Below are 72,089 nucleotides of genomic sequence, written 5' to 3'. Positions count from 1 at the left end.
GCAAGTGATAATTACTGTAACAGCCTGACACATTTTCCTTATACTTTAGAGAGGCAGAAAAGAGCACATGTCCTAACAGCTACTTGAGACCATGAGCATGTGGAACCTGGGTGAGTGATTAGACTAGAGCAATGGAAATGAGCCTTGGTGATGTTGAATGTGTTAGCGTTACACACTGCTATCTGAAATACCACACAGTGCTGAATATTAAGCATGGGAGTGCAGGAGAAACAGCTTCCTGTGTGCTGAGAGTGTGTTTCTGGAGACTGTGTATTGTCAGGTGCAAGAGAGATCTGCATGGACGCTTGCGCAACTGCATGAAGACTGCAGAGATGTATGTAAGATCACCTGTGGTAAGGGTTAATTGGGCTTATGAACATGTAGGAACTACCTCACCCATTGCAGGAGTGGAAGGAAAATCTACCCTGTTGTTTTCAAATGTGTTAGCATTTGCCTCTCATCTGTGAGATGGTGATGTGTGCTGTATGCTAACCATCACAGATCAAGAAAACAAGCTGCCCCTTTCCTACGAGTGCAAGTCTTACAGAACAAGAGCAACGCAAATTAAATCTCTGACAACAATTCCTGTGTGCACACAGACTCATGGTGTGATTCTAGGCAGAAAACGGGATTTGATTGGCAATTTCAAAGCACATTTACTACTGTGGTAGAGCAAGTGATAATTACTGTAACAGCCTGACACATTTTCCTTATAGTTTAGAGAGGCAGAAAAGAGCACATGTCCTAACAGCTACTTGAGACCATGAGCATGTGGAACCTGGGTGAGTGATTAGACTAGAGCAAAGGAAAGGAGCCTTGGTGAAGTTGAATGTGTTAGCGTTACACACTGCTATCTGAAATACCACACAGTGCTGAATATTAAGCATGGGAGTGCAGGAGAAGCAGCTGCCTGTGTGCTAAGAGTGTGTTTCTGGAGACTGTGTATTGTCAGGTGCAAGAGAGATCTGCATGGACGCTTGCGCAACTGCATGAAGATTGCAGAGATGTATGTAAGATCACCTGTGGTAAGGGTTAATTGGAGTTTTGAACATGTAGGAACTACCTCACCCATTGCAGGAGTGGAAGGAAAATCTACCCTGTTGTTTTCAAATGTGTTAGCATTTGCCTCTCATCTGTGAGATGGTGATTTGTACTGAATGCTAACCATCACAGTTCAAGAAAACAAGCTGCCCCTTTCCTACGAGTGCAAGTCTTACAGAACAAGAGCAACGCAAATTAAATCTCTGACAACAAATCCTGTGTGCACACAGACTCATGGTGTGATTCTAGGCAGAAAACGGTATTTGATTGGCAATTTCAAAGCACATTTACTACTGTGGTAGAGCAAGTGATAATTACTGTAACAGCCTGACACATTTTCCTTATAGTTTAGAGAGGCAGAAAAGAGCACATGTCCTAACAGCTACTTGAGACCATGAGCATGTGGAACCTGGGTGAGTGATTAGACTAGAGCAAAGGAAATGAGCCTTGGTGAAGTTGAATGTGTTAGCGTTACACACTGCTATCTGAAATACCACACAGTGCTGAATATTAAGCATGGGAGTGCAGGAGAAGCAGCTGCCTGTGTGCTAAGAGTGTGTTTCTGGAGACTGTGTATTGTCAGGTGCAAGAGAGATCTGCATGGACGCTTGCGCAACTGCATGAAGATTGCAGAGATGTATGTAAGATCACCTGTGGTAAGGGTTAATTGGAGTTTTGAACATGTAGGAACTACCTCACCCATTGCAGGAGTGGAAGGAAAATCTACCCTGTTGTTTTCAAATGTGTTAGCATTTGCCTCTCATCTGTGAGATAGTGATTTGTACTGAATGCTAACGATCACAGTTCAAGAAAACAAGCTGCCCCTTTCCTACGAATGCAAGTCTTACAGAACAAGAGCAACGCGAATTAAATCTCTGACAACAATTCCTGTGTGCACACAGACTCATGGTGTGATTCTAGGCAGAAAACGATATTTGATTGGCAATTTCAAAGCACATTTACTACTGTAGTAGAGCAAGTGATAATTACTGTAACAGCCTGACACATTTTCCTTATAGTTTAGAGAGGCAGAAAAGAGCACATGTCCTAACAGCTACTTGAGACCATGAGCATGTGGAACCTGGGTGAGTGATTAGACTAGAGCAAAGGAAATGAGCCTTGGTGATGTTGAATGTGTTAGCGTTACACACTGCTATCTGAAATACCACACAGTGCTGAATAGTAAGCATGGGAGTGCAGGAGAAGCAGCTGCCTGTGTGCTAAGAGTATGTTTCTGGAGACTGTGTATTGTCAGGTGCAAGAGAGATCTGCATGGACGCTTGCACAACTGCATGAAGACTGCAGAGATGTATGTAAGAGCACATGTGGTAAGGGTTAATTGGGCTTATGAACATGTAGGAACTACCTTACTCATTACAGTACTGCAAGGAAAATCTACCCTGTTGTTTTCAAATGTGTTAGCATTTGCCTCCCATCTGTGAGATGGTGATGTGTGCTGTATGCTAACCATCACAGTTCAAGAAAACAAGCTGCCCCTTTCCTACGAGTGCAAGTCTTACAGAACAAGAGCAACACTAATTAAATCTCTGACAACAATTCCTGTGTGCACACAGACTCATGGTGTGATTCTAGGCAGAAAACGATATTTGATTGGCAATTTCAAAGCACATTTACTACTGTGGTAGAGCAAGTGATAATTACTGTAACAGCCTGACACATTTTCCTTATAGTTTAGAGAGGCAGAAAAGAGCACATGTCCTAACAGCTACTTGAGACCATGAGCATGTGGAACCTGGGTGAGTGATTAGACTAGAGCAAAGGAAATGAGCCTTGGTGATGTTGAATGTGTTAGCGTTACACACTGCTATCTGAAATACCACACAGGGCTGAATAGTAAGCATGGGAATGCAGGAGAAGCAGCTGCCTGTGTGCTAAGAGTGTGTTTCTGGAGACTGTGTATTGTCAGGTGCAAGAGAGATCTGCATGGACGCTTACACAACTGCATGAAGACTGCAGAGATGTACGTAAGATCACCTGTGGTAAGGGTTAATTGGGCTTATGAACATGTAGGAACTACCTCACCCATTGCAGGAGTGGAAGGAAAATCTACCCTGTTGTTTTCAAATGTGTTAGCATTTGCCTCTCATCTGTGAGATGGTGATGTGTGCTGTATGCTAACCATCACAGTTCAAGAAAACAAGCTGCCCCTTTCCTACGAATGCAAGTCTTACAGAACAAGAGCAACACAAATTAAATCTCTGACAACAATTCCTGTGTGCACACAGACTCATGGTGTGATTCTAGGCAGAAAACGGTATTTGATTGGCAATTTCAAAGCACATTTACTACTGTGGTAGAGCAAGTGATAATTACTGTAACAGCCTGACACATTTTCCTTATACTTTAGAGAGGCAGAAAAGAGCACATGTCCTAACAGCTACTTGAGACCATGAGCATGTGGAACCTGGGTGAGTGATTAGACTAGAGCAAAGGAAATGAGCCTTGGTGATGTTGAATGTGTTAGCGTTACACACTGCTATCTGAAATACCACACAGTGCTGAATATTAAGCACGGGAGTGCAGGAGAAGCAGCTGCCTGTGTGCTAAGAGTGTGTTTCCGGAGACTGTGTATTGTCAGGTGCAAGAGAGATCTGCATGGACGCTTGCGCAACTGCATGAAGATTGCAGAGATGTATGTAAGATCACCTGTGGTAAGGGTTAATTGGAGTTTTGAACATGTAGGAACTACCTCACCCATTGCAGGAGTGGAAGGAAAATCTACCCTGTTGTTTTCAAATGTGTTAGCATTTGCCTCTCATCTGTGAGATAGTGATTTGTACTGAATGCTAACCATCACAGTTCAAGAAAACAAGCTGCCCCTTTCCTACGAGTGCAAGTCTTACGGAACAAGAGCAACGCAAATTAAATCTCTGACAACAATTCCTGTGTGCACACAGACTCATGGTGTGATTCTAGGCAGAAAACGATATTTGATTGGCAATTTCAAAGCACATTTACTAATGTTGTAGAGCAAGTGATAATTACTGTAACAGCCTGACACATTTTCCTTATAGTTTAGAGAGGCATAAAAGAGCACATGTCCTAACAGCTACTTGAGACCATGAGCATGTGGAACCTGGGTGAGTGATTAGACTAGAGCAAAGGAAATGAGCCTTGGTGATGTTGAATGTGTTAGCGTTACACACTGCTATCTGAAATACCACACAGTGCTGAATAGTAAGCATGGGAATGCAGGAGAAGCAGCTGCCTGTGTGCTAAGAGTGTGTTTCTGGAGACTGTGTATTGTCAGGTGCAAGAGAGATCTGCATGGACGCTTACACAACTGCATGAAGACTGCAGAGATGTATGTAAGATCACCTGTGGTAAGGGTTAATTGGAGTTTTGAACATGTAGGAACTACCTCACCCATTGCAGGAGTGGAAGGAAAATCTACCCTGTTGTTTTCAAATGTGTTACCATTTGCCTCTCATCGGTGAGATAGTGATTTGTGCTGAATGCTAACCATCACAGTACAAGAAAACAAGCTGCCCCTTTCCTACGAGTGCAAGTCTTACAGAACAAGAGCAACGCAAATTAAATCTCTGACAACAATTCCTGTGTGCACACAGACTCATGGTGTGATTCTAGGCAGAAAACGATATTTGATTGGCAATTTCAAAGCACATTTACTAATGTGGTAGAGCAAGTGATAATTACTGTAACAGCCTGACACATTTTTCTTATAGTTTAGAGAGGCAGAAAAGAGCACATGTCCTAACAGCTACTTGAGACCATGAGCATGTGGAACCTGGGTGAGTGATTAGACTAGAGCAAAGGAAATGAGCCTTGGTGATGTTGAATGTGTTAGCGTTACACACTGCTATCTGAAATACCACACAGTGCTGAATAGTAAGCATGGGAATGCAGGAGAAGCAGCTGCCTGTGTGCTAAGAGTGTGTTTCTGGAGACTGTGTATTGTGAGGTGCAAGAGAGATCTGCATGGACGCTTACACAACTGCATGAAGACTGCAGAGATGTATGTAAGATCACCTGTGGTAAGGGTTAATTGGAGTTTTGAACATGTAGGAACTACCTCTCCCATTGCAGGAGTGGAAGGAAAATCTACCCTGTTGTTTTCAAATGTGTTACCATTTGCCTCTCATCTGTGAGATAGTGATTTGTGCTGAATGCTAACCATCACAGTTCAAGAAAACAAGCTGCCCCTTTCCTACGAGTGCAAGTCTTACAGAACAAGAGCAACACAAACTAAATCTCTGACAACAATTCCTGTGTGCCCACAGACTCATGGTGTGATTCTAGGTAGAAAACGATATTTGATTGGCAATTTCAAAGCACATTTACTACTGTAGTAGAGCAAGTGATAATTACTGTAACAGCCTGACACATTTTCCTTATAGTTTAGAGAGACAGAAAAGAGCACATGTCCTAACAGCTACTTGAGACCATGAGCATGTGGAACCTGGGTGAGTGATTAGACTAGAGCAAAGGAAATGAGCCTTGGTGATGTTGAATGTGTTAGCGTTACACACTGCTATCTGAAATACCACACAGTGCTGAATAGTAAGCATGGGAGTGCAGGAGAAGCAGCTGCCTGTGTGCTAAGAGTATGTTTCTGGAGACTGTGTATTGTCAGGTGCAAGAGAGATCTGCATGGACACTTGCACAACTGCATGAAGACTGCAGAGATGTATGTAAGAGCACATGTGGTAAGGGTTAATTGGGCTTATGAACATGTAGGAACTACCTTACTCATTACAGTACTGCAAGGACAATCTACCCTGTTGTTTTCAAATGTGTTAGCATTTGCCTCCCATCTGTGAGATGGTGATGTGTGCTGTATGCTAACCAACACAGTTCAAGAAAACAAGCTGCCCCTTTCCTACGAATGCAAGTCTTACAGAACAAGAGCAACACAAATTAAATCTCTGACAACAATGCCTGTGTGCACACAGACTCATGGTGTGATTCTAGGCAGAAAACGATATTTGATTGGCAATTTCAAAGCACATTTACTACTGTGGTAGAGCAAGTGATAATTACTGTAACAGCCTGACACATTTTCCTTATACTTTAGAGAGGCAGAAAAGAGCACATGTCCTAACAGCTACTTGAGACCATGAGCATGTGGAACCTGGGTGAGTGATTAGACTAGATCAAAGGAAATGAGCCTTGGTGATGTTGAATGTGTTAGCGTTACACACTGCTATCTGAAATACCACACAGTGCTGAATATTAAGCATGGGAGTGCAGGAGAAGCAGCTGCCGTTGTGCTAAGAGTGTGTTTCTGGAGACAGTGTATTGTCAGGTGCAAGAGAGATCTGCATGGACGCTTGCGCAACTGCATGAAGATTGCAGAGATGTATGTAAGATCACCTGTGGTAAGGGTTAATTGGAGTTTTGAACATGTAGGAACTACCTCACCCATTGCAGGAGTGGAAGGAAAATCTACCCTGTTGTTTTCAAATGTGTTAGCATTTGCCTCTCATCTGTGAGATAGTGATTTGTACTGAATGCTAACCATCACAGTTCAAGAAAACAAGCTGCCCCTTTCCTACGAGTGCAAGTCTTACAGAACAAGAGCAACGCAAATTAAATCTCTGACAACAATTCCTGTGTGCACACAGACTCATGGTGTGATTCTAGGCAGAAAACGATATTTGATTGGCAATTTCAAAGCACATTTACTACTGTAGTAGAGCAAGTGATAATTACTGTAACAGCCTGACACATTTTCCTTATAGTTTAGAGAGGCAGAAAAGAGCACATGTCCTAACAGCTACTTGAGACCATGAGCATGTGGAACCTGGGTGAGTGATTAGACTAGAGCAAAGGAAATGAGCCTTGGTGATGTTGAATGTGTTAGCGTTACACACTGCTATCTGAAATACCACACAGTGCTGAATAGTAAGCATGGGAGTGCAGGAGAAGCAGCTGCCTGTGTGCTAAGAGTATGTTTCTGGAGACTGTGTATTGTCAGGTGCAAGAGAGATCTGCATGGACGCTTGCACAACTGCATGAAGACTGCAGAGATGTATGTAAGAGCACATGTGGTAAGGGTTAATTGGGCTTATGAACATGTAGGAACTACCTTACTCATTACAGTACTGCAAGGAAAATCTACCCTGTTGTTTTCAAATGTGTTAGCATTTGCCTCCCATCTGTGAGATGGTGATGTGTGCTGTATGCTAACCATCACAGTTCAAGAAAACAAGCTGCCCCTTTCCTACGAGTGCAAGTCTTACAGAACAAGAGCAACACTAATTAAATCTCTGACAACAATTCCTGTGTGCACACAGACTCATGGTGTGATTCTAGGCAGAAAACGATATTTGATTGGCAATTTCAAAGCACATTTACTACTGTGGTAGAGCAAGTGATAATTACTGTAACAGCCTGACACATTTTCCTTATAGTTTAGAGAGGCAGAAAAGAGCACATGTCCTAACAGCTACTTGAGACCATGAGCATGTCGAACCTGGGTGAGTGATTAGACTAGAGCAAAGGAAATGAGCCTTGGTGATGTTGAATGTGTTAGCGTTACACACTTCTATCTGAAATACCACACAGTGCTGAATAGTAAGCATGGGAATGCAGGAGAAGCAGCTGCCTGTGTGCTAAGAGTGTGTTTCTGGAGACTGTGTATTGTCAGGTGCAAGAGAGATCTGCATGGACGCTTACACAACTGCATGAAGACTGCAGAGATGTACGTAAGATCACCTGTGGTAAGGGTTAATTGGGCTTATGAACATGTAGGAACTACCTCACCCTTTGCAGGAGTGGAAGGAAAATCTACACTGTTGTTTTCAAATGTGTTAGCATTTGCCTCTCATCTGTGAGATGGTGATGTGTGCTGTATGCTAACCATCACAGTTCAAGAAAACAAGCTGCCCCTTTCCTACGAATGCAAGTCTTACAGAACAAGAGCAACACAAATTAAATCTCTGACAACAATTCCTGTGTGCACACAGACTCATGGTGTAATTCTAGGCAGAAAACGGTATTTGATTGGCAATTTCAAAGCACATTTACTACTGTGGTAGAGCAAGTGATAATTACTGTAACAGCCTGACACATATTCCGTATACTTTAGAGAGGCAGAAAAGAGCACATGTCCTAACAGCTACTTGAGACCATGAGCATGTGGAACCTGGGTGAGTGATTAGACTAGAGCAAAGGAAATGAGCCTTGGTGATGTTGAATGTGTTAGCGTTACACACTGCTATCTGAAATACCACACAGTGCTGAATATTAAGCATGGGAGTGCAGGAGAAACAGCTTCCTGTGTGCTGAGAGTGTGTTTCTGGAGACTGTGTATTGTCAGGTGCAAGAGAGATCTGCATGGACGCTTGCGCAACTGCATGAAGACTGCAGAGATGTATGTAAGATCACCTGTGGTAAGGGTTAATTGGGCTTATGAACATGTAGGAACTACCTCACCCATTGCAGGAGTGGAAGGAAAATCTACCCTGTTGTTTTCAAATGTGTTAGCATTTGCCTCTCATCTGTGAGATGGTGATGTGTGCTGTATGCTAACCATCACAGTTCAAGAAAACAAGCTGCCCCTTTCCTACGAGTGCAAGTCTTACAGAACAAGAGCAACGCAAATTAAATCTCTGACAACAATTCCTGTGTGCACACAGACTCATGGTGTGATTCTAGGCAGAAAACGGGATTTGATTGGCAATTTCAAAGCACATTTACTACTGTGGTAGAGCAAGTGATAATTACTGTAACAGCCTGACACATTTTCCTTATAGTTTAGAGAGGCAGAAAAGAGCACATGTCCTAACAGCTACTTGAGACCATGAGCATGTGGAACCTGGGTGAGTGATTAGACTAGAGCAAAGGAAATGAGCCTTGGTGAAGTTGAATGTGTTAGCGTTACACACTGCTATCTGAAATACCACACAGTGCTGAATATTAAGCATGGGAGTGCAGGAGAAGCAGCTGCCTGTGTGCTAAGAGTGTGTTTCTGGAGACTGTGTATTGTCAGGTGCAAGAGAGATCTGCATGGACGCTTGCGCAACTGCATGAAGATTGCAGAGATGTATGTAAGATCACCTGTGGTAAGGGTTAATTGGAGTTTTGAACATGTAGGAACTACCTCACCCATTGCAGGAGTGGAAGGAAAATCTACCCTGTTGTTTTCAAATGTGTTAGCATTTGCCTCTCATCTGTGAGATAGTGATTTGTACTGAATGCTAACCATCACAGTTCAAGAAAACAAGCTGCCCCTTTCCTACGAGTGCAAGTCTTACAGAACAAGAGCAACGCAAATTAAATCTCTGACAACAAATCCTGTGTGCACACAGACTCATGGTGTGATTCTAGGCAGAAAACGGTATTTGATTGGCAATTTCAAAGCACATTTACTACTGTGGTAGAGCAAGTGATAATTACTGTAACAGCCTGACACATTTTCCTTATAGTTTAGAGAGGCAGAAAAGAGCACATGTCCTAACAGCTACTTGAGACCATGAGCATGTGGAACCTGGGTGAGTGATTAGACTAGAGCAAAGGAAATGAGCCTTGGTGAAGTTGAATGTGTTAGCGTTACACACTGCTATCTGAAATACCACACAGTGCTGAATATTAAGCATGGGAGTGCAGGAGAAGCAGCTGCCTGTGTGCTAAGAGTGTGTTTCTGGAGACTGTGTATTGTCAGGTGCAAGAGAGATCTGCATGGACGCTTGCGCAACTGCATGAAGATTGCAGAGATGTATGTAAGATCACCTGTGGTAAGGGTTAATTGGAGTTTTGAACATGTAGGAACTACCTCACCCATTGCAGGAGTGGAAGGAAAATCTACCCTGTTGTTTTCAAATGTGTTAGCATTTGCCTCTCATCTGTGAGATAGTGATTTGTACTGAATGCTAACCATCACAGTTCAAGAAAACAAGCTGCCCCTTTCCTACGAGTGCAAGTCTTACAGAACAAGAGCAACGCGAATTAAATCTCTGACAACAATTCCTGTGTGCACACAGACTCATGGTGTGATTCTAGGCAGAAAACGATATTTGATTGGCAATTTCAAAGCACATTTACTACTGTAGTAGAGCAAGTGATAATTACTGTAACAGCCTGACACATTTTCCTTATAGTTTAGAGAGGCAGAAAAGAGCACATGTCCTAACAGCTACTTGAGACCATGAGCATGTGGAACCTGGGTGAGTGATTAGACTAGAGCAAAGGAAATGAGCCTTGGTGATGTTGAATGTGTTAGCGTTACACACTGCTATCTGAAATACCACACAGTGCTGAATAGTAAGCATGGGAGTGCAGGAGAAGCAGCTGCCTGTGTGCTAAGAGTATGTTTCTGGAGACTGTGTATTGTCAGGTGCAAGAGAGATCTGCATGGACGCTTGCACAACTGCATGAAGACTGCAGAGATGTATGTAAGAGCACATGTGGTAAGGGTTAATTGGGCTTATGAACATGTAGGAACTACCTTACTCATTACAGTACTGCAAGGAAAATCTACCCTGTTGTTTTCAAATGTGTTAGCATTTGCCTCCCATCTGTGAGATGGTGATGTGTGCTGTATGCTAACCATCACAGTTCAAGAAAACAAGCGGCCCCTTTCCTACGAGTGCAAGTCTTACAGAACAAGAGCAACACTAATTAAATCTCTGACAACAATTCCTGTGTGCACACAGACTCATGGTGTGATTCTAGGCAGAAAACGATATTTGATTGGCAATTTCAAAGCACATTTACTACTGTGGTAGAGCAAGTGATAATTACTGTAACAGCCTGACACATTTTCCTTATAGTTTAGAGAGGCAGAAAAGAGCACATGTCCTAACAGCTACTTGAGACCATGAGCATGTGGAACCTGGGTGAGTGATTAGACTAGAGCAAAGGAAATGAGCCTTGGTGATGTTGAATGTGTTAGCGTTACACACTGCTATCTGAAATACCACACAGTGCTGAATAGTAAGCATGGGAATGCAGGAGAAGCAGCTGCCTGTGTGCTAAGAGTGTGTTTCTGGAGACTGTGTATTGTCAGGTGCAAGAGAGATCTGCATGGACGCTTACACAACTGCATGAAGACTGCAGAGATGTACGTAAGATCACCTGTGGTAAGGGTTAATTGGGCTTATGAACATGTAGGAACTACCTCACCCATTGCAGGAGTGGAAGGAAAATCTACCCTGTTGTTTTCAAATGTGTTAGCATTTGCCTCTCATCTGTGAGATGGTGATGTGTGCTGTATGCTAACCATCACAGTTCAAGAAAACAAGCTGCCCCTTTCCTACGAATGCAAGTCTTACAGAACAAGAGCAACACAAATTAAATCTCCGACAACAATTCCTGTGTGCACACAGACTCATGGTGTGATTCTAGGCAGAAAACGGTATTTGATTGGCAATTTCAAAGCACATTTACTACTGTGGTAGAGCAAGTGATAATTACTGTAACAGCCTGACACATTTTCCTTATACTTTAGAGAGGCAGAAAAGAGCACATGTCCTAACAGCTACTTGAGACCATGAGCATGTGGAACCTGGGTGAGTGATTAGACTAGAGCAAAGGAAATGAGCCTTGGTGATGTTGAATGTGTTAGCGTTACACACTGCTATCTGAAATACCACACAGTGCTGAATATTAAGCACGGGAGTGCAGGAGAAGCAGCTGCCTGTGTGCTAAGAGTGTGTTTCCGGAGACTGTGTATTGTCAGGTGCAAGAGAGATCTGCATGGACGCTTGCGCAACTGCATGAAGATTGCAGAGATGTATGTAAGATCACCTGTGGTAAGGGTTAATTGGAGTTTTGAACATGTAGGAACTACCTCACCCATTGCAGGAGTGGAAGGAAAATCTACCCTGTTGTTTTCAAATGTGTTAGCATTTGCCTCTCATCTGTGAGATAGTGATTTGTACTGAATGCTAACCATCACAGTTCAAGAAAACAAGCTGCCCCTTTCCTACGAGTGCAAGTCTTACGGAACAAGAGCAACGCAAATTAAATCTCTGACAACAATTCCTGTGTGCACACAGACTCATGGTGTGATTCTAGGCAGAAAACGATATTTGATTGGCAATTTCAAAGCACATTTACTAATGTTGTAGAGCAAGTGATAATTACTGTAACAGCCTGACACATTTTCCTTATAGTTTAGAGAGGCATAAAAGAGCACATGTCCTAACAGCTACTTGAGACCATGAGCATGTGGAACCTGGGTGAGTGATTAGACTAGAGCAAAGGAAATGAGCCTTGGTGATGTTGAATGTGTTAGCGTTACACACTGCTATCTGAAATACCACACAGTGCTGAATAGTAAGCATGGGAATGCAGGAGAAGCAGCTGCCTGTGTGCTAAGAGTGTGTTTCTAGAGACTGTGTATTGTCAGGTGCAAGAGAGATCTGCATGGACGCTTACACAACTGCATGAAGACTGCAGAGATGTATGTAAGATCACCTGTGGTAAGGGTTAATTGGAGTTTTGAACATGTAGGAACTACCTCACCCATTGCAGGAGTGGAAGGAAAATCTACCCTGTTGTTTTCAAATGTGTTACCATTTGCCTCTCATCGGTGAGATAGTGATTTGTGCTGAATGCTAACCATCACAGTACAAGAAAACAAGCTGCCCCTTTCCTACGAGTGCAAGTCTTACAGAACAAGAGCAACGCAAATTAAATCTCTGACAACAATTCCTGTGTGCACACAGACTCATGGTGTGATTCTAGGCAGAAAACGATATTTGATTGGCAATTTCAAAGCACATTTACTAATGTGGTAGAGCAAGTGATAATTACTGTAACAGCCTGACACATTTTCCTTATAGTTTAGAGAGGCAGAAAAGAGCACATGTCCTAACAGCTACTTGAGACCATGAGCATGTGGAACCTGGGTGAGTGATTAGACTAGAGCAAAGGAAATGAGCCTTGGTGATGTTGAATGTGTTAGCGTTACACACTGCTATCTGAAATACCACACAGTGCTGAATAGTAAGCATGGGAATGCAGGAGAAGCAGCTGCCTGTGTGCTAAGAGTGTGTTTCTGGAGACTGTGTATTGTCAGGTGCAAGAGAGATCTGCATGGACGCTTACACAACTGCATGAAGACTGCAGAGATGTATGTAAGATCACCTGTGGTAAGGGTTAATTGGAGTTTTGAACATGTAGGAACTACCTCACCCATTGCAGGAGTGGAAGGAAAATCTACCCTGTTGTTTTCAAATGTGTTACCATTTGCCTCTCATCTGTGAGATAGTGATTTGTGCTGAATGCTAACCATCACAGTTCAAGAAAACAAGCTGCCCCTTTCCTACGAGTGCAAGTCTTACGGAACAAGAGCAACGCAAATTAAATCTCTGACAACAATTCCTGTGTGCACACAGACTCATGGTGTGATTCTAGGCAGAAAACGATATTTGATTGGCAATTTCAAAGCACATTTACTAATGTGGTAGAGCAAGTGATAATTACTGTAACAGCCTGACACATTTTCCTTATAGTTTAGAGAGGCAGAAAAGAGCACATGTCCTAACAGCTACTTGAGACCATGAGCATGTGGAACCTGGGTGAGTGATTAGACTAGAGCAAAGGAAATGAGCCTTGGTGATGTTGAATGTGTTAGCGTTACACACTGCTATCTGAAATACCACACAGTGCTGAATAGTAAGCATGGGAATGCAGGAGAAGCAGCTGCCTGTGTGCTAAGAGTGTGTTTCTGGAGACTGTGTATTGTCAGGTGCAAGAGAGATCTGCATGGACGCTTACACAACTGCATGAAGACTGCAGAGATGTATGTAAGATCACCTGTGGTAAGGGTTAATTGGAGTTTTGAACATGTAGGAACTACCTCACCCATTGCAGGAGTGGAAGGAAAATCTACCCTGTTGTTTTCAAATGTGTTACCATTTGCCTCTCATCTGTGAGATAGTGATTTGGGCTGAATGATAACCATCACAGTACAAGAAAACAAGCTGCCCCTTTCCTACGAGTGCAAGTCTTACAGAACAAGAGCAACGCAAATTAAATCTCTGACAACAATTCCTGTGTGCACACAGACTCATGGTGTGATTCTAGGCAGAAAACGATATTTGATTGGCAATTTCAAAGCACATTTACTAATGTGGTAGAGCAAGTGATAATTACTGTAACAGCCTGACACATTTTCCTTATAGTTTAGAGAGGCAGAAAAGAGCACATGTCCTAACAGCTACTTGAGACCATGAGCATGTGGAACCTGGGTGAGTGATTAGACTAGAGCAAAGGAAATGAGCCTTGGTGATGTTGAATGTGTTAGCGTTACACACTGCTATCTGAAATACCACACAGTGCTGAATAGTAAGCATGGGAATGCAGGAGAAGCAGCTGCCTGTGTGCTAAGAGTGTGTTTCTGGAGACTGTGTATTGTCAGGTGCAAGAGAGATCTGCATGGACGCTTACACAACTGCATGAAGACTGCAGAGATGTATGTAAGATCACCTGTGGTAAGGGTTAATTGGAGTTTTGAACATGTAGGAACTACCTCACCCATTGCAGGAGTGGAAGGAAAATCTACCCTGGTGTTTTCAAATGTGTTACCATTTGCCTCTCATCTGTGAGATAGTGATTTGTGCTGAATGCTAACCATCACAGTTCAAGAAAACAAGCTGCCCCTTTCCTACGAGTGCAAGTCTTACAGAACAAGAGCAACACAAACTAAATCTCTGACAACAATTCCTGTGTGCCCACAGACTCATGGTGTGATTCTAGGCAGAAAACGATATTTGATTGGCAATTTCAAAGCACATTTACTACTGTAGTAGAGCAAGTGATAATTACTGTAACAGCCTGACACATTTTCCTTATAGTTTAGAGAGGCAGAAAAGAGCACATGTCCTAACAGCTACTTGAGACCATGAGCATGTGGAACCTGGGTGAGTGATTAGACTAGAGCAAAGGAAATGAGCCTTGGTGATGTTGAATGTGTTAGCGTTACACACTGCTATCTGAAATACCACACAGTGCTGAATAGTAAGCATGGGAGTGCAGGAGAAACAGCTGCCTGTGTGCTAAGAGTATGTTTCTGGAGACTGTGTATTGTCAGGTGCAAGAGAGATCTGCATGGACGCTTGCACAACTGCATGAAGACTGCAGAGATGTATGTAAGAGCACATGTGGTAAGGGTTAATTGGGCTTATGAACATGTAGGAACTACCTTACTCATTACAGTACTGCAAGGAAAATCTACCCTGTTGTTTTCAAATGTGTTAGCATTTGCCTCCCATCTGTGAGATGGTGATGTGTGCTGTATGCTAACCATCACAGTTCAAGAAAACAAGCTGCCCCTTTCCTACGAATGCAAGTCTTACAGAACAAGAGCAACACAAATTAAATCTCTGACAACAATGCCTGTGTGCACACAGACTCATGGTGTGATTCTAGGCAGAAAACGGTATTTGATTGGCAATTTCAAAGCACATTTACTACTGTAGTAGAGCAAGTGATAATTACTGTAACAGCCTGACACATATTCCTTATACTTTAGAGAGGCAGAAAAGAGCACATGTCCTAACAGCTACTTGAGACCATGAGCATGTGGAACCTGGGTGAGTGATTAGACTAGAGCAAAGGAAATGAGCCTTGGTGATGTTGAATGTGTTAGCGTTACACACTGCTATCTGAAATACCACACAGTGCTGAATATTAAGCATGGGAGTGCAGGAGAAACAGCTTCCTGTGTGCTGAGAGTGTGTTTCTGGAGACTGTGTATTGTCAGGTGCAAGAGAGATCTGCATGGACGCTTACACAACTGCATGAAGACTGCAGAGATGTACGTAAGATCACCTGTGGTAAGGGTTAATTGGGCTTATGAACATGTAGGAACTACCTCACCCTTTGCAGGAGTGGAAGGAAAATCTACACTGTTGTTTTCAAATGTGTTAGCATTTGCCTCTCATCTGTGAGATGGTGATGTGTGCTGTATGCTAACCATCACAGTTCAAGAAAACAAGCTGCCCCTTTCCTACGAATGCAAGTCTTACAGAACAAGAGCAACACAAATTAAATCTCTGACAACAATTCCTGTGTGCACACAGACTCATGGTGTAATTCTAGGCAGAAAACGGTATTTGATTGGCAATTTCAAAGCACATTTACTACTGTGGTAGAGCAAGTGATAATTACTGTAACAGCCTGACACATATTCCTTATACTTTAGAGAGGCAGAAAAGAGCACATGTCCTAACAGCTACTTGAGACCATGAGCATGTGGAACCTGGGTGAGTGATTAGACTAGAGCAAAGGAAATGAGCCTTGGTGATGTTGAATGTGTTAGCGTTACACACTGCTATCTGAAATACCACACAGTGCTGAATATTAAGCATGGGAGTGCAGGAGAAACAGCTTCCTGTGTGCTGAGAGTGTGTTTCTGGAGACTGTGTATTGTCAGGTGCAAGAGAGATCTGCATGGACGCTTGCGCAACTGCATGAAGACTGCAGAGATGTATGTAAGATCACCTGTGGTAAGGGTTAATTGGGCTTTTGAACATGTAGGAACTACCTCACCCATTGCAGGAGTGGAAGGAAAATCTACCCTGTTGTTTTCAAATGTGTTAGCATTTGCCTCTCATCTGTGAGATGGTGATGTGTGCTGTATGCTAACCATCACAGTTCAAGAAAACAAGCTGCCCCTTTCCTACGAGTGCAAGTCTTACAGAACAAGAGCAACGCAAATTAAATCTCTGACAACAATTCCTGTGTGCACACAGACTCATGGTGTGATTCTAGGCAGAAAACGGGATTTGATTGGCAATTTCAAAGCACATTTACTACTGTGGTAGAGCAAGTGATAATTACTGTAACAGCCTGACACATTTTCCTTATAGTTTAGAGAGGCAGAAAAGAGCACATGTCCTAACAGCTACTTGAGACCATGAGCATGTGGAACCTGGGTGAGTGATTAGACTAGAGCAAAGGAAATGAGCCTTGGTGAAGTTGAATGTGTTAGCGTTACACACTGCTATCTGAAATGCCACACAGTGCTGAATATTAAGCATGGGAGTGCAGGAGAAGCAGCTGCCTGTGTGCTAAGAGTGTGTTTCTGGAGACTGTGTATTGTCAGGTGCAAGAGAGATCTGCATGGACGCTTGCGCAACTGCATGAAGATTGCAGAGATGTATGTAAGATCACCTGTGGTAAGGGTTAATTGGAGTTTTGAACATGTAGGAACTACCTCACCCATTGCAGGAGTGGAAGGAAAATCTACCCTGTTGTTTTCAAATGTGTTAGCATTTGCCTCTCATCTGTGAGATAGTGATTTGTACTGAATGCTAACCATCACAGTTCAAGAAAACAAGCTGCCCCTTTCCTACGAGTGCAAGTCTTACAGAACAAGAGCAACGCAAATTAAATCTCTGACAACAAATCCTGTGTGCACACAGACTCATGGTGTGATTCTAGGCAGAAAACGGTATTTGATTGGCCATTTCAAAGCACATTTACTACTGTGGTAGAGCAAGTGATAATTACTGTAACAGCCTGACACATTTTCCTTATAGTTTAGAGAGGCAGAAAAGAGCACATGTCCTAACAGCTACTTGAGACCATGAGCATGTGGAACCTGGGTGAGTGATTAGACTAGAGCAAAGGAAATGAGCCTTGGTGAAGTTGAATGTGTTAGCGTTACACACTGCTATCTGAAATACCACACAGTGCTGAATATTAAGCATGGGAGTGCAGGAGAAGCAGCTGCCTGTGTGCTAAGAGTGTGTTTCTGGAGACTGTGTATTGTCAGGTGCAAGAGAGATCTGCATGGACGCTTGCGCAACTGCATGAAGATTGCAGAGATGTATGTAAGATCACCTGTGGTAAGGGTTAATTGGAGTTTTGAACATGTAGGAACTACCTCACCCATTGCAGGAGTGGAAGGAAAATCTACCCTGTTGTTTTCAAATGTGTTAGCATTTGCCTCTCATCTGTGAGATAGTGATTTGTACTGAATGCTAACCATCACAGTTCAAGAAAACAAGCTGCCCCTTTCCTACGAGTGCAAGTCTTACAGAACAAGAGCAACGCGAATTAAATCTCTGACAACAATTCCTGTGTGCACACAGACTCATGGTGTGATTCTAGGCAGAAAACGATATTTGATTGGCAATTTCAAAGCACATTTACTACTGTAGTAGAGCAAGTGATAATTACTGTAACAGCCTGACACATTTTCCTTATAGTTTAGAGAGGCAGAAAAGAGCACATGTCCTAACAGCTACTTGAGACCATGAGCATGTGGAACCTGGGTGAGTGATTAGACTAGAGCAAAGGAAATGAGCCTTGGTGATGTTGAATGTGTTAGCGTTACACACTGCTATCTGAAATACCACACAGTGCTGAATAGTAAGCATGGGAGTGCAGGAGAAGCAGCTGCCTGTGTGCTAAGAGTATGTTTCTGGAGACTGTGTATTGTCAGGTGCAAGAGAGATCTGCATGGACGCTTGCACAACTGCATGAAGACTGCAGAGATGTATGTAAGAGCACATGTGGTAAGGGTTAATTGGGCTTATGAACATGTAGGAACTACCTTACTCATTACAGTACTGCAAGGAAAATCTACCCTGTTGTTTTCAAATGTGTTAGCATTTGCCTCCCATCTGTGAGATGGTGATGTGTGCTGTATGCTAACCATCACAGTTCAAGAAAACAAGCGGCCCCTTTCCTACGAGTGCAAGTCTTACAGAACAAGAGCAACACTAATTAAATCTCTGACAACAATTCCTGTGTGCACACAGACTCATGGTGTGATTCTAGGCAGAAAACGATATTTGATTGGCAATTTCAAAGCACATTTACTACTGTGGTAGAGCAAGTGATAATTACTGTAACAGCCTGACACATTTTCCTTATAGTTTAGAGAGGCAGAAAAGAGCACATGTCCTAACAGCTACTTGAGACCATGAGCATGTGGAACCTGGGTGAGTGATTAGACTAGAGCAAAGGAAATGAGCCTTGGTGATGTTGAATGTGTTAGCGTTACACACTGCTATCTGAAATACCACACAGTGCTGAATAGTAAGCATGGGAATGCAGGAGAAGCAGCTGCCTGTGTGCTAAGAGTGTGTTTCTGGAGACTGTGTATTGTCAGGTGCAAGAGAGATCTGCATGGACGCTTACACAACTGCATGAAGACTGCAGAGATGTACGTAAGATCACCTGTGGTAAGGGTTAATTGGGCTTATGAACATGTAGGAACTACCTCACCCATTGCAGGAGTGGAAGGAAAATCTACCCTGTTGTTTTCAAATGTGTTAGCATTTGCCTCTCATCTGTGAGATGGTGATGTGTGCTGTATGCTAACCATCACAGTTCAAGAAAACAAGCTGCCCCTTTCCTACGAATGCAAGTCTTACAGAACAAGAGCAACACAAATTAAATCTCTGACAACAATTCCTGTGTGCACACAGACTCATGGTGTGATTCTAGGCAGAAAACGGTATTTGATTGGCAATTTCAAAGCACATTTACTACTGTGGTAGAGCAAGTGATAATTACTGTAACAGCCTGACACATTTTCCTTATACTTTAGAGAGGCAGAAAAGAGCACATGTCCTAACAGCTACTTGAGACCATGAGCATGTGGAACCTGGGTGAGTGATTAGACTAGAGCAAAGGAAATGAGCCTTGGTGATGTTGAATGTGTTAGCGTTACACACTGCTATCTGAAATACCACACAGTGCTGAATATTAAGCACGGGAGTGCAGGAGAAGCAGCTGCCTGTGTGCTAAGAGTGTGTTTCCGGAGACTGTGTATTGTCAGGTGCAAGAGAGATCTGCATGGACGCTTGCGCAACTGCATGAAGATTGCAGAGATGTATGTAAGATCACCTGTGGTAAGGGTTAATTGGAGTTTTGAACATGTAGGAACTACCTCACCCATTGCAGGAGTGGAAGGAAAATCTACCCTGTTGTTTTCAAATGTGTTAGCATTTGCCTCTCATCTGTGAGATAGTGATTTGTACTGAATGCTAACCATCACAGTTCAAGAAAACAAGCTGCCCCTTTCCTACGAGTGCAAGTCTTACGGAACAAGAGCAACGCAAATTAAATCTCTGACAACAATTCCTGTGTGCACACAGACTCATGGTGTGATTCTAGGCAGAAAACGATATTTGATTGGCAATTTCAAAGCACATTTACTAATGTTGTAGAGCAAGTGATAATTACTGTAACAGCCTGACACATTTTCCTTATAGTTTAGAGAGGCATAAAAGAGCACATGTCCTAACAGCTACTTGAGACCATGAGCATGTGGAACCTGGGTGAGTGATTAGACTAGAGCAAAGGAAATGAGCCTTGGTGATGTTGAATGTGTTAGCGTTACACACTGCTATCTGAAATACCACACAGTGCTGAATAGTAAGCATGGGAATGCAGGAGAAGCAGCTGCCTGTGTGCTAAGAGTGTGTTTCTGGAGACTGTGTATTGTCAGGTGCAAGAGAGATCTGCATGGACGCTTACACAACTGCATGAAGACTGCAGAGATGTATGTAAGATCACCTGTGGTAAGGGTTAATTGGAGTTTTGAACATGTAGGAACTACCTCACCCATTGCAGGAGTGGAAGGAAAATCTACCCTGTTGTTTTCAAATGTGTTACCATTTGCCTCTCATCGGTGAGATAGTGATTTGTGCTGAATGCTAACCATCACAGTACAAGAAAACAAGCTGCCCCTTTCCTACGAGTGCAAGTCTTACAGAACAAGAGCAACGCAAATTAAATCTCTGACAACAATTCCTGTGTGCACACAGACTCATGGTGTGATTCTAGGCAGAAAACGATATTTGATTGGCAATTTCAAAGCACATTTACTAATGTGGTAGAGCAAGTGATAATTACTGTAACAGCCTGACACATTTTCCTTATAGTTTAGAGAGGCAGAAAAGAGCACATGTCCTAACAGCTACTTGAGACCATGAGCATGTGGAACCTGGGTGAGTGATTAGACTAGAGCAAAGGAAATGAGCCTTGGTGATGTTGAATGTGTTAGCGTTACACACTGCTATCTGAAATACCACACGGTGCTGAATAGTAAGCATGGGAATGCAGGAGAAGCAGCTGCCTGTGTGCTAAGAGTGTGTTTCTGGAGACTGTGTATTGTCAGGTGCAAGAGAGATCTGCATGGACGCTTACACAACTGCATGAAGACTGCAGAGATGTATGTAAGATCACCTGTGGTAAGGGTTAATTGGAGTTTTGAACATGTAGGAACTACCTCACCCATTGCAGGAGTGGAAGGAAAATCTACCCTGTTGTTTTCAAATGTGTTACCATTTGCCTCTCATCTGTGAGATAGTGATTTGTGCTGAATGCTAACCATCACAGTTCAAGAAAACAAGCTGCCCCTTTCCTACGAGTGCAAGTCTTACGGAACAAGAGCAACGCAAATTAAATCTCTGACAACAATTCCTGTGTGCACACAGACTCATGGTGTGATTCTAGGCAGAAAACGATATTTGATTGGCAATTTCAAAGCACATTTACTAATGTGGTAGAGCAAGTGATAATTACTGTAACAGCCTGACACATTTTCCTTATAGTTTAGAGAGGCAGAAAAGAGCACATGTCCTAACAGCTACTTGAGACCATGAGCATGTGGAACCTGGGTGAGTGATTAGACTAGAGCAAAGGAAATGAGCCTTGGTGATGTTGAATGTGTTAGCGTTACACACTGCTATCTGAAATACCACACAGTGCTGAATAGTAAGCATGGGAATGCAGGAGAAGCAGCTGCCTGTGTGCTAAGAGTGTGTTTCTGGAGACTGTGTATTGTCAGGTGCAAGAGAGATCTGCATGGACGCTTACACAACTGCATGAAGACTGCAGAGATGTATGTAAGATCACCTGTGGTAAGGGTTAATTGGAGTTTTGAACATGTAGGAACTACCTCACCCATTGCAGGAGTGGAAGGAAAATCTACCCTGTTGTTTTCAAATGTGTTACCATTTGCCTCTCATCTGTGAGATAGTGATTTGGGCTGAATGATAACCATCACAGTACAAGAAAACAAGCTGCCCCTTTCCTACGAGTGCAAGTCTTACAGAACAAGAGCAACGCAAATTAAATCTCTGACAACAATTCCTGTGTGCACACAGACTCATGGTGTGATTCTAGGCAGAAAACGATATTTGATTGGCAATTTCAAAGCACATTTACTAATGTGGTAGAGCAAGTGATAATTACTGTAACAGCCTGACACATTTTCCTTATAGTTTAGAGAGGCAGAAAAGAGCACATGTCCTAACAGCTACTTGAGACCATGAGCATGTGGAACCTGGGTGAGTGATTAGACTAGAGCAAAGGAAATGAGCCTTGGTGATGTTGAATGTGTTAGCGTTACACACTGCTATCTGAAATACCACACAGTGCTGAATAGTAAGCATGGGAATGCAGGAGAAGCAGCTGCCTGTGTGCTAAGAGTGTGTTTCTGGAGACTGTGTATTGTCAGGTGCAAGAGAGATCTGCATGGACGCTTACACAACTGCATGAAGACTGCAGAGATGTATGTAAGATCACCTGTGGTAAGGGTTAATTGGAGTTTTGAACATGTAGGAACTACCTCACCCATTGCAGGAGTGGAAGGAAAATCTACCCTGGTGTTTTCAAATGTGTTACCATTTGCCTCTCATCTGTGAGATAGTGATTTGTGCTGAATGCTAACCATCACAGTTCAAGAAAACAAGCTGCCCCTTTCCTACGAGTGCAAGTCTTACAGAACAAGAGCAACACAAACTAAATCTCTGACAACAATTCCTGTGTGCCCACAGACTCATGGTGTGATTCTAGGCAGAAAACGATATTTGATTGGCAATTTCAAAGCACATTTACTACTGTAGTAGAGCAAGTGATAATTACTGTAACAGCCTGACACATTTTCCTTATAGTTTAGAGAGGCAGAAAAGAGCACATGTCCTAACAGCTACTTGAGACCATGAGCATGTGGAACCTGGGTGAGTGATTAGACTAGAGCAAAGGAAATGAGCCTTGGTGATGTTGAATGTGTTAGCGTTACACACTGCTATCTGAAATACCACACAGTGCTGAATAGTAAGCATGGGAGTGCAGGAGAAACAGCTGCCTGTGTGCTAAGAGTATGTTTCTGGAGACTGTGTATTGTCAGGTGCAAGAGAGATCTGCATGGACGCTTGCACAACTGCATGAAGACTGCAGAGATGTATGTAAGAGCACATGTGGTAAGGGTTAATTGGGCTTATGAACATGTAGGAACTACCTTACTCATTACAGTACTGCAAGGAAAATCTACCCTGTTGTTTTCAAATGTGTTAGCATTTGCCTCCCATCTGTGAGATGGTGATGTGTGCTGTATGCTAACCATCACAGTTCAAGAAAACAAGCTGCCCCTTTCCTACGAATGCAAGTCTTACAGAACAAGAGCAACACAAATTAAATCTCTGACAACAATGCCTGTGTGCACACAGACTCATGGTGTGATTCTAGGCAGAAAACGATATTTGATTGGCAATTTCAAAGCACATTTACTACTGTGGTAGAGCAAGTGATAATTACTGTAACAGCCTGACACATGTTTCTTATACTTTAGAGAGGCAGAAAAGAGCACATGTCCTAACAGCTACTTGAGACCATGAGCATGTGGAACCTGGGTGAGTGATTAGACTAGAGCAAAGGAAATGAGCCTTGGTGATGTTGAATGTGTTAGCGTTACACACTGCTATCTGAAATACCACACAGTGCTGAATATTAAGCATGGGAGTGCAGGAGAAACAGCTGCCTGTGTGCTGAGAGTGTGTTTCTGGAGACTGTGTATTGTCAGGTGCAAGAGAGATCTGCATGGACGCTTGCGCAACTGCATGAAGACTGCAGAGATGTATGTAAGATCACCTGTGGTAAGGGTTAATTGGGCTTATGAACATGTAGGAACTACCTCACCCATTGCAGGAGTGGAAGGAAAATCTACCCTGTTGTTTTCAAATGTGTTAGCATTTGCCTCTCATCTGTGAGATGGTGATGTGTGCTGTATGCTAACCATCACAGTTCAAGAAAACAAGCTGCCCCTTTCCTACGAGTGCAAGTCTTACAGAACAAGAGCAACGCAAATTAAATCTCTGACAACAATTCCTGTGTGCACACAGACTCATGGTGTGATTCTAGGCAGAAAACGATATTTGATTGGCAATTTCAAAGCACATTTACTAATGTGGTAGAGCAAGTGATAATTACTGTAACAGCCTGACACATTTTCCTTATAGTTTAGAGAGGCAGAAAAGAGCACATGTCCTAACAGCTACTTGAGACCATGAGCATGTGGAACCTGGGTGAGTGATTAGACTAGAGCAAAGGAAATGAGCCTTGGTGATGTTGAATGTGTTAGCGTTATACACTGCTATCTGAAATACCACACAGTGCTGAATAGTAAGCATGGGAGTGCAGGAGAAACAGCTGCCTGTGTGCTAAGAGTGTGTTTCTGGAGACTGTGTATTGTCAGGTGCAAGAGAGATCTGCATGGACGCTTGCACAACTGCATGAAGACTGCAGAGATGTATGTAAAATCACCTGTGGTAAGGGTTAATTGGAGTTTTGAACATGTAGGAACTACCTCACCCATTGCGGGAGTGGAAGGAAAATCTACCCTGTTGTTTTCAAATGTGTTAGCATTTGCCTCTCATGTGTGAGATAGTGATTTCTGCTGAATGCTAACCATCACAGTTCAAGAAAGCAAGCTGCCCATTTCCTACGAGTGCAAGTCTTACAGAACAAGAGCAACACAAATTAAATCTCTGACAACAATTCCTGTGTGCACACAGACTCATGATGTGATTCTAGGCACAAAACAGTATTCCTGGGTGATACCAGTACACCTTAACTTATGGTGAAGACATACTCCATAATATCTTACAAGTTCAAGGCACTTAAATATCTTCCAAAACATAAAATGTAAAACACAACTTTAAAAGAAGAAACAAATTTCTATTATTTATATCAAAATACACCACATACATCCCCTCTCAAATTCATAAGTCACCTTTAAAAGTAGTTAGTCGAGAAAGAAATGTGCCACTCACACAGCAGATTATCAGAGCCAGAATCTCTGAGCTGTACTCATCTCACCAGAACCACTAAATGGCAAAATTTCCCTCTCTTTTTTCACACATATACATGTTAACTTCAAATCACATTGCTTCCCACATTTTTTTAAATGGAAACACACATTTTATTGGTTGCAAATTTCAACCCTTTCCAAATGATTCCTACCCCCAACATGACTTCTGCCTGCTACCATAGCAACAGATCATGGAACACTGGTGTGAGCAGAGAGGTCAGAAGTTCAGCACACAATGTTTCTAATGCAAAGAGCAAGAGTGCTTGACTTTTCAAACCTAACAGCATATCCAAAGTAATCTTCTGTGGGAACACATTTTTCTGAACCAATATAAAACATGCTTATAAAAATTTAAACATACAGCCTAGTTTTTAGTGTTGAATGGTCTGAAACAGCCAATGAGTTATTTTTATTAAAAAAAAGTATGTAAGCCTCCATTTTACAACTATCTTTCTTTTCATATTGCCATTCTACTGAAAGACACCTTCTGAGTGCATCCAGATCTCCTTGAAAGATGTTCACAGTGTGGATTGTAGGTCATAGCTATGTCTACTGGAGTGAAAAGTATGCAGAAAAAAGAGGTATTGTGAAAGACCTTGCTTTGCCAAATGTAGACATTAAATGGATTGGTCAGAGAGGGTTAAAGTGGCACCAATTAATGCCTTTGGTGAAATCCTTTCTACATCTCCCACAGCCTGACCTTATAATTGTACACTGTGGTGGAAATGACCTAGGCACTTTAACTGGGGTAGGTCTGGAAATGCTTGTTAAGGACACCTTTGTGCAATTGTTGTCACTTTTTCCACAAACTACCTTTGTATATTCTAATATATGCCAAAGGCAAAAGTGGAACTGGTCCAACCAATATTGTCCGCAGTTTGAGAAAGCAAAAAAGCATGTCAATAAGTCTGTTTCTGCTTTCCTCAGAGACTATGGTATGGGTTCTATATACCACAACAACTTGCGTTACAACATGCAAGCATTTATGGAGTAGACAGTGTTCATTTCACAGATGAAGGGAACAGAGTCTTCCTCTTGAACTTTAGACTCTGCATCGGTACTTACTTGTAGGTACAAAAAAACACTCAATGAACACAACGGCTCTTTTTAGAGCCAACCAACATCTAAACACTTAAACTTGATTTTTTAATCTATTTTTTAATGAATTTTTTGCCGCCGAGCGTGCACCTTGCGCGCACCGTACGCGCACCGCGCAATACTTATAACATTTTTTTTTTTTTTTGGGACCTTAGGGGTCTTTCATGGTCCCCCTGAGAAGGCCTAGGGGGTCAGGGACTCTCTACCCTGCCCCCTTTTCACGTTCTCCACTTGTGTTTTTAGCTCTCTTCTGCCTCTAAAACTCAAAATGGTTGCTGGGGGGTGCGCGCACCGTGCGCGCACGGTGCGCGCAACCCGCGTTTTTTGTAAAAAAAAAATGTTTTTTTCACCCTTCGGGGTCCTTCAGGGACCCCCTGACAAAGGCTAGGGGGTCAGGAACTCTCTACCCTGCCCCATTTTCATGTTCTCCACCTTTCTTTTTCACTGCCACACACAAAATGGCGTCCGACACTTCCTGATTTCGACCGATTCGAATGTTGACTGACATCTAACCGCCAATCAGAATTACGCTTGCGCACATTTGGTGCGCGCACGGTGCGCGCATATAGATATTTATGTACTTTTAACTGCAATTTTCTCAGGAACTACTGAACCGATTGACACCATATATGCAAAAGGCACATGCCTGACCTGAGGACTACCTCTTTGCCAAATTTCAAGTAATTCTGTTCAGCCGTTCGTGCTGTACCTTCGACTAAAGAACCTATGGGAAAATGCATGGGGAAAACGCGTTTTGGGACCCCCCTTTCTTCTCAGCCCCCGCTTGACGAATCACCCCGAGACTTTCAGGGTAGGAGCTGAGCGGAGCGCCCCATTAGTTTTGAAAATTTCACGAAGATACGTCAACCGGCTACAAAGTTATTCAAAATAGAATTTTCAGATTTCCTATGGGAACTCGGTCCTAACTATAACTATCTACTGGCGGCCGCCAGTAGATAATATATATATATATATATCTATATATATCTATATATTTAGAAAAAAACATAGGTTTCAGGGCCATTATAGTTAGTTGGACATTTCACTTGTACAAAACCAGAGAAATTTGGCCGTTATAGTTAGTAGAGCTAACTATAACTCTCACCCCCGCAATGCACTGCTGATGACGTCACATATTACATCACTCATGACATGGTCAGTGACATCACCGATGACATCACTCATGACATCTCAAATGACATCACTGATGACATCATCCAGTGAATGTGTGTTTCTTTAAAGTTTAAATATGTTTTATATATATATATATATATATGCCAAGGTGTATTGAAGAATGAGTGGGTATAAAAGTGTCTGAATAGATGATTTAGTAGGAGCGTGACTGATTGTATAACTGACTGATTAAGCATATCTTACTGAATGCATGGATTAGTGAATCAACTGTAAATGTCTGTATCAGTCTGTCAGTTGGTATATAAGCGGCTGCATGGGTTGGTGAGTAGCTACATGACTGTCTATATGGGTTATTGATTGGTTGTCTGAGTATCTGTATGAGTGCCTTTGTGGAAATCGAAAATAATTGCTGTTAGCATGAGCTGAAGCCATCTTGTTTGCAGCATCAATTTTGTTAGCCTTGTGATTCTGCCGTCTTCACTGTTGCCTGCTTTGAGTCATCAACCTTAATTAACTCCTTCTGTACTGAGCCAGAGAAATGTATGAGCTCAGAAAGGCCTGTAGCTGCTAGAATGCACCTGTTTGAGAATGTAACTGTCAATCATATCCTACTGATGTAAGCAGTTCTGTTTCCCCTCCCACTTTGCTGACTAAGTGAAATTCATCTGCCCATGTTTGTCAGTATCTATACCTGTGTAGGACTGTACCTTCTATTTGTAACTACATGCTTACTCTGCAACAAACTGTGTATAAAAGGCCCATGGTTTCTATATTCCATGTACTACCTCCTACAGCGCCTGAGGGTGTTGTATTGATGTAGTCCCATTCATGAGTGATTAATTAACTTGTTATTTTGAATTCCAGCTTCAGTGCAATCCCTTTTTTGTTAGTCCAAGGACCCGTGGACAAACTTAAGGGTGAACCCTGAAAAGGCCAATTTCTACACATCAGTGTCTTTGTGGGTGGGTGGGGGGGTGTGACTCTGTGCATAGATGTGTGAGAGGGGGATTCACTGGGTGTATGGATTCAAGAGTGCATCTGTGAAGGACTGTATGGGTGGGTGAGTGTGTGTATGGCTGTGTTGGTAAGTGAATGGATGTCTCAGTGGTAAATGTGTGAGTAACTACATATGTGAAAGGCAGTATATGTGAGTGTTGGAGTATATAAATCAGAATACGTGAGAGTGATTGACTATGAGAGTGGTTATATGGATGAGTGTGCTTGTATCAGTGATAGTATAAGAAAGTAAGTATGTGTTAGTATTTGTATAAATAAGTGAGGCCGTGTAGCTCCCCTCCCGGGCCACTTCTTGGCCCGGGGACCCCATCCCCCGGGGCCGGCCCTTTCTGTTGGGGACCGTGGGGGGAGCCCATATATATAAACCACTCGCTTTCCCAGGGTTGCGTCCCCAATGCTTTCAAGGAGGCTATAGCAGTTCCCCTCCTAAAGAAACCCAACGCTGACCCCTAGACGCTAGCAAATTACTGCCCCATCTCATTGCTCCCCTACATGGCTAAGCTACTAGAAGCCCACATGGCAATATGCCTGTCCAACTTCTTGGAACAGATGGGATTCCTCGACCCTAGCCAAGCCAGCTTTCGGCCAGCTCACTCCACTTAAACAGTGACCTTAGCAATACTGGACTCCCTACAAGAAAACGCAGACAGAGGCATTCACCTCGGCCGCATTTGACACGGTCAACCATAACATACTAGTGGACGGTGTCAGCGAGGCAGGTTTCCAGGGTCCAGCCGTTAGCTGGATTAACTCCTTTTTTTTAAACCGCACCCAGGCAGTCCACTGCCCCCAAATTAAAAACAACTTGCGGGGTCCCACAAGGCTCCTCGCTCTCACCACATCTCTTCAACCTCTATCTACGCCCACTGATAAGATCTTTGAAAGACAGGAAAGTGACCACCTTCAACTATGCAGATGACCTTCAACTCATGTTCTCAATCGACAACTCCCCCGAATCAATAACTGACTTTCAATCTACCATGACCTTCATCCAGCAATGGATGAACCACAACCATTTAAAACTCAACCCCAGTCAAACAGAACTAATTCTGACAGGTGGAGGTCGCAATCTGTGGGGACCACAATATTGGCCTAGCAACTTGGGACCCCCCTGCCCTCTCCACCTCAGTAAAAAGCCTAGGGGTCACCATAGGTAACGACCTGTCCCTAAAAACGAATGTAGGCACGGTGGTCTCCGCCTGCTTTCTCCAGGTACGTAAAATCAGAAAAATAAGCAGGCTACTGTCCCACGCTGCACTGGTCCAGGTGGTGATAGCTGTGGTCCTGTCTCATCTTTACTATACAAACGCCACTTACCTGGGACTTCCACTCGGCCTCACCAAGCGACTTCAGCTGGTACAGAACCAAGCGGCCCGACTAATACACACACAGCCCAGATGGCAACACGCTTTCCCCCTCCTCAGGAAGCTGCACTGGCTCCCTGTCCCCCAGCGTTGCGCCTTCAAAGTCGGCTGCCTGGTGTTCAAATCCCTAAATGGTTGCAGGACCAAATTCATTGACAATCTCATCTCTCGCTACAACCCCACTCGGAATCTCCGTTCAGCCCAACTCCACCTTCTGACGGTACCCACCTTCAAACTGAAACGCCAAGGGGTTGCAGGTTTGCGACCCTAGCCCCATGCTTGTGGAACTCTATCCCCCTGGAATTAGACTCAGCACCAACCTGCTCAATTTCAGAAAATCTCTTAAAACCTGGTTATTCACACAGGTTTACGAATAATCTGCTCCGGACTGGCAACCCCCTAGTTTTCTCAGCGCCATGAAACCAACCGGTGTATGAGCACTTTACAAGTCACTGATAAGATAAGATAAGATCAGCAGCTGCCTCCAAAAAATAAAAGCACAGGTAAGTTTGGAGAGAAAAAAATCCATTCCTTCTCTTGACTTTTTATTTTCCTTTCTAATTACTGACTTCTCTGCAGTTTTAATCGAGTCAGTGAAAAACATCTTACTGACACAGCTACATGTGGTTGTTTTTTCTCCATTGCTGATTATATTTGCTTATTGTGACACTAGATGTAATCTGCAAGGAGAATAAAACAAGTGGTTACAAGGTGTGTTGGAAAGGCGTTCGCCGGAGGGGGGGTTCGATATACGTCTTACCCACCCCTTTGCCCCACCTCTCCCAAGTAGGCCGAACCAGGCGCGCACACCCTGAGATACACTACGAACAGAGTGACACCACACGTATTCTTTGTAGGACGATAGGTTCTTTTATCGATGATTTCAAGGGATCTTTATGATCCAAGATGCAAGCAGTACAGCAGTGGCACACCGTACCACAAATCGGTCGTGGGGAATGGGGGTAGCGGGACAGTCTTTCAAGATAGTGTCTCTGCGAAATACCCTGCGGAAGCTCACAATCCTCGAGCTGGAGGGTGTCGTGTCTCTGGGCGATCTCTTACCGAGTCGTCCTCAAGGGGAGCGCCGCGAGTCTCTCAGCAGGCACATGTGGTCGGGGTTCGGGAGCCGCGATTCCGTCAGCAGGGCTCAGATGGTTCAATAGCTGGGGGCCGCGAGTCACTCAGCAGGCCTAGGTGGTTCAGTGTCCGGGAGCCGCGACCTCGTCCGCAGGGCTCAGATGGTTCAATAGCAAGAGGCCGCGAGTCACTCAGCAGGCCCAGGTGACTTCAGCATTCAGGAGCCGCGACAGCGTCTGCAGGCTCGGATGGTTCCAGGTCTTCTCTGCACTCGTTTCTCCGGCACCCCTTGTTATACTCCGCTGGTTCTTTGAAGTCCGGAGTGCTCGCAGAGGGGGGACTGGGGTGACGGAGGGGGTTCGGCGGGATTTCCTGCCGCTCACTTCTTTGGTCTTTTCAGGTGGATCTGGGAGGGACCCCAGACGCTCGGCAGGGGAGGCGCCTGCTCCCCAGGGGCCTGGTGGCCGATTGAGTCCTCCCGGGGAAGGCGACCCGAGGTGTGACTGGGCTGGCGCCTCTGGGTCTGGCTCAAGGGTTCCCGCTCCCTCGGTTGGACATGCGTGGTAGGGTGTTGAGTCTGTCAGGCCTCTGGCCGGCCCGCAGATCGGGGGTGGCTGGGGCGGCCGGAGTCGGAGATGTCGTGTCTTGAGGGTGGTTGCAGGTTGGCTGGATGATGGAGAGGGCAACGCCGCGAGGCCGGTCTCACAAGGTGCAATTGTTTATTAATTAAATTGCTGGTTACTCAATGAGTGATGTTTGGTGAGTTTGTGTGAATGGGTGAGGCACTGAATGTGGGGGTTGACTGTGCAAATAGGTAGATGTAATGGTTATATAATTTGGATGAATGACTGTGTGAATCTTGATGCTTGATCCGTGAATCTGAGTGAGTAGGTGAATGATGTAAAGTGGGGGAAAGTGAAATAATTGTTAAATATGGTAGGAAGGTGAATGATTTTGAGTGAGTAGTTAAGTGACTAACTGAGTGTATGGCTGTGGGAATGATAAGGTGGGTAGACGAAAGCTTGTTAAAACACAATGAATTGAATGAATGCAACCTGTTGCCTCCAATAACATATTTTAATAACTGGAAATACAACAGTGAGCAGGTCAGGCAATGTGAATGAGTGGGAAGATAGTTTGATGAGAATGTATGACTGAGTGCGTGAATGAGTATGAGTTAGTGGGTAAACAGCAGAATGGGTGAGGGCGTGGATGGGAGTATATAGTTTAGTGGGGAAATGAGTGTGTATGACTGGATGGAAATATGGGAGTTAATGAGAAATTGTGCTGAACATATGCTGGAAATATTGGTGAAGGTGTGAAGAGATTCTTGTCAGTCTGAGGCCTCTTGCCTCTTAGATGGGTCCGAAGGCTCATTGGACTAATGCATCCACTAAGCCTTCTGAAAAAGTTGATGTATGATCTGCATTTTACCACATGGTTTGAACTCCGGCACTTAACCCAGCCTTTCATCCTCAAGGTTGATTAAAAAGAAAACTATTGAGTTATGTCAAAATGAACATCTGTGTTCACCCTCTCTTCCCAGCCTTACTCTCCGAGGCATCAGGTTTGCTCGCTATACTCAATTGTGTGGTGCAATGCTGTGTATGGACTTCTGTCACACCACTTTTTGCAATCACCAGCCGCCACTGCCATTGATGGCCAGTTGGATGACCCTGGGGTTGTCCCTATCTGGGTAAAACCCCAACGGCAAACAAATTGGTCTAAAAGTAAAAGTGTTAAAGAACCACGTCATTTACACCGCGCCCCTCATACAGAATGCTTACCAACAGACTGAGGGACTGAGCTGAGTTGACCCAGAATCCCTTTGAGTGCACAGGCCAGTAGTATCGGCTGTATCACCTAAAGTTTCTATGTTTGCTAATCAGCCCCCCCTATTTCTGCCGCATGTCTTCTAGTCTCCTGATTAGCTCACATCTCATATAGGGAAGGGAAGGATTGGGAAGGGAAGGGAAGGATTGGGAAGAAGGGAAGGGAAGGGAAGGATTGGGAAGAAGGGAAGGGAAGGGAAGGGTAGGGAAGGATTGGGAAGGGAAGGAAAGGGAAGGAGAGAGGTGATAAGAGAGGAAATGCAGGAGCTTGAGGGTAGGAAATTGAGGTAGAGAAAAACGAAGCAAGAAAGGAAACAAGAAAGAATGAAAGGTAGGTAGGTTATGAATGAAGTATAACAGAAGGTAAAGGTACCGAAATACAAAGCGCGAGAAAAAAGAAAACAGAGAAGGATTAAATAAGTAAAATCAGGAACGGCCAAGGCAACGAAAACGTTTTGTTATACCCGGCAGGGCTGCGCGGGGGGGGGGAGGGCGGGGCAGATAAGAATCAGAATAAAGTTATCTTTGTTCCTCTCTTGCTCTGACATTCGAACGTAGTAAACACATAATGCCTTGAACGGGTATGAGCTTTAGTTCTTCCACAGTAAGCAAGTAAGCACAATGCGGCATTGTGAGCCCTTCCTTTCTAGAGATGAATTGCGCTCGTGCTCATAACTGGACACTTTGAAAACCTTGTCCAGAAGGGGGTACAGTTAAATCGGTTGCTCAGCCTGTTCTTAGTGTAATACCAAGTATGTCGTCGGCCTCTTATACTCTTCCTTGACACGGATTACATTTTCCACTCGCTGCTTCTCTTTGTTTGACCTCACTAAAAACTTCCGTGGTTTGCCATACCTGTCAGCGAGCCTTTTGAAGATGCCAAGTGTGTGTGCGGAAAGATTAGGAGATCCATTTTTTGAGGAAAGAAAAGTATTCACAATGAAACACATCAAAAGCAAAATTTGGTGACAAATGTTTAGCTTTTCCGAGTGCCTCGGCTTTGATCCCGCGTTTCTTTTTATGAAACAGCTTGACATGTGCCCTGTGGCCCGGCGTCAACCTCCTTCAGTTTGCACTGTACGTCGCTGCACGGAGGCGGCCATTTGATCTGGCGCGCGCCTTCCGCCCCAAACCGGTAGAACCACCGAGAACACTGCGGGCGCTTGTCTGTGGGCCTTATAGGACGTACGCCGTCTGGTATGTTTCGCTTGACGTGTGAGTTCATTGTCAGTCTGCTGTGATTCAGTTTAGGAGGTTGTATTGTAGCACTGATATAGCGTTACGTTCCCCATTATCAAAAGGGGAGCTGCTAACTCCCTGTGGATTGCGTGGTTGGTAGGGTGACCAACTGACATGGGTGCAAATTCAGGACGGTGAGTGTGAAAATTCAGGACAAAGGGTCAAAATTCAGGACAAAAATTCAGGACAGGAGGTCAAAATTCAGGACAAAACTTCGGGACAAAAGGTACATTTTACAGACACATCAGAGGAGGTCGCGCAATAGAATATAATTAAGCCCATCCATATCCAAACATATCTAATCATTTGCAAACCTATCCATCATGTATCCTTCTATCCATCATTTCACTCATCCATCCCTCCATCCACCCTTTCACTCATCCATCCATTATCCATCCATCCATCCTTTCACCCTATCCATCAGTACACTCATCCATCCACTCTTCCACCCATCCATTCACTAATCCATCCAGCCTTTTATCTTTTCACTCATCCAGCCATCCTTTCACTCACTCATCCATCCATCCAGTCACTCATCCTTCCACCCATTCACCCTTTGTTATCAATCCATCCTCCCTTTCTCTCTCCATCGAACCTTTCACTTAGCCATCCTTCCTTCTACCCATCCATCTACTCATCCACTCATGAATCCATCCATTGACCCTATCAGTCATCCATCCACCCTTTCACTCATCTATCCATCCATTTGTCCATCTACCCTCCCTTTCACTCCCTCATCCATCCTTACATCCACCCGCTCACTCATCTGTCCAGCCATTCACCCTTTTACTTATCAATGTATCAATCAATCCATCATTTCACTCATCCATCCACCCATTAACTCACCCATCACCCATCCGTTCACTCATCCATCAATCCATCCTTTCACTCTTTCATCCACTTTTACCCATCGATCTACCCTTCCACCCATACATACATCTTTTTACTGTTTCTCTCATCCATCCTTCAACTCACTCATCCATACATCCTTTCTCTCATTATCCATCCATTCACCCTTTCACTAATCTATCCAGCCATCCACCTATCCCTTCATTTACTCACTCGCCCACCTTTTCATATTAATAATGATCTGAGCCTGTGTCTGCAGAATTGCAGACAGAAGCGGCCCATCAAGAATTTCACCCTTGCTGTAGTTCCTAATGCAATGGGTGGGGGTAGGGTTCCCTATGCCCCGGCACATAGGAAATCTGAAAACATGAAATTCATGGGTCATGCATGATGGACAGTGCCAGGCCCTGAGGTGAATTTGACATGGTGTTGTTTCCAGGGCTTTAAGTGGGATGAAAATACCGGGGGGTCTAACCAAAGGGGGTGTTCGATGTAATTAAGGGCGTGGCTTAAAACACGTAAGCTAAAAATCTGTGCTTAGTATAGTGTGCTGCCTGACTGGTATTTTGCCTCTTCTGTCATTGTATCCAGATATATAACAACAAGTAATGTTACACCTGCAACAAGCCAGAACTATTGGCTTTGTCAATGGTTGTTAGTTGCATAAAATAAAAAAGTAGCAATCATGGCTTCCTTGAATATAATATTGAAAATGCATAAGTTCTAAAATGACGAGACTGTGAAAGAACTCTAGCCACTTCTTTTTAACTTCTTTCACCAGCACCTTTTGTGGTGCTGGATTCTCATGTAGCAACATTGGGGTTTTTGCACATTTCTTCTATCTGACAGAATGCCCTGCCCTAGACAGAGCCTGGGGGAGGCCCACCACATGCTTTACCAGCCTAGACTGGACCATTGTCATTCTGTATGTGGCAATCAGCCAGCATACAGAATGACAATGGTCAGGTGGGGCTGCTCTTGTGCTCCGAGGAGGAGTGCAAGGCAGCCCCATCAGGGAGTTGAGGCTTCATGCAGGGAACAGTGTTGTTCCCTGCAATGCCCAAAATTACGGACATAAGGCGTCCCGTAAAAGGGATCCTCACGGACAACGGACGTGAGGTCCAAATTACGGACAGACTGTGAAATTTATGGATGGTTAGTCACCCTACATCATACATAATCACATAAAGATGCACCCTCACATGCACACACAGACCATCATGCATACATGCCACCTCATATGCACAGAGTAGGAACTCACATAAATCCAATGACATCACAAGTTGCTAAAATAACACAAACACGCATACCTCTCACCGTCGCAAACCATAAATTAAAATCATATATGCTTATAACATGTGAAAATGGGCAAATGTTTGGAAACCCTTTGTTATTGACGCCTATATTTGCAGAGTCAGCATTTTACAGTGGCAGAAGAGCAGGCATCCCACCTAGTCTAAAAAAAAAAAATAAGACACCTTCCCCGCTCTAGGTGTGGTGTACACTTCGGCGAAAGTCCCTAATAAAATGAAGGCAAAAAACTTTGGAAAATGGAGCACTTTTGCAGCATCGGAAAAGGACTATGGTGAATAATGAAAAACTGACCCCAGATTCTAAGTTTCTTAAATGTACTTGATAACACTCATCCACAGGCTCAACTACCTCAGTGGTATTAGACCAGAGCCAGTTCTATCAAAGCTGTGTTTTGAGTAATTTTATTGCAGGCTGCACAACTTGTTATGAACCGAGAGGAATCCTGTCCCTTGTGCGAGAGATGAGACACCAGCATCATGCAGACGCTCAGGAACACTTAAATCAGTTTGGGTGAACTGACCCTGGCATATGCATTTGTTGAATTTGCCACACTGTTCACAAATATAATGTATGTTATACCAATTTGTTTTTTTTTTCATTTGTATATTTCTGGACCCTTCCAGGTTTTTTCAGTGTACCTACTGGTGTGACATATCAGTATCAGACGTCTTTGGACGCCTTCATTTATCACTAGTTTCTGAACAGAATCAGAATGCCATGAGCACCTATTACATTACACAAGGTCACATTAGTTTGTAGGCACCGGAGATTAAGAGATTTGCCAGAATAACACAATGTTTAATCCTGAATTTACTTTTTATTTCATTGTGTGTGGGTTACTTTTTTGCCTTCCTAACTGCATATGAAATAAAGTCCTTACAGAATAGTTTGTTCTTCTCAGCAACCTCTTTGACCCTGCCACCAGTCTCAATGACCCCAGCCCCCATAGCACGAATTCGATTTGTATATTTTACACTTCAAGTCTGTAAATGAAAACCGCCTGGAATTACGCCAATAAAGAAGGCCACACTTCCAGGCCGTCTTCATTTACACTTCTCTGCTAAGGCATTTGCACCTCCCCCCCCCCCCCCGGAATGCAGTCACAGACCCCCAGGGGGGCCCTCCCCACAGTATGGAGACCTCTGGCAGGAGGAGGCCCAGCAAATGCCGTATCTATACAGAGTGGCCCATCTTCACTCTGTGTTTGACAATCAGAATGATAATGGCGGATAGCAATCTGTGCCACGAGGGGCTGCTGCAGGCCTTTCAGTTCACAGCAGTGCGAGCTGACCCCCTGCAGTGAGAGTTAGAGAACTCTCAGGTTGCTTGCAGGGGGGACAGCTTGCACCAATGCCCAGAATTACGGACAAAAGGCGTCTGTGAAAGATTTCCTGACGGACAACGGACAAGAGGCCCAAATAACGGACTGTCCGTGAAATTTACGGACGGTTGGTCACCCTAGTGGTTGGCAGTGTTCTCTGTGCTGTGAACCTGTGTGGGAAGTGTTTTGGTGTCAAGTGTGAGTGACCAGAGAGGTGATGTTATGTTGTGTTGGGGCACAGGGTCCAGGGTGTAATTGAGGGGGAGGAGTAAGCAGTGGTTAATTTGTAAAAAAAAAAAAAAAGTGCTGGGGCTCTCCTCAGGAAGCAGCTTAGACCAGCCCATTTCTTCTTTTAGTGCCACCTAAAACAGAACCAAATACTAACCATGAGAGTGGGGAGAGGATGTGGCATAATGACCAGAGCTGCTGACTTTGGAGCTGGGGAACCAGGTTCTAGTCTCAGGGTTGGCTCAACATACTGTGATTCTAGGCAAATCACTTAATCTCCCCGTAAATTAATGTGTCCTTAACTGGTGCTCATGAAAAGCACTGGTGTTGATGATTAAGTGCTGGTGCTGAGCACCTGGAAAACACTGGCTCAAATTAAGCACAGGGAGTGAGAGACAGATGCACAAAGGGAGGAGGAAAGGTGAAAGACACAGATGAAAGTGCAGGATTCTACCTGGATGGTCTGTGTTATAAGTGGTCCAGTTTGGGAGGAAGAGGATTAAAAGACATGGATAGTTACGCAGCACCAACCAAGCCAGAGGGGCCGTGGGATACTATGTGAGTAATTAGAGATGGTCTAGTAATCCATATGGCAACATGCGCAATCCAGAGATTATGTCAAATAGGTAAAATGATGCCAAAGGTGTAAGAATGGGTGTTGGTGGCATGAACAGTGGCCATGCACCTTTTTAAAGGGGGTTATATTACTTCCTGCTGTACAAATACACTCATGGTGGGAGGGAGACATAGCCCTACCCCTTATTGTATAAGGTCCACCATCTTCAAGATGGAGGGCACTGAAAAGTGTACTTTATCTGGCCTCTAGTAGCTGAGGGGTGGAGTTGGCAAAGGAGGGCACACCTCCTATTCTTTCTAAGTTCTTCCGCCTGTCCTCCCGCCAAAAAGAATGTGAGGACAGGAAGGGTCCTTGCTCCCTCTAACAGGAGGAGAAACCCTCTAAAGTGTCCTCTGTGTGTATTTTTAATAAATCTGACACTGGAATCAGTACAGGCATATTATGACGAGATGTTTGGTACCAAACATCCCACACTTCAGTGGAACCATCATGGATCTGGGGAACTCGTAATGATGAGTGTCTAGTCCATGTAATTACTTTGGCTTCCCTGGTCATCTACAAAATCCAGTAATTGACAAGGATATTGCAGGGGCATATCTGCTCATGCAGATATGCCCTCGCAATATGCCCCCGCAGGAGATATAGAGCACCCTGCCCTCAGGCTAAGGCCTGTGAGAGGTGTGTCTAACCTATATCCAGTGCAGTGTCTGTGGGTATGGCACACAGGGATGTGTGCCATGTCGACTCTTCTGTTTTGTCTGCACCAAGACACGCAGGCTACAGTGGCAGTGTGTATGTGCTTGGTGAGGGATCCCTTAGGGTGGCACAATTCGTGATGCATCCCTAATGGGCCCCTCTTTAACCACAAGTCCCTTGGTACCAGGCAGTGGCGTAACGAAACTTGAGGGGGTCCCTATGCAAGGTACATGGAGGGGCCCCCGCTTTGGATTTAATTAGGAGCTCAGGAGCTCTCGGTTGAGAGTACCCTGCAGCTCGGAGGACCCCCCCCCCCGCACCACGGGGGCTGTGCGGGCCTGTGTTATGCCACTGGACCCCTCAAGGGGTACCTTTTACTATGTGAGCTAAAGTGGTGCCAATTGTGGTAACAATAGGTACAGATTAGGGAATGAGCTCTGGCACACGGAACCTGGTTGGCAGGAACCCTGTGAACTTCCAGTTGAAATTACATACTTTTCCAGGCAAAATGTGGGTCTAACCATGTCCAAAAGAGGCACTTTCCTACAGCAGTTCTTAGTGTTTTGTGTACAGGTATGCGAAGATTAGTTAATTACACTGCAACTTTGTTATGTTTTCTTTAAAACTCTACAATTTTGGTAGACTTCATAGAGCGTGCAACACTTTTTTTTAAATGGTAGAAAAAACACAAACTAAAATACTTTTTTTTTCCCAAAAAATTGTCAAAAGCCCACATTTAGAGAAAGAGCAAAAACATTTATTAAGTGTTAATTTTCACCCCAAGTGAAGTTCAAATACTTTGCACACTTGTCAGCTTCACAAAACCTGCAAGTGAAATTTCACTGCTGTCCGTTTTTGGTTGCAAGTTGCTACAAGTTTTCTAATGCGCAACAACATCAAGGGTTGGGACTATTAGAAGTTTGGAAATGTCATCTTGCTATTGAATGATATTTTATGCTGCGATGGGCCATCTATAAGCAGTTTCCAATAACTTTAATCGAGGAAATTATTCAACATCCAGGAAGATGTTAAAGATCTATTTTTATTGTTTTTTGGCCTTCTTTTAAGCTTCTTTCTCCTTTAGTGACATTGCTCGGCGTCTGGAAGTGAAAAGTCTGTGATTGGGCGCTATACAATTGTCTGATTCCCTCTTTCCGAATGCATGTTCTGGAGACAGCATTGTCTCCATCTTGCCTTGCACCCTTTGGTGACTTTTCACCAATACCGCGTTACGCACAAGGCACGTGACACGCTGCACGTAATATAAACCACATTCAGCACTCACTCGAGTATGATCTTATGCAGCAACCCAAGCTGGACAGGCATTCAAGTCATTTCCTTTGCGTGTGATTGGTTCACTTGACATTATTTTCATTATAAAGTTCATGTGCATAGTCCTCTTTCAAGTAATATGACGCAGAGATGGTGAGAAGCCGATTAAACATTGAACCCAAGGCAGAGGGTTCTGATCAGCTCTTTTTCAAACAATGAGTTGGTTTACTCAGCACAGAGGGACCTTGGGTTGACCTGCCTCCTCTTGTGCAAGTGTCACTGCGAAGGAAGAGAACTTCTTAGGAAAACGATTACAAGCCGTGAAAAAAACATTGAAAAACAAAGGTTTGGCCAAAGATAATATCCTATTCCTCTGCCACTTCTGAACGTGCGTTCTGTCTAGGGCTGGTTCATGCCCCTGACACGCTGCTCACTGCGGGTTACCTCACTCCTTCACAAGATGTCTGTGAATGAACAGGACTGGCGCAGCCAAGACCGCAATGGACCTGAATCCCTTTGATAGGGCTTGTAAGACCATATTATCCCTTCTGAAGGGTTGTAGTCTGGAATATTGAGTAGTGAATATTGTGATACCCAGTGGTCGAAGTGGGGAAAAAAAGTAGGGAAATTGAGCTGAGAATCAGAGGGCGGAAATAACCAGAGGTTTGGATCAGTGGGTGGAGTCAGAGGTGTGGCCAGAAAAAGCAAAATATCCCAATTATTAGAATTTGTTTGACATGTCACTGACCAGTTACAGAATATTATCTTATTTAATTCAACCACTGGATACACATGTTTATTTAAGGTTAAATATGAGTTATTGACATTAAAATACATTCACAAAGTGGGATACGTTTCCAATCACAGAATGTCCCAAATACGCTTAAAAGTGGAATCACAAGCCATTTGTCTCTGAATCGTGCAGTTTCTGTCATCAGCACTTCTCCTCCCTTTTTAAACCAGAGCAGTTCAAATATAAATGGCAAAATATCTTAGTTTGCAAATGTTTTCCACATAATTATGGCTCTGCCAATATGCCACATAATACATCACCTTCTTCATAATCTGCAGAATTTAACTAACCAATTGTTTGGAGCTCAAACGGATCAATAGTTACCCAAAAATGTGACTTGTGTCCCTTCCTGCACATAAACAATTGCCCCAGCAGCACAGGCACCCTTGCAAAATGGTGCTAGGGTGCCCGCGGTGGCGCTATGCAGCTTTTTAGCACCAGCGCTATGGGTAACTCTGGTGTGCCTCATTCTTGTGAATACGGCTCATCCCTGTGTTTTGAAACTGCCATTGTGTGGCATTACACAAACACAAGGAGATGATTGACGGAGCGCGGAAACTTTTCAGACACTCATCCCCAGTCACAGATCTGGGTTGAATCCATCATCGTTCTTTAGCTTCCTTCGCCACCCCAGTTCAGACCCAGCCATATGCAAATTAGTCTTGACCCTGTTCATCATGGGAACAGTCGAGCTCGAACTGTCAAGCAAGGTCTTCCCTGGGACTGGTTTCAAGGTAACACCCATCAGCCAGCTTAGCTTGAATCCAATGGAAATGTGAGCAAGGGACACACATCTGGGCATACCCTTGATTGGAGGTGAGTGGTTGAAAAGTTTAAGCACTCCGTACATCATCTTATGTGTTTGCTATGTTCACCCTAAGTGGCCATGGGGATGCCCAGACATGGGTCCCTTGCTCGCTGTGCCCCTAGATTCAAGCTAGCCTGGTTGATGAGGGGTAATACCCCGAAACCAGTCACAGGATGCTTGTTTATGGTCCAGGGAAGACCTGGCCTGGCAACCGGGAGCTGTGTATCTTTGAATCATTTTGAAGTGGATCTTCTAAAGTTGCTGATCAGGGGCTGTGCAATGCTGTGCAATTCTGTACTGCACTGCTGTGCGTGGGACATGGTAAAGTTGCCAATCAGGAACTGTGTAGTGCTGTGATGCGAGGTATGCAAAAGAAACAATTGACGGGCGGAATGCTGGAAAATGCAAACATTCACCCCCAGTCACAAGGATCTGGGTTACATCCATCATTCTTTTGATCACCACACCACCCCAGTTTGGACCCAGCCATATGCAAATCAGTCTTGACCCTGTTCCTTGTGGGAACAGTCCAGCCCAAACTGCAAAGAAAGATCCTCCCTGGACCGGAAACAAGCATCCTGAGACCGGTTTCAGGGCATCAACCTTCATCAGCCAGGCTAGCTTGAATCCAGTGGTGTAGTGAGCACGGGACCCACTTCTGGGCATACCCTTCCCACTTAGGGCAACATATGCAAAAGAAACACTTGATGGACGGAATGCTGGACAATGCAAGCTTCACCCCCAATCACAAGGATCTGGGTTAAATCCATCATTCTTTTGCTCACCACACCACCCCAGTTTGGACCCAGCCATATGCAAATCAGTCTTAATCCTATTCCTTGTGGGAACAGTCCAGACCGAACTGCCAAGCCAGGTCCTCCCTGGACCGGAAACAAGCATCCTGGGACCGGTTTCAAGGCATCACCCTTCATCAGCCAGGCTAGCTTGAACCCAGTGGTGTAGTGAGCACGGGACCCACGTCTGCATCGCTCTGCCTCATATGGGCCAAATCAGATGAAGTCACTGATCAGGAGCTGCACATTGCTGTGATGGGAGGCTCTGCATTGGATCCGATGAGTCTGCCAATCAGGAGCTGTGCAGTGCTGAGATGCAAGGCTCTGTTTTCAATCAAGGGAAGCTGCTGATCAGGACCTGCGCAGTGCTGCCATGCGAGGCCCTGCGTCACTCTGCACCATTCTGTGCCGAATCCGGAGAAACCTTCAGTTAAGCAGGTAGAAGTACACTCTGACAACAGTCCAGTGTCCAACACCTTGAGGACTCACTCTCACTGAGGCCAGCAGGGGGGATCAACTCACATCTAGTTGAATTTGATCAGTTGTAAAGCAAGAAAGGCCTCTGGAAGTTAGTTGTGTCCCTGTAGAGCAAACAGCAGGTCAGCCAACTGAGCCTTGGAGTTACTTCTGGGGTCCTGAGTTCAAGGGTAACAGATCCAGTCTTACTTCTTCAGACAGCAGGGCAGTCCTTCTGAATCTTCTCAGGTCCAGAAGTCGTCTGATGAGAGGTTCTGGGGTTGCCACTATTTGCCAGTGCCAGCTTGTGCATACCGGTCCCACCTAGAGTGAAACATTGAAGAAGACAAAAAGTGCTGGATGGAATGCTTGAATTATTCTCAGCCACTGGTAATTATTCGGGGCCACATCTCAGTTCATTGTTATTTAGCATATTGGCAGGGTCAAAACTGAGGTGGCATGGTGTGCAAAATAACGATGAACTGGGATGCAGCCCCGAATAATTACCAGTGGCTGAGAATAATTCAAGCATTCCATCCAGAACTTTTTGTCTTCTTCAATGTTTCACTCTAGGTGGGACCGGTATGCCCAGGTGGTGGCCCTGTGCACACTGTGTCACTGGAACCAAGCTAAATCTAGCTGATCAGCCCTAATCAGGGCAAAACGAATCCTAGGTTGCTTGTGTTCCATTTCAGGGAGAACCTGGCCTGGCAGTTTGGGCTGGATTGTTCCCACTGTAGCAGGGTCCATATGGCTGAATCCAAACTGAGGTGGCATAGTGTGCAAAATAATTATGTATTGTGATGCAGCCCAAGTAGTTTGCCAGTAGCTGAGATTAATACAAGCATTCCATCCTTAACTTTTTATATACTTAAGTAACCTTCTAGGAGTGGCATTTCCATAATAGTAATTGTAAATCTTACTTTACCATTAAAGAGGGGTTTACATTATGATTAAAGTGAGTGGAAGAAGAATTCTTCTAGCTTCTTCCCAAACTGAATTTAGCATTTATTAGATCTATTAAGGTCTATGGGAGGCTATTCTTACCACAGTGGAAAATGACTTGGGGGCGGGGTCATTGCCAAGACATGTAAAACATCAAATATACATATCCTACTTTTTACATACCATGCACTCTGCCCTATGAGCACTTAAGGCCTACCTTAGGTGTGACTTATATGTATTACAAAGTAAAGTTTAGGCCTGGTGAGAGGTTTATTTTGCCAGGTTTAAAACTGCACTACAGACTGCATTGCCAGGCCTCAACATTTTACTGTGCTACTTTAGTGGGCGACACAATGAGTGCTGCAGCCCACTTGTAGCATTTAATTTACTGGCCCTGGGCACAGGTTGGACCATTCACTAGGGGCTAATAATTAAATTAAGGCTACCAATTAGGTGTATGCCAATGTTACCATGTTTAAAAGGGAAAGCACAAGCACGTTACCTCTGGTTAGTAGAAATAAAGTGTATAGGGTCCTAAAGCCAACAATAATGGGTCCAGCAAAAAATAAGGCAGTGAAGGAAAAAATCTAGAGGAATACCACACAAATAATGGTCATTTCCAACACCTCACATGCCAAAGGGGAATAGTGATCACACGTTTTTCTAATGTGAACATGAGAAATGTGCACCTGTGGCCTGCCCTGTAAGAATCTATTGTTTATATTTGCAGATTGGATTGATGTCCCAATGTGAAGGGGATGTTGAAAAGAGAACACTGGTGCTATGCCAGATTGCCTAGAGTTCAGCAGAACTGGCTTTAGGTGGTGACCACCTACTCTTTCCACTCTTGCTATTGGGGTCTTGTTTTATCATTTTATATTGATTTCATAATGCATTGGCAAACTGCAATTTTGAGTAACCTGCAGCCATTTTGCATTCCCATGTTATACTATTGTGCTTGAGTTTTCATTTATCTGATGGACTCTTCTCTATACCTGGCACTGCAAAGCAAAAATTCTTAATTAAGCTAGCTCAGTGCCTGAGATCTCTTCTGTTGTATCTTTCCTCAAGGTCCTTTTTAGGTCGAGGACTACCGGTCTGCCGAAAGGCAGAACCGGAAGTCGGAGATTTTTAGGTCGAGGACTACCGGTCTGCCGAAAGGCAGAACCGGAAGTCGGAGATTTAATGACTTGGAGAAGAGGGGCTTGATCCAACCCCTCTTCTCCCCTGTTCTCCATTGGCTGGCCTCGTAAATGCTGGCCAGCCACTGGAGAAGAGGTCAGTCACTCCGATCAGGCCCCGTCCTTTTCGGATCGGGGGGCGTGGTTTTTGCGAAAAGTCTCAGGGAGGAGACAACAGCAAAACACGCCCCCGAATCCGAAAACGACGCTGCCTTTTCGGTGTTGTGTGCTTGCTCTTGTTTCTGCTCTCCTCGCTGCTCCCCCTTACATACCCCCACTTCCCATTGTCCCTTTCCTTCTCCCACGAGGGCTCCACTTCGTTTTCTGCCAGCTGTCCCTGTGCGACTGCCCCCCCCACCTACCTCGTGACTCCCCTTCTCTGAACCCGTAATTCATGGTATACCCGCTGTGCACTGATGCCGCCCCCCACCAAAAGAACCCACGTTCTGAGGCTGCCACATATGCCTCCCCTTTGTTCTGTTCGAATCCTCCTCGCTTCCTGGTGCGTCTCTGTGCCCTCCCCCTCACTCCTGGGCTCGGGCTTCTTTGTTTACGAGTCAGACGCTGGATGGTTTGTGGAGGACGGACTGCGGGACTTGTGTAGTCTCTTTTCTTGCCTCTGCTGCACTCTGCGTGGTCTCCAGTTTGGTCCGAACACTGAGTTTGGGAGAAGTGTGTGACGGGAGGGGGGGTGGGGGTGGTTAGCCCGTTCAGTCTTCACCCCCTACCCTTGCAGCCCCCTAACTCCATCTTTATCAATCTCTGCTCAGAATTCATTGTAGGAACGTAGTATTCGGCGATAGGCGCTTTCTGTGGGGCGTTGGTTGGTGTGATTTTCATATTTCGCAGGGCTCGGGCCAAAGTCTAGCAGACTTCAAATGTGATGGGGCAAGGGGTAAGTAAGGCTCTTTGATGTTTCCAAGAAAGCTTCCGAAATCCGTCTCGAGGAGATCGAGGCATAACCGCGGGCGGGTCACGAGATTCTGCGCAGCCCCCCCTCCCCCCCGTGCTTCCACAGTCCTGAATATTGCTTCCTGCTGGCATTACTGGGAGGCTGGCACAGAGGAAGCGGCAGCCGCGCGCACCCTCTGCAGAGAGGAAGCGGTGAGCTCGCGCACCGCCCTGTCCTGTCTGAAGTGAGAGAGGAGCTCCTTTGTTTGTTTTGGGTCAGTGGGTATGTAGGACCTCTGCCCGACACGTGCCAGTTGTGTCTGGGACTTCAGTGGCACACCTCTGCCCTCCATGTGCAGGTCTTTTCTGGCCTAGCCTGTGATTCAAAAGCAGACTATATGTATATAATCTGCACATCCCACGGGGGAGGTTCTCCGCAGCTGTCCTACAGTATTTTTTACGTGCAGTCATTGGTATCCTGAAAGTGTGTATTATGCCAGATTTTAAAATTAAAATATATTTTTATTCTCCTCAAAACAGTATTTTTGGCAATAAACGTTACCCTTCTACTGGTTAAATAACATCATGTGTTCCCAGCTTCCCACATAGTAGAAAACGACCTAATTAAATTCCCTCTGGCGCCCTGAATGGATCAGTCCTTTGTGAGGAGATCTCCCTGGCCGACTAATGTCCACAATTCACTCATCCCTCCCCATACACAATCCGTCATACTAACCGTTCTCCATCACTGTATTAGGTTTGTGCCGGATTTATTCCCGCTTGTTCATGTTCTTGGGACTGAAGTAGTTAAATAGGCCGGTGCTCTCAGGTACTTAGTACATGCATTTGTTTACATTTTGAGAGGGAGAGTACCTGCACTTCTCAGCAGAGCTGTGATACCGCATCACTTTTGATGGGAAGCAAATAAAGCTCAAGGCCTGACCCGCCTGCTTCTGCCTTCCTATGAAAGAAGCGTCATCTGATCTTTGGCCATGGTATTGGTAATCAAGATATTCCGCAATGAGCCTAGGAGCTTGGTTGATGCCATGCGAGCATTGCGACCCAAAGGATAAAATGTTGCAAAATCACATTTGAGGTGTGGCACACATTTGCTTCATAATCAAACCCAAAATTTACTCTGGAGAATGTGCAGAAGGGTTTGTGTTGGCTAATTGGCATACTCCGGACTGTGGGTACTCACAAAAATCTTCTCGGGCGCCAAAAAGTACAGTTTGGGTTGGGTCCCAGGGCAGCACCTATACAGTAGCACTCACCACCCCCCTACTCACTCCCCTGTTTTTTTAAAAAAATGTAAAAGGCACAATTAGCGCTATATCAAAAAATTGCATTTCGTACAACTTTTATTTACTTATTCACCTTGGATTTGTAAATAAAAAGCGAACAAAAATGTTCACCTTGTTTTCTAGGCGCCAGCATCCACATTAGCGTGTGCCTTCAAAATGCCACAAGAGTGTTTTTTTTTTTTAAAAAACCTTCTTTTCAGCCATGCCGCATTACAGCATGGCTAACAAGCATTTACAATGCAACGGTCTCGGCATTGTTAAAGTTAGAGCTATTGGCATTGCTCATGACAATGCCGTTTCTTTAAATGTTTTAAAAACAAAAACATAAACAAAAATAATGTCATGAGCAATGCCAATAGCTCTAATTTTACCAATGCCGAGACCATTGCATTGTAAATGCTTGTTCATTCTTCTTATGGGAAACCCAGGCCCCTGCGTTTACTTTTATTTAAAGTTTGAGTTAATGTCATGTATGTGCTGCTTCAACTGTCTATATGAATAAAGTGTATCAAAGTTGGGGGACATGTGGGGAAGAGCTAATATTGGATTCTCAATTGTTTGGTGAGGCAAAGTTCTGTCACTCTAGGCAGAGCTATCACAATTATTATTTCTTTTTTGTATACTGAACATGTTTTAAACTTTAAGTAGGTGCAGAGCAAATGTTTCTTTCACCGAAGCCTCAAGATGCAGGGAGAAGACTTGAACCACTGCTAGCCGCTTCCATTTTTTGCTGTTGCCTCATATGTTTCTGCTGGTTTTAGATGCCTTGGGCACTGTGCCACTGCTAATCAATGCCACAGTGCAAGTGCTCCTATGGTAAATTGATGTATGGATTAGTGACTCCATGATTGGCTTATTTGGTTTTCTTGTCAGACCCTAGTACAGTGCACTGTGTGTGCCCATGGCTTGTAAATCAAGTGCTGCTGGTGGGCTTGCAGCACTGGGTGTGCCACCCACAGAAGCAGCTTGTAAAGTGTGTCTCAGGCCTGCCATTGCAGAGCCTGTGTGCAGTCTGTGACTGCCATGCTGACTGGGCAAGTGCACCTACTTGCCAGTCCCTAAACCTTCCCTTTTCTTCATATCAGACACCCCTAAGGTAGGCCCAAGGGCAGGGTGCATTGTAAGTATAAGGTAGGACATGCCATGGTGTGTGTGGCATGTCCTAATAGTGAATTACAGCCATTTTCGTTTTTCACTATTGCAAGGCTACCTGTTCCACATAGGCCAGAATGGGCAGTTTGATTATAGCATTCTATAATCCTAACTGACCCAGGGAACATGGTAGACATTTGAGTTAGGTATGCCTCAACTCAGAATGAGAAAATACATCTTTTAGTCAAGTTGGTTTTAACATTCTGTGTTTGACAATACCACTTTTAGAAAGTAGGTATTTTCTTGCCTAACTGTCTAAGCCTGCCTCTGCTAGGTTGTGTATTCCATGTCTGGTTTGTGAGTGACAGGGGCTGGGGGATTCCAGGAGACAGGGTGAGTCAGCACAAGGCTGAATAGAGAGATCAGCATGTAGAGTGGTGGGAGGAGTTGCACCCGGGACCAGAATAGGGCTGTGCCTGCCTTCCACAATGCTGGCTCCACCTCCTGTGGTGCGTCTGATGTCTATGGCCCACACTGTCAAAGGAAAGAAGGAGTCCTGTAAACAAAGTGCTCCAAGACTGACCAGAACTGGTTTGGACTAGGCAAAGGCCTCTCTGCCTTCAGAGAACAAAGAAAATATGAGTATAACTACCGGGGCCCAGACCCCAAGACTGTAGATCACTTCTGGGAAACAAGGAGAACCTTTGCTGAGGAGAGGAACCAGAGAGAGAGACTGCAGGAGGAGACTATCCCTATGCTGTGTGCTGTTTGAGGATTGGCCTGCAGTGGTTACCTGATTGCCAAAGAAAGGAGAAAGGACGTTGTGCTACTTTCATCAACTTGTAAGAAGGGTTTGAACTAGAGCTTGCCTCCTGCCGGATGTCTCAGGGATATAAGACTTCACCAACCAGCTCCCCTGAGTTCACTTGCTGGGAATCTGAAGTGTCTGCTGGTGAGCTGGGCCTTCTGAGAGACTGCGTGTTGCTGGGAGCTGGAAGCGCAACTCGCTGAGGAAGCATGCTGCCGCAGTCGACATCGCATCGCCGAAGTGCCTCGCATCACCGGAGAAGAGTGTTGCCATCGCATCAGACGCTATCGCATCACCGGAGAAGCGTGTCGCTGCCGCAGCCGCTGTCGTCACATCGCTGAGGAAGCGTACCGCCGCTACCGCTATCGCCACCGCATCGCCGAAGCGCCCCGCATCACTGGAGAAGAGTGTCGCCGTCGCAGCAGACACCGTTGCATCACCAGAGAAGCGTGTCGCAGGGCCTGTCGCGGCTCAAGAAGATTCACTGAGTCACCGCACGGCCGTCGGGCGTGCACGCATCACCCTTAATCGTCTCAACATCAAGAAGACGCCATTTTTGTTCATTGCACCGGGTCGTCATCGCATCGCGGCGTTGCTATTCGCATTGCCACAGAAGCGCAGTAAGAAACCGACGCATCACCCTCCCCACGCAGTGAGGAACTGACGCATCACCCCCTCTCCAGTAAGGAACCGCTGCATCACTGTCCCTTACACAGCAGTAGGGAACCGACGCGTCACCTCCCCTGAAGCAAGGAACCGATGCATCACCGTTCTTGTGTGTAATGAACCGACGCATCACCTTCCCTGCAACTCTTTTGTTTGTATCACGTTACGCATCCAAAGGTACATTGAACGCTAAGTGTCGCATTTACCATCTAAAGAGAACTAAGCTACTTCTACCATTTTTAAAGTACAGTATTGTAGATTTTTGTTGTTTGTGGTCTTGTGTTAAGTCTATATAAAGATACTTATTTTTATAATACAACCTGTGTGGTGTCCATCTGTAATATTGTCACTGTATTACTGTATGTGTTCACAAATGATTTACACACTGCCTCTGAGATAAGCCTGCCTGCTCGTGCCAAGCTACCAAGGGGGTGAGCAGGGGTTATTTTAGGGGTGTACCCCCTTACCTTGACTAGACGCAAGGGCCCCTATTTGGTCAAAGGTACCTACCTCTGCCAACTTGAGACCCCCAAATCTAACAGTCCTCTGTTACAAACATACTCTACCTTAGAAGAAGGGATTATTCAGGAAGTGGAACAGCTTGAATTTTGTACGTGAGGTGGTTATCCGATAGGGTAGCTCAGCGAGCTGAGTTAGATACTCTCTTCTGAAAGATGCAGGTGGTGGGTTTCATTTCTGACAGGGCTGCCCATCTTCCATCTTTCTGAGGTCAGTAAATTGAGTGCCATAAATATGAGTAATATTATCATGTATTTGACAGTGCTTACTTGCGTTATGATGTAATATGTTAAACAAACCTTGGCAAAGCCAATAGTTCTTGCCTATGAGCGTGCTATTGGCTTTTTCTCAGGAGGGTGGAGGTTGTGAATGGGAGAACGGGTGGGGGTGGTGAACAGGAGGGCAGGTAGGGTTGGAGGGCAGGATGGTAAAAAAATGTGCTATGACGCGGCCAGCTCTCGCCTCCTCATAGTGCTTTTGTTTCCCTTTTGTCTGTTGGGAGAAGGGACAAGAAATGGATGTGGGTGGGTGGGGGGAGGAGAAGAATCAGTGTCAGGCTGTTAGGGAAGAGCTGAAACAGTGACAGGGCAGGTGGGTTAAGCTGAAACAGGGACGGTGAGGATGGAGGGATAAGAAACAGACTGGGGCAGAGGGTTGGTAAGGTAAAGAAGCAACATAGACAGTGGGCGGGGGAATGATCTAAAGAAGCAAAATGGTTGGATGTGGGTGGGAGTAGAAACAACAACATGGATGGGGAAACATTAAAGAAACAACAAGGATGGGGTAGTGAAAGAAACAATATGGACGGGGGTAGGAAAAGAAGCAACATAGAGAGGGCCGGGAGGAGTGAAAAGAAGAAACATTGAAGAAGCACATGCTTAAGAAGCGGATATTGGACTCAGCCTGAAAACACATGCCCTCATATGAGTGTTTTGCCACAAGAAAAATGTAGCTCCAAAAACGGAAGCAGTGGAAGGACATAAGAACTTCATCGATGCTCCGGGAGAGAACCAGACAGAAGAAGAGGACATGACGCAAACATGCCATTACGAACGAGACTAAAGCAAAAGAGAGCGACGCAAAGCTAACCAATGGTATGCTATGGGTGGGCTGAGAGCCCACAGAATGTAGAATGAATGTCTCAAAGAACTCAAAAATGACTATTATTTATTTATGGTGTCTTCGCCCAATGGCCAGTGATTCTTTGGGTCCGGGAGTGTGATTTGCCTGAGAGCTGCAGCTGACTAGTACCTCTAGTCCAGGGGACTTCTGGAGTAGCCTTTTGCTTGCAGAGAGATTCCTCTTTTCTTTGGAGCCATTCTCTGGACCAGGATGAGTCTTGGTTGTGCAGTTGCAGGGAGGTTGCCACAGGTACAGATCATTGCGCCTTTGCTTTGTGCAAGTCCTGAAGTCACAGTCATGGGTCTCTTCTTTGCCCTTGGTTGCAATTCAAGCAGATCTGAGGTTCTGGTGCCAGGGGAGCCCCTTAAATCCTATATTTAGGTGTTTTAGGGGTGTGGGAATTAGTAGCCAATGATTACTAGCCCCAGCGGCTAATCCACCCTTGAGGGGACCACTTCCTGTGGAGAGTGGCACCTTTTCTACACAGGAGCCTCTATTCTGCCACTTTAAAAAACTGGCAGAACCATTATTTGGCTGTACAGACCAGGCTGCCCACCTAAGGGGTGTGTCTAGCCTTCTGGGGTGTACGCCTCTGGACTTCCTAATGTTCCTGCCTGCCTGGGTTGCAAATGTGCCTGGGGCAGGGGGATGGCTTTTTACTCCTCTTGGAGGAAGCCTGGTTGCATTTCAGAGGTGGTGGGGGCTTTGAAGCTCACTGCCTTGATGTGCCACTTAACTAGCTATCCTGCCAGGGTGAAAGGTGACACCTCTCACCTAGGCAGACCTTTGTTTCTGCTTCCGGAGAAAGTTCACATCTCTTTGCATGCGGTCAGATTCCTGTCTTGGCTCCAGCAGTTGCAGGCTATTATCCAGGGCACAGGAAATGCTGGGGCAACCAGGTCGGCAAACTCTAAGGTTGCCACCTTGGTGCATGTCACATTAAATATTACTTTCTAAAAATGTAAGATTTAATGAGACAAGTTGTTTGATACCAAAAATGCAACTTTTCAGTGGGAGTATTATGGAGCTGGCAATTTGGTGGTGCCCGGCTGCCAGCCCATGGTATTGTATGGCCTCCTGAACACTTATAGTAGCCCCCAATGGAAGTAGGCTACTCTAGGGGCATATAAACTTGCACTTATATGTCCACACCTTTAATATAGTAAGTAAACTGTTCAATTAATTAATATTACAGTAAAATAAACATAAATGATCACCCCCAACCATCCACCCTGAGTCCCAAAGCAGCTTGATCCCACTGCTTATTTATCTTTCCAATGTATTGTTGATTTGCACTTGCAGGAGAAAGGAACTTCTAAGTGTGTAATATTGTGTTTCACTTCTTTAAAAATATCCAAAGCATACAAGTCAGTGCAGCTTGCCCTGCGACAAAAGCAGGAAAGCAAGTCTAAGGCTGGAGCTTGTTCTCGGAAGGTCAGACCTGGCGCTACAGGGAGACCTAATCAAGCTCTACATCAGGCTCAGCAATTTCTACGTAATGCACTGTCAGCTCAAGCCTGCAGGAAATACTCTACGTGAGGGTCATTGCATTAAGGGTTCTGTTGTAAATCTGCAATGAGAGCTTCCCAACAACGTATTACTGACATTGAGGTGGCTGGCTTTGGACTATTTGTATTTCTTTTCTACCCATTCCGTCAGGGTGTCACCAAGGCTGGATGATCATTTAATTCCTTGGAGAACCTTGTGCTGCTATTCTTCCATAGGTCCACCTATCACTTGGAGTAAAGCTGCTGTATGCACTGCTAATTGTAAAATAGCACACAGTGGCCTATGGTTGCTTTCGCCTCTGTCATCGATTTCAAAGTGCACCAGTCTGTCTGCCAACTTTTCACTGTAGTCAATTTTGGATGAATTCTTAAAAGTTAGTTTAGAATGCCATGAAGGAGAGCGTGCTTTTTTCAATGAGTGGGTTGAACATAACTTATGTTTGTGAAGGAAAGTGAGGAAGGGTGCGGCCTTACCCATGTACCTTTACAATTCAGTTATCTTCTCCAGGCCCCTCATGTTGAAGTCTCTGACTATAATCAACGGGTGGGATTCGTATTTTATTAGTAGATCTTCCAATGTTCCTATGAGAGGTGCCATGAAGACTTTCTTCAGGCTCTGCACAGGGTTAATATAACAGTTTATTAGCAGCAGTCGAAAGGATTGGTAATTAAGCCTTGGGCCTTTGATCAGTAAAGCTTGGATCTCTGGTGTCTTGGCAGGTATTTCGGTAGCAACAAGTTTGCAAGCATGCTTTATATAGACGGAAAGTCCTCCTGAGGGGCGGCCAAAGATATTCCTTTTAGTGGCTGCTACTTGAAATTCATAATATCCTGCTAGGAGTGTTGTTGTCATTGCCCACATTTCCTGAAAGCACACTATGTCTCCATTGTCTAGATAATCCTGTGCTGACTTATCCCAGGTGATTTTCCTGATCCCTGATATAATCCAGGAGATTAATGTCAATTGTTGTTGATCTGGGGCCTCACCCCTTTTCCCTTCCCTGATAACTTGACTTTGTCAGTTATTAGGGATACCGCAGCAGTGGTCTATGATCTTCTGTAAATGCTGGCTTGGGCTGACGTATGTGCGTATCAGGTTGGTTATTGCTGTATGTGACCCTGATGTTGGTATGGGCACATAATCTTGATTGATTATTTCTCCAGACAATATTATTGTAGTTGATTCCCCATAAGACTGGTTGGGAATAAGGACATGCAGATATTTTTATCAGCCGAGGTAGTTGAGCATCTGTGCCCCAGTCGGCTAGCTGTTGCGCTTTCCCTAACACTGCCAGATGTAGTCGCTGTTGGCTGAATCCCACTAGAGTTGAATCTCCGTGGGTATCCCCGTGAAGCTTTAGAAATCTGACCCACACCTGTTTATCTGCGTCAATTTGAGCGAGAGTTGCATGTGCTTAAATAGTCGAAGAATGTTGGTCCAATTAAGAATATCGTGGGGGCCTTTGATGCGATAATCTGGGGTGAGCACTACCTCGTAGGTTGGGGAATTTCCTTGGAGGTTAATGCTTCTACAATGCCCGGTCCTGAACTTGTATGCTGATTTGGTAGCCTGGGCTTAAAGGAGCCCTTTGAATATTTCCATACTGCTGGCGGCCAGTTACCTTCCTGATGTGCCTGCCAAGCTTTCTTTTATCTGCTGTTCTGCCTGAGAGAGTGTGTAGCAACTTTCGAAACTGCTCTGCAACTTGGGACTTGAGTGAGTCATTGCTCAGATTTGTGTGCTGGCGCCCACCTTCTCTGCGCTTTTTGCTGGATCTTCTTTGGGCCCAGGGTCTGACTTTGGCACGACAAATGCCTGAGGGGCCCATGCCTTACTGTGAGGGAACGAGACCTCGGTCCCTTGAGGCTTTACTTCTTTAGCTTCTCCTAATTTGGTCCTCTGTTTGACAGTAAATATTGGATAAAAGGGCCTCACATTATTTCTAATTTTTAATATGTGACTATTCGAGGTAGGTGGGAGTATTGATCTTCTTTTGACTTTCGCCTTTTTTTTGCTGTTTTCTCAGCTTCTTCTTGGCTCTCCTGTATAGCGAGTCTTCTTGCGGGATGAGCCCAGTGATTTCTTCTGCACCATGGCTGTTCTTTGTGGGCTGTACCCCTTTGCATGTTCAGGGCCCCGAATAGATGATTGGTATTTCAGGCCCTGTCTGAAGTGTCTGAGATTCCTGGATGGTCATACCCTTTGCCCTTCCTTGCTTTCCTTTATTTCTGGGCATGGGTGGAGGCTGTCTTTTCCGCTTAAAGCTAATGAGGAATCACTCTGTGATATTAGGCAGGTGGGTTTTCTGGTTATTGTCAGTGCTCCCTCCTTGCCTTGGATAACACTACTATGTCCCCTTGAATCCCAGGCAGCTCACTTGTCAATAATTGCTGCGCATGATCACACCTTTAATATAAAGCACCCTGCCTCCTGGGCTTAGGATGACTATTTTAGGGGTGGTTGCCATATATTAAAAATAGTGCTTTGACCTTGCCACACATGGTGAGGGCAAAGTCGAGTTTGAGCATTGCACCACTCATGTAGTCTGCAATGGCAGGGCCGCTGTCATCTGTTTTCTTAGGTCATTCTGGGTGGCACAATTAGTGCTTCAGGCCCTGGTGACCCCTTTAACTCCCATTCTTTGGGTACCACTGGTACCACTTACCAGGGACTTATACGGGGTTAAAGTCCTTGCCAATTGGGGTTACCAATTCACAGCCATCATATTTTAGAGAGAGAGCACTGGCAATGGGGCCTGATTAGCAGGTTACAGTGCGCTCTCAAAACAATCAGCATTAGAGAAAAAGTGTAGGGGGAGCCATACAAAAAGGGCAATTTCCAACATGGCTGCCCCCCACCACCCAGAAGAAGGGTGATGAGCAGCTAACCTCCCTTTTGATCATTCTCATCATCAAAGTCGAAGAACCTGGAAAGGCCATCTGCACTGGCATGGTCAATCCCAGGTTTGTTGTCCACTGCAAAGTCCATACCCTGTAGGGAAAAAGACCACCTCAACAATTTGGGGTTCTTTCCTCTCAACTGCATCAGCCACCTGAGAGGTCTGTAGTCAGTTTGAACCTTGAAGTGAGTCCCAAACAAGTAGGGTCTTAGCTTATTCAGGGACCAAACTACAGCAAAGGCTTCCCTCTCAATAGCATTCCAATGCTGCTCTCTAGGGAGGGGTGGCATGCTGATATAGGCAACTGGTTGATCCTGGTCCTCATCATTTGTTTGTGACAATATCCCACGGTCAGAAGCGTCTGTTTGAACAATTAACTCTTTCTCATAGTCTGGTGCTTTTTTAGACAGGTGCTGTGCACATATCCTCTTTCAAGGTGTCAAATGCCTTTTGGCATCCTGGGGTCCAGAACCCTTCACAAACTTCCTGTAATACCCAGTCAAGTGAAGAAAAGTTCAGAATTGGGTCTGGGACTTGGGAGCCTCCCAATCCAGAATGGTCTGGATTTTAGGCTGGAGAGATTGCACTTGGCCCCCACCTGCAAAGTGGACCAAGTAAACAACAGAACTCTACCCTATCTGGCACTTACTGGCCTTGATAAGCCTGCTGCAGGGCCTGTAATACTTCCTTCAGGTGGACCAGGTGATCTTCCCATGTAGAACTGAATATAGCAATACCATCCAATTATGCTGCAATAAAGTTATCCAGACCTGAGAAAAATCAATTCGCCAACCTTTGAAAAGTGGCTGGGGCATTTTTCAATTCAAAAGGCATCACTTTTGAACCGAAAGTGGCCTTTTAGGGCAGAAAAAGCTGATATCTCCTTTGCTCCTTTGGGTGAGCCCAATTTGCTAGTACCCTGATGTTAAATCAAAGGTACTCAAAAATTAGCTGCACCCAACTTGTCAGTTAGCTCATCTGCTCTTGGTATGGGGTGTGCATCAGTTTTAGTGACTGCATTTAGACCCCTGCAATCCACACAGAACCTCATCTCTGGTGTGTCACCCTTTGAATGAGATTTAGGGGCAAGTGCCACTGGGTCTGTCAGAGGGTTCTATCACCCATAGCTCAAGCATCTTGCTGACCTCACCTTTAATGCACAATTTGACTTGATCAGACAGTCTATAAATCTTGTTTTTTACAGGGAGGCTATCACCTGTGTCTACATCATGGACACACCATGTTGTCTGACTAGTGTTCAAAGAAAAGAGCCTAGCAAACTGATTTAGGACTTACCTGCACTCAGTCTGCTGTTGTGCAGTGAGGAAGTCTGATAAGACAACCCCTTCCACTGAACCATCTTTTAGGTTATGTGACAGCAGGCCAGGGAGGGGTTTCACTCTACTCTTGACCTGCATAAGTGACCATGAGCATGGTCATGTCTGTCCTTTTCTTGGTGTGGTTTCAGGCGATTTACATGAGAACTCTGTGAGGTCCCATGGAATGCCTAAATCCACCAGGTAGGTGACTTCCCCATTCTTTCTTAAGGTGGGATGGGGCTCAGTCTACTTAGCCTCTAGGGCCCTGGAAGTCACAGGCTCTAAAACTCACACTAACCGAGCTGGTTGGTACTCAACCAGTGCTGACTTTTGGTCATACCAGAGCTTGACAAGCCCTTGGCCGACCTTCAGATATTTTTTTACCCCTTTCATTTACTCAGCCATGCAAGAAAGCAGGTCTAGTACATGGTCCACTATGTCAAGTTTGGGCTCTTTGCGGAGCTTCTCCCAGCTTGCCTTCATCAAACTTACAGGATGGCCAAACAGAAGTTCAAAGGGGCTAAAGTCAACTCCCTTCATGTTTTCGGGGAGGCCTATTATCATGCATCACAAGGTTTTGTTGAATCTCTCATCCAAACCATTGATCTGGGGGTGATAGGGGGTGGTGAACTTGTAGGACACACCACATTCATCCCATATAACCTTTAGGTATGTAGACATGAAATCGGCCCCTCTATCAGAAACTACCTCATTATGAAATCCCACTCTTCTGAAAATGCCAAAAAGGGCCTTTTCTACTGCAGGTACAGTGGCAGTCCTAGTAGCATGATCCACTACCACTAGAATTAATCTGTTTCCATATGTTGTTTGAGGGACATCAATGTCAATTTCTACCCTCTCAAAGGGGGTCCCAACCACTGGAATTAGAATTAAGGGAGCCTTTGAATGCCCACCTGTCTTGCCACTGGCCTGACAGATGACACAGTAGTGACAGAACTCCTTCACTTTTCCAGACATCTGGGGCCGGTAAAATTAACAACCAACCTGCCCCAGGTTTTGGTTTGTCCCAGATGTCCAGCTAGGGGGATGTCATGGGCTAAGGTTAGGATGAACTCTCTGTACACTTGGGGGACCACCACTCTCCAGGATGCCCCTGGTTTGGGGTCCCTGGCCTCAGTGTACAGGAGCCCATCTTCTCAATAGACCCTGTGGAAGCCAGTGACATCTCCCTGTTCTTGCCTTTCAGCCTGCTGCCTAAGGACTTCAAGAGTAGTGCCAGACATTTGCCCTTGACATAAGCCCTCTTCGGAGGGTCTTCCTGCACCCAGGAGCTCTGCCAGGTCAGGACAGGCTCCCTCAGCTGCAGTTCCCTCCTCAGGCACCAGGACATCTACCTTATGAGAATTCTACCCCTGGTCTTGCGACCTCTTTGAAGCTGACTTATCAGATTTCTTGCCCTTTATCTTGCTTTTTGGAGGTTTGGGCCATTATTTCAGGTTCCACGCTCCTATGGTTTCCCTGCTGTGGTGTCTGGGCTTGTGTTGCCACTGCCTGGGATGGCAGGGGACACAACCACCTTTTTTTGGGCTATTAACCCCTCCCCACTCTAAGCTTACTGAGGCCATTGGATGGAGCTTAGTCTCCTTGTACGGCCAACACCAGGTATGATATGATCTGGGGAAACCAGTCTATCTGCCACCATAGTGACACTAGCATCTGTATCCCTCAGAGCCTCTACTTCAGTCTCATTGATCTTTGGCCTTTGTCTATACAAGTTGTTTGATACCAACCATGACACTTTTTAGTGTGACCATATAGGAGCTGGCAGCTTGGGGGTGCTGGGTTGCTAGCCCCTGTTATCCTACGGCCTCCCGAACACCTATCGTAGCCCCTAATAGATGGAAGCAACTATAGGGGCAAATAAGCTTGCACTTATGTGTCCACACCTTTAAAATAATGCACCATACCTCCTGGGCTCAAGATGACTACCTTAATGTTGGCTGACATATATTAAAATTAGTGTTTTGACCTTGCCACACATGGTGAGGGCAAAGTAGAGTTCGAGCGGTTTGCACTGCTCATCCAGTCTGCAATGGCAGGACTGCTGTCATTTGATTACTTAGGCCACGCAGGGTGGCACAATCAGTGCTTCAGGACCTTGTGACTCCTTTAACCCCCATGGCCTAGGTACCACTGGTACCCCTTACCAGGGACTTATAAGGGGTTCCCTTGTCAATTGGAGTTGCCTATTCAAGGTTATCATGTTTTATGGAGAGAACACTGGTACTAGGGCCTGGTTAGCAGGCTCCAGTGCACTTTCAGAGTCATAACCATCAGAATTAAGGAAAATAGTTTGGGGTGACCATAGAAAAAGGGCACTTTCCTACAATATCTATACAATTATTGGAAAAAACAAAACTAATATCCCAGGCATCCCTTCTCATTCACACCAATCTATTGAACAAATGTTAGTAAAGAAAAACAAAAAAAACAAAGCAATGTGACCTTATTGCTTTAGTCCATTACAATACTGAATTCTATCCAGTACTAACCACTCTTTTCCAGCTACCTTTCCAACAATTATCAACTTTATACACCACATTTCAGTGCATCATGTGTTGTCTTCATCAGGAAATACATAAACTTCTGCTGTTAATAATGTCCATATGCCATATATTTTACAGTTTCTTTATATGTGATTGGTCTGCTATACATTGATTTAATCTCATAATATTGAGGTTGATTCAGCATATATTGACAAAAATGAACCTAAATAGGTAGATTATGTAGTATTTAATCATGTGACTGTGTGCCAACTCATTGCTACTTCACAACACCAGTCTGTGTGTTAGATATTCTTGGCATTTGAGCTGAGCTATGAAATTCCATGAAAGATGTTATGTGTATTCCACTGGTCCTATTTCTTCCTTTTTGAGCTATAGCTAAATTGATTTTCTTCCCCTGCTCTTTGGTCATTTTTCTTGTCTCTTTGGAAGGGGTGTATGTCTCAATTCTCTCACTTTCATCTAATCTCCTACACAATGGATTCCCTATATATGAGAGTCTATGAATGATATTTGATAGGAACATTATGCTAAAAATGTCACTAATTTGTTAGGCTTTATATTTGTATATGGAGCAATAAAGAGGAGAAGATGCCAAATGCTTCTCTTCCTTTCAACCACCAATAAGCAGTAACATTCGGTCCTAATTGCCCGGTGAGGACACAGGGATATGGGAAGGGAGCATGGGCAAAGAGAGAATCATGACCCTGAGGATGAGTGTCAGGAGACCAATGTGTCAGGTACATTGTAATAATAGAGTTATAAATCCTGATGTGTTACTGATTCTACAAGCTCTATATGGCTTTATTTAACATAAAGGTCTCCCAAAGGTATTCTCCTGATACTAAACAAGCAATGCTTCACAAAAATTCACGATTCACAAATGTGGGCCACTTTGTATTGGGTGCCTGGGCCACTTTTTGGTCCCAATCAGACTCTGGTAATTCCCTGTGATTGCAGTCTTTATGCAAATCAGATGGGGTTTGCATTTTCTCCTCTCTGGCTGGAGCCCCAAAAATCCTAGGACCATCCCTGAATGTGAGTCCCTCTCATCAATATGCAGACCTGCTTGTTTTTAGGGCTAGCAGCGCACTGTGCTGCACATCAGAGTGTAGAGATTGGCTCTTGTGTAATTTCTTAATTAGTGTGTGATGGTCCCTTAGGGAGGAGAAAAGTCCTAAGAGTAGCTCAGTTGTTGCCACCACCGAACCAGAAGACCGTAGTTCCAATTCCAGCATGTGTAGCGGATATACAAGAGAATTGTTTTTGGATAGACTAACACGCATAACTTACCTTTCACATGAAACATACATATGTAAATGCTTTGCTTTGTGAATCAACCTTCTTATACCCCCTGTGTCTTAATGCCCTTGTCTCCAGTATTAAGTGTTATAAATGGATGAATCTGCAGTATTAAGTGCAATATAACAGAACTCTCCCATTTCCCAGCTCCACTGCTGTGATGCTCTGTGCTGCATTAATGTATAGACTAGTGGAGACCTTGCTCCACTGCTGTGGGTGCTCTGAACTGCATTGCTGCATAGGTGAGAGGATACCTGGTTCCACTGCAGAGGATGCCCTGAGCTGCATAGATGCGTAGATTAGTGGATACTCGGGTCCCCTGCTGTGGGTGCTTTGAGCCACATTGACGCATAGATTGGTGGATATCTTCTTGTTCCACTGTTGTGGATGCTCTGAGCCACATTGATACATAGATCAGTTGAAAATTGGTTCCACTGCTCTGGATGCTCTGAGCTGCATTGATGCATAGATCCAGTTCCACTGCTATAGATGCTCTGAGTCACATTGATGCATAGATCAGTGGATACCATGGTCCACAGCTATGGAGGCTCTGAGCCACATTGATACAGAGATCTGGGGATCCACTTCTATGGATGCTCTGAGCCAGTTTGATGCAGAGATCTGGGGATACCTTGTTCCACTGCTATGGGTGCTCTGAGCCAGTTTGATGCATAGATCCGGGGATACCTTGTTCCACTGCTATGGGTGCTCTGAGCCAGTTTGATGCATAGATCCGGGGATACCTTGTTCCACTGCTATGGGTGCTCTGAGCCAGTTTGATGCATAGATCCGGGGATACCTTGTTCCACTGCTATGGATGCTCTGAGCCAGTTTGATGCATAGATCTGTGGATACCTTGTTTCACTGCTATGGCTGCTCTGAGCCAGTTTGATGCATAGATCTGGGGATACCTTGTTCCACTGTTATGGATACTCTTAGCCAGTTTCCTGACTAGATCTGGGGATACCTTGTTCCACTGCTATGGATGCTCTGAGCCAGTTTGATGCATAGATCAGTGGATACCTTGTTCCACTGCTATGGATGCTCTGAGACAGTTTTATGCATAGATCTGGGGATACCTTCTTTCACTGCTATGGATGCTCTGAGCCAGTTTGATGCATAGATCAGTGGATACCTTGTTCCACTGCTATGGATGCTCTGAGCCAGTTTGATGCATAGATCTGGGGATACCTTGTTCCACTGCTATGGGTGCTCTGAGCCAGTTTGATGCATAGATATGGGGATACCTTGTTCCACTGCTATGGATGCTCTGAGCCAGTTTGATGCATAGATCTGTGGATACCTTGTTTCACTGCTATGGCTGCTCTGAGCCAGTTTGATGCATAGATCTGGGGATACCTTGTTCCACTGTTATGGATGCTCTGAGCCAGTTTCCTGACTAGATCTGGGGATACCTTGTTCCACTGCTATGGATGCTCTGAGCCAGTTTGATGCATAGATCAGTGGATACCTTGTTCCACTGCTATGGATGCTCTGAGACAGTTTTATGCATAGATCTGGGGATACCTTCTTTCACTGCTATGGATGCTCTGAGCCAGTTTGATGCATAGATCAGTGGATACCTTGTTCCACTGCTATGGATGCTCTGAGCCAGTTTGATGCATAGATCTGGGGATACCTTGTTCCACTGCTATGGGTGCTCTGAGCCAGTTTGATGCATAGATATGGGGATACCTTGTTCCACTGCTATGGGTGCTCTGAGCCAGTTTGATGCATAGATCTGGGGATACCTTGTTCCACTGCTATGGGTGCTCCGAGCCAGTTTGATGCATAGATCCGGGGATACCTTGTTCCACTGCTATGGATGCTCTGAGCCAGTTTGATGCATAGATCTGGGGATACCTTGTTCCACTGCTATGGGTGCTCCGAGCCAGTTTGATGCATAGATCTGGGGATACCTTGTTTCACTGCTCTGGATTCTCTGATCTGCATAGATCAGTGGGTACCTTGTTTCACAGCTATGGATGCTCTGAGCCGCATTGATGCATTTATCAGTGGATATCTTCTGGTTCCAGTGCTATGGATTCTCAGAGCCATATTGATGCATAGATCTGTGGATACCTTGTTTCACGGTTTTGGAAGCTCTGAGCCGCATCCATGCATAGATTGGTGGATACTTAGTGCTGGCAGGAGATGCATGAAGAGGGTAGGTGTGATAGAATCTTTCTGAATTGCTGGATATATTTTTTAAAGCCTTTGCAGTGTCGATTGATATTTTCCGACCAATATGGTGCATCACAGCAATTTCCAGTGAAAACATAAGGCTGACATGAAAACGAGGGGGGGAACAACCTTTACACCGCAACTTTTACAACGCACTACCATTACAACGAAACTGTTACAACGCGAGTGCATTGACAACGCAGGACATTACAACGCAAGTCTTTACATCGACTTGCACTAGATGGCGTGCTAACATTAAAAATAGTGTAGTTTACTATCCCAACACCTTCCCTACTGTTACGTGGACTGGAGTTGGAATAGTAAATTACACTTTTTTAATGTTAGCACGCCATCTAGTGCAAGTCGATGTAAAGACTTGCGTTGTAATGTCCTGCGTTGTCAATGCACTTGCGTTGTAAAACTTTCGTTGTAACAGCATGCGTTGTAACAGCATGCGTTGTAACGTCATACATCCTTTAAGGGAAAATAGTAGAAACGACAGAAAACGAATTTCCTTCAGATGTATACATCACTGGTCTGAAGACAGGAACATCTTTTTTCGGTGAGGTCATTTCTCTCTCTTTCCAAAATATTCCCTCCTAAATACTCATCAGACTAGGAGTCTAGAGTATTTTCTGCACACAAAGGTGACTGGCCGTTGCCTTAACTGCAGTAGCTTATCACAACCGGCAATCACACTGAGCTCATAAATATGTCATTCTCAGGCCTTCTGGCTGACGCATTTCATAACGGCCTTTTCCCAAGTGCCGTCCGGACCATTCCCTTTTCCCTACACTCTCTTCAGCCCCCCTCCACCCCCACATTGAGCGCACCATGGTACAGTCAGGCTTGTCCTTGATTTCAATGAACCCGCCCATGACAAACCAGAATAAATCACCGAGTGATGCTACATGCAAAAATCCCTGCCACTGGAATATGCAGACAACAACAAAACGCAAGGCCGAGGGCCAGGGCCTTCCGCCTCCAATTAAACCTGCTTCCTGCGTGTCTATGCCAACAGTGCATCATGCAGGACCTGGTAGCCGCAGAGTGAACTCCGAGGCACCTCTTGCCTAGAAACCTGCTTCCTGTTTTACAAGATTTAACCAGTTGATCGGAGCCCGCGCGCAATCAGCTAAAAAGTCCGTCTAGGCACTGGCAGACCAGATAGATAGACAGGGGGGGCTTTGTTTTTGTTTTTTTATTACCCCATTGTGCCCAAAATGAGACTTTAGTATTCAAGGTGTGGATAGTCATCCATCTGCATGTGTATTTATTTGTTTTCTCATACACCTTTGCCAAGGTCCCAACAAAGGAAGAATTTTGTAAAAAGGCGAAACGCAGTAAAAGTAAAAAAAAAAAAGCGGGGGCGGGGTGCGCGAGGTTAGTAACTAGACTGCCTATGCCAACTCATCTAATGGCGAACATGTTCTCTCATATTGTATTGTATTTGCATTTATATAGCACTTACTACCTTTGACAAGGCGTCGAAGCTCTTTTTTGGCGAGTAGCACGCTACTCCAGAACCCATAAAGGATTAGTGTTGAATTAGTAAAGTGAAATATGAGAGTAATTTGAGTGGTGGATAGGTTAGTCAGTTATTTGGATTCAGAAGGATAGCGGATGGGTTAAAGAGGGAAAAAGGTTTGCATTTATAGGGCGCTTGTTACCCCTGATGGGGTGTTGAAGCACTTTTTTTGGCGAGTAGCACGCTACTCCGGAACCCATAAACGGTTAGTGGTACATATAATGTGGATAATACTGATGTGTGGATTCTGACACCCACATGGTTTCAACACTCTATATTAGAGTTTGAACAAAGCACAGCAGAATTTTCTAGAAAATATTGGTGACCAATTAATATTATACCTGGATGTATTGAATGTGGTGACGGAAAATTGTTACTGAGCATTTCTCTCAAGTGTCACAAATAATTTCTTTGATGTCTAGAGCTGGAATTTCTTGCCATGTATTACAAATATTTTTGTCTGTCACAGATCCTGCAGTGTTGCAGTTTTACATAATGCTTATAGTAGGTTGGGCCTCCGGCACACTTTGGGGGCTCCCACAGTCCAACGGAGCCATGTACTATGCTAGTGAGCATCTCAAAAATACATGGAGCATATTTTCTAGATTCTGAGATGTCGAGTCCACTGAGGGAAACAATGAAGAGCGAGAATGTCAAACGAAAGGGCAGGACGGCACAGCAGTCCTCAGAGTGCAATGGCTTTTTCATTTACAGCATGGAATCTCAGATCAAACAGACCAGGAGTTGCACCATGACAGAAGAGTTTTGGTCCTCTGATTGATAAAACCTTTTCTTGACAGTTTATGACCACTCTTGCGCAAATCCTATTTTTGGTCTTTTTAAGGTATTGGAGCTTTGGGGTTTTATGCATTTTTGGTAGGAGTTTTGACCTTTCACCATTCATCTAGGTCAATTTTTCCCTTTGTAAAATCCCATGTTTGGCCTTATGGTAAATTGTGCCTGACTAGGAGTTATGAAGCTTCACCCTTCAACTACGCTAATGTTTACCTTGTTCATCTGGCCCAAAGGTTAGGAGAATTCTACATCCGGATCAGGAACCAGTGCCAAGACACCCATAGGTTGGAATCTGCAATACATCAACAACCCTGCCAAAGCATCTAGGTTTTTAGGTCGAGCCTAAGGGCAGCGGGCATGTGCTGCTCGCTCTTCGAGGCATTCTGCATTGGAATATGCTCTTGAAGGCCGCCCACTCTCCAACCATATTTGTCATTGGCTCATGTCATTGCTGTTCGTAAATTCTGGCTTCTGATTTGTACATAGGCTTGTTAGTCCCTCCCTAGTACCACCTTGTCTTCACTTGTAACCTCCCACGAGGACTTGCCCTTTTACTTCGGTTGTTACACGGTACGCTTTATATGTTGGTGAGCATTATTTTCTTTAATGCTCTTCCCCCATTGCAGCCACGGCATTGGAGCATCCGCCCGCTTTGTTTTAAATTATAATATATTTTATTCAAATTACAGTGCGGTCTACTTTATAGCGGTCAGGCTTATTTAAATATTTAATAAATTGCACGGTCCGCATTCACTTTAGTGGCTGCGCCTATTTAATTATTTAATTACCAGCCCGGGCCGCTTTCAATTTAGCGGCCGTGCTACAAAGCTTTTGAAATTAATTTTTTTTGTTTTTTTTACTTTGGATGAAAGCACCATAGGCACTTTCACTATAATGGTGGCCACACCCCTTTATTTAGAGGCTGCTCACAGTAACCTGAATATGCGAGCAGCATCTAAAATAAAGGGGCATGGTCACAATTATAGTGGTCTCACATTTGCGAGAGTTTGAGCTCTTGGCATTAAAAAAACAATACTTTTTATAGATGTATGCCTTTTAAAAACATATAAATAAAAGGCATTGGCATATTCAATGCCAATAGCTTAATCGCTCGCAAATGCGAGACCTATTGCATTGAAAATGCTTGTTTTCTCTTCTCAAATCTTCTCTTTCTGATACACCAAGAATGAGGGATGTACGGACTGGGATACAATGAAGCTGGACCTCAGACATGAGATTCACTTTCTTGTGCTCACACAAGAAACAAAGATGGAAGACTGCCCTCTCAAAATTGAGTTTAGTGTTCAACCCCACTCTCCTTATCAAGAGGGCAGTCCTCAAACCTAAATCCTCATCTTAGCTCTTACCAGCTGACCTTGAAAAAGACTAAGAGACTTATTACAAGTTTGGCGGTCCATGGGACCACCAAACTTGCCGTGGAGGTGCGGTGGCGGTTGGGGACCTCCCCACCAGCGGTCTGACTGCTGTATTATGAGTACGGTGGTTAAACCTCCAGAGAACCGTTGCAACCACCAGGGATCCACGATCCCTGGCGGTGGCGCTGCGGTCATGAGGGTGCAATATGCTTGGTGGTGCTACCGCAGCACCACCAAGCATATTATGAGTTTCCTCACCGCCAGCGGTCTCATGGCTGTTCTCACGTCATGAAACTGGTGGTGGTGAGGAAAAGCCCCTATGCATGGGGGTGCATACAGGGAAGAACATGTTGTGCCCCCCTGCACAGTCCATGCCATGCAGTAACGTTCATTGGAGGTCCCACGGCGGTGCAGTTTGAAGGCTAACATTTGAGCCTTTGTACTGCACTGCCATGGGACCAGCACACCACACCACCCGCCCACCAGACCACAAAATTACTCATAATCTGGTAGGCGGGCGGCGGTCCTGTTTGGCGGTGTGGGAGCGTGGCATGGCGGCTTGCTCCCACACCGCAAAACTCGTACTCGGGCCCTAAGTGCCCTTCAACAGTAATGAAGGACTAAGGCCTGCCACTTGTTTAGTGGCACTCGGTGCTCTGTTCTCTCCCCACTGAGGAGGGAGCTTTACCAAACGCACAGAAAAGGCTAGCTGCTTTACTGTTCGAACTTCAGTCCTCTAATGTTTGCGATACATGTAGCTTTTCCCAAAATCGTTCATAGGGCATATTCACTGTTGTGTAATGGAATAGTTTTGGAAAGTTGAAAGTTCGATTAACATTGTAAAACCTGTTTCAATGTTGTGATTTAGCATTTCATTTCTGGTGCTTAGCTCTGGGCCGAGATAAAGCCTCATTTATTAGTCTGGAAAGTTGGGGTACAGAACACTTGTGTAAATAGGTAGACTTTGAGTAGTTTCTCAAATTGTAAAAGGTGTCTTCACCCTTCTCTGCAGTGGGAGAGCTCCCAACTCTTTTCTTATTCACTGTTAATATGTGGGTGATATAGTGGGTACTCTCTGAGCGTCTTTGGTATAGGATGGCAATGAAAAGATAGGCCTTAAAGGCCTGTTGCACTACTTTCGCAGCATTTGTGAAATTTATTTTTACACATTTTTTAAGATTTAAAAATAGATTTGGTAAAGCTTTATGAGCCGGAAATTCACAGAGGTGGTCAAAAATAACCTGTGTTCAGAAATAACCTGTGTATGCTTTGCATCTACTCTTGAAAGTATGCAGATTAACCTAAAGTTCTTTCAGGATGGGATTTCTACATTTCTAGGCATGAATATCTATTTTCCACCCCTTATTACATCAATTCACAAATGTTCTTAATTGTGGATTGCTGTATTCATAGCTCTGCAAGTGTGGTTTTGCTTTGTGATCTCGTGGGGCTGCAGGTGTTCACATTCACCTAGCTCACTAATGCGTTTGTGCAAGTCATTCTTGTGCATCACCAACATGCTTGTGAATCTGAGTCACTGTCTCAGAACCTCTGAGCAGCCTGGAACCAGATCTGCAGGCATCCAAGTAGTTGAACTGCAAGTATACTGAGAATGGACTATTGCATACCACAGGAGTGAGCAAAAACACCACATAACATTTGCAAGCACTGCAGAACAAGGTGATGATAGAGCGCCACGTTATTCTGAAATTTGTAGGGGTGCATCATATTCACTGTTAGTCCGCACCCAAATATTAATCGAAGTAGTTTTAGGTATGACATAGAAATGTATCATTAGTGGTTTTTTAACATAAGTGTGATTAGAAATGTAACCATGTTTTCATGAAGAATAATGTCGTAGATCATTGCAAATGTATTTTTAGTCAATGCATACCGTTTGATTTTCATGTAATGCAATGTATAAGACTTAGACGTGCGCTATGTTAAAGTTACATGTGCAGTCTGCTTATTCATGTATAAAGGAGTAATGCAATTAATGCTTATAGTGTGATTTAGGAGTGTGTTTAACAGGGTAAAGGCCTGATCGCATATACATTTAAAGAGAAAGGCCTGTTCATTTCTTATGTTAGCTAAATGTTGTAGGCCGAAAACTGATTTCCCTTGGTAAAGGCTTTGGGTTTCAGGAGGATGGAAAATCTTAGAGAAAAGAAAAGTTTTTCGTTCCCATGTTTCTGTTGCAAGTGCAAGGACATTTAGCTCATTAGAGAGACTAGGTCTTTGTTTTAGGAGTTAGGATGGTACGAGAAGCCAAGATGGGAGTACATTGGAATTTACGGATGATACTTTAGGCAGAGATGGTGCCTGGGACTCAAGGTCAAGCTAACCGTCATTGGATGAAGTACAAGTTTCGCTGGAAAAGTACTGGAAGAAGACCTGGCTGAAGAGGTGTGCTGAAGGGCGTGTTCTATGTTTTTGGGATTTTGGATTAGGGACAGTACCCCGAGGGTGGAGCAGTTGAGGTTTAGAAGGGAAGCTAGAAGGAGCATCTTAGAACGAGCTCTGACTAAGTGAATGTACTTCTAAGGAAGTCTTCACTTCTGACACCTTTTTACTCTCTTGCCTGAGAGGGAAATGTTAAGTAGGGATGTCACCTTAGAGATAGAGTAGGGATAGATTAACTGATTTTCTTCTAGGTTAATGATTTTTAACATCGAGATTGGAGTTGTTATTGCTTGCCTAATGCTTTTAGAATTGACTATTCTTCTTATATTGAGTCGGATGAGACTTTTGCATAGAATTTCATTTGTATTAGTGCCCATTTATTTTCTTCACCTTGTATTGAGGTGCTTGTATGTGCAGTTATTCCTGGTTGTAATAAAATCCTAAACATTTTAGATTTGGAGTCAGTGGTCCTTTGGAACTGAGATTTGATTCTGTTGATTATGTGCTAAGAATTGAATTTCCTCCCCTCTACACTATTTAGCAGATAAAAAGATCCTGGCGACCTGAGAGGGTTCTCGGCGATTGTAAGGTAGGCAAGAATCTGGCTTCATCAGTGGCTAGAAGCGCCTAAACTTAATAAAGCTAATTCTAGGTGATCCACCTCCTCCTATGAAACACATTGGGTCTGACCCTGAAAGTACAACAGAAATTGTCAGAACCCACAATGCCAAACATTCTGTCAACATTTACCAGCTGAACACACTGAAAACCCCACAATCCAATAGAACTATGGAGTAAGCCATGGAATGAATGACTCTAGAACATACCTGTGTGGAGTATCGAAAAACTTTCACTAGTTTCACTGATTTCTTTAACACGTGGTGGTAGTGCTATGACGTTCACATGAATTAAAGAATGTTTTAATGGCATAATGCTTCAATAGCTATTGGATCCTCTAAAAACTCCATGTAAGATTTCACGAATCCTTCACACAGCATCTCACGGACTGAAATTCTCTACATAACATCAAACACCGTAGTTAGCTCACGCTGCAGAGGTCAAGACAAGTTCACGTATGGGAAGGTGGGCAGAGCACAAACCCAATTTGTTTTCCAGGGAGTGCCATTGTCACTGAGCTCCTGCTGGTTACTTATTCCAAATATACACAAGAGCGGCCCTTCCGCCGAGTCACACTTGTGAGTCAAACAACACACAGGCTTTCTTTGGGCCTGCAGGAGGGTTAGGAGACCTGCGCTCAGGTAGTCCAGCAAATAACTTAGGTTAAAATGTCACAACAAAATAACATTTCATCTGTTATTTAATGCTATTTAATCATCAATGTGTGCATTGCTAACCTTGCAAACTTAGGTTAAAATGTCACAACAAAGGCTTTGCCACTACTAATCATTCTGAGTTATGATCATCATTTCTCGCTTTTAGTATTTGAAGCAAAGGTAGCAGGTTGTATACCATTAGTTATATACTGAAGCTGCAGAGTTATCTTTCATCTGTTATTTCATGTTATTTAATCTTCAATATGTGCAGTGCTAACCATGCAAACCTATACACAATAATATACAGAACAAAGCTGATTTGATTTTATAGTTTGGTAAAGATGTAACGTTGTTGTGAGGGGTGTATATGTAGCAAGTTTGTACAAAGATTCAGGGATTGATTCCCAGAGCTCCTGATATAAAAACCAGAAGCCTAATCCTGTGGGCTTACATATAGGACGGGCCGAAGGGTGTCTGAAATATTCTCATAAAAAACTTTAGTCTTCAAAAATATATATATTTTTTAATCTCTAACCAGTTTTACGATTGCAAAGTTAAAAATAATGCAAAAAGGGGGCGGTAGTAGAAAGAGAGCCTTGCACGACAGCAGGAATGTTTTACCTGCTGCTCAGCCGCAGTGATTCCAGAGCTGCGTACACCCCATTCCTCACTGCCAGGAGTCCCAGAGTAGGGGTCTCTGGCAGCAGGGAATGGGATGCGTGACTGGTGAGAGCAGCCCATTGCGTTTCCACGCGGCTTCTCAGGGATAATGGCAGCCCATTGTGATGGCCTCGAAACAGTTCCCTGCATCCTTTATTCCCATACATCTGGGGTAGGACTTCAGGCTGCAGGAAGTTGGGGATGAGTGAAGCTAATCTTCGCCAAGGAGATGATGGGTGAATTTAGGAAACGTTACCATTATTTTGTTTTTGGTGGGGGGGGGGTTGCCAACTTTGCCTGAAACCTGAAGGCAAAGTGTAAAGCTTCCCCAACACATGATAGAAGTAGATTTCTCGCATTTTAATGAGTCAGACCTCAAAAATACTCTGGGAGATCTACATCCGGCATAGATTTCTAGGAGAACTGCAATTTGTAAGGTTTACTCATGCAAATTTATACCAGGTGGAAAATGATGAAGAGATGTGCATTTGCATACATAGTTCATTTTATACACTGACATTTTTTTTCCTTCTGATAAAAAGAGTCACCTAAATCCCATGAAATAGGGAAGTGCTACCTTCACCTACTCTAACCTTCCACAGAAACGATGTCCTAGGGTGGGACTTTACCTGCAAAATGTATCCACAAATCTGTGAGTTGTTGGGCGCTTTTTCAGGGTCATCGTCCACGCCCTGATCCACACATTCCCAACCCCTGCTCTTTCAAATTAAATTGTCACATTTCAGTAGTCTTGATTCTGTGAATCAAGATGTGGTATTACCTCTTGTAAAATGTTTTCTTTTAATTCACCTACGACTCACTGAGGCTCAA

The sequence above is a fragment of the Triturus cristatus genome, chromosome 5_1 (genome assembly GCF_964204655.1).
Source record: "Triturus cristatus chromosome 5_1, aTriCri1.1, whole genome shotgun sequence".
NCBI lineage: Eukaryota > Metazoa > Chordata > Amphibia > Caudata > Salamandridae > Triturus > Triturus cristatus.
Note: the sequence above shows the minus strand (reverse complement) of the source record.